The 71161-nt window shown below is 44.8% G+C and overlaps 6 protein-coding genes across 8 annotated transcripts; 3 read left to right on the top strand and 3 right to left on the bottom strand.

Annotated features, from left to right (window-relative positions):
- Window positions 1-6536: 6536 nt before the first annotated feature.
- On the bottom strand, window positions 6537-12951 carry LOC133906149 (protein MLN51 homolog). Of its 3 annotated transcripts, none has more exons than XM_062347965.1 (12): window positions 12172-12951; window positions 10461-10560; window positions 10155-10372; window positions 9199-10046; window positions 8960-9074; window positions 8371-8490; window positions 8151-8194; window positions 8005-8050; window positions 7869-7909; window positions 7678-7755; window positions 6936-7021; window positions 6537-6850 (listed from the first exon to the last, which is right to left on the bottom strand). In XM_062347965.1, the coding sequence occupies exons 1-9, from the start codon at window positions 12756-12758 to the stop codon at window positions 7882-7884; spliced, it is 2106 nt and encodes a 701-aa protein (XP_062203949.1). In that variant the 5' UTR covers window positions 12759-12951; the 3' UTR covers window positions 6537-6850; window positions 6936-7021; window positions 7678-7755; window positions 7869-7881. The 3 variants fall into 3 exon arrangements, with proteins under 3 accessions (XP_062203949.1, XP_062203933.1, XP_062203940.1); XM_062347949.1 differs by having other exon boundaries at window positions 7840-7909; window positions 12172-12950; XM_062347956.1 differs by lacking the exon at window positions 7678-7755 and having other exon boundaries at window positions 7840-7909.
- Window positions 12952-42538: 29587 nt separating this feature from the next.
- LOC133904637 (chitin-binding lectin 1-like) lies at window positions 42539-43264 on the top strand. The gene is made up of 2 exons (XM_062346107.1): window positions 42539-42866; window positions 43002-43264. The coding sequence occupies exons 1-2, from the start codon at window positions 42539-42541 to the stop codon at window positions 43262-43264; spliced, it is 591 nt and encodes a 196-aa protein (XP_062202091.1).
- A 7884-nt stretch (window positions 43265-51148) lies between these two features.
- On the bottom strand, window positions 51149-51916 carry LOC133904627 (secreted RxLR effector protein 161-like). Its single transcript, XM_062346099.1, has one exon. It carries the CDS (start codon window positions 51914-51916, stop codon window positions 51149-51151), a length of 768 nt encoding a protein of 255 aa, XP_062202083.1.
- Window positions 51917-56403: 4487 nt separating this feature from the next.
- Window positions 56404-57992, bottom strand: LOC133904600 (uncharacterized). Its single transcript, XM_062346081.1, has 3 exons — window positions 57934-57992; window positions 56895-57038; window positions 56404-56791 (listed from the first exon to the last, which is right to left on the bottom strand). Exons 1-3 carry the CDS (start codon window positions 57990-57992, stop codon window positions 56404-56406), a joined length of 591 nt encoding a protein of 196 aa, XP_062202065.1.
- Window positions 57993-58143: 151 nt separating this feature from the next.
- On the top strand, window positions 58144-58844 carry LOC133904591 (uncharacterized). Its single transcript, XM_062346074.1, has 2 exons — window positions 58144-58480; window positions 58582-58844. The coding sequence occupies exons 1-2, from the start codon at window positions 58144-58146 to the stop codon at window positions 58842-58844; spliced, it is 600 nt and encodes a 199-aa protein (XP_062202058.1).
- A 5730-nt stretch (window positions 58845-64574) lies between these two features.
- LOC133904580 (uncharacterized) lies at window positions 64575-65717 on the top strand. The gene is made up of 4 exons (XM_062346065.1): window positions 64575-64842; window positions 64966-65054; window positions 65211-65345; window positions 65472-65717. Exons 1-4 carry the CDS (start codon window positions 64575-64577, stop codon window positions 65715-65717), a joined length of 738 nt encoding a protein of 245 aa, XP_062202049.1.
- Window positions 65718-71161: the final 5444 nt, after the last annotated feature.

Raw genomic sequence — 71161 nt, 5'->3', positions numbered from 1 at the left:
CATTCATTACTAGAGAATAGATCTCATTGAAATCAATGTTGTGTCTCTACGTGAACCCTTGTGCTACAAGCCTCATTTTATATCTCACTACCTCGTTGTTTTCATTCTGTTTGTGGACGAAATCCCACTTGTATCTCATAGGAAAAATGTTACGAGGAGTATGTATTATTGATGGGAATACCTCTCTTTTAGAGAGCGAGCGCAATTCTGCCTAGATTGCATACTTCTATTATGCCCAGTCTAAGCGCTTGTGGCACTCTACCATGGTCTTGGGATCTGGATCATTGAGAAGGTCATTTGCAATCTTTACGGAGAAGTGTCAATAATTGTAGTCTTTCTGTCAAATGATTCTCTAGAATCAATGTAATTGATGAAAATTTTATCTACCCTTTCTGACTCATCATGATTTCCCATTATGATAAAGTCTGGGTGTTTCGATGTCCCAGCATCAGTATTTGTGTGCACAGTTGATCTAGGATGTGGATGTTAAACATCCACTGGATATATAGTATTCATAGGCCTTGGGTATCGTTCAACTCGACGTTGATTTGCATTTACTATTTTGGAGGAAGGATTGCTCTATTTCCGCGGTAGCTTGCAAGAAGCTTTATCCTTTGTCACTATACTTCTCCCCCTCTTATTTTGATTTGAGAGTTGAGTGTTTTTTTTTACCTCCACTCTTTCCGGCACAATCCTAGCAGGAGTATAGGATTTAGTAATACCTTTGTTGTCAGTAAATGCATTTGGCAGGTTATTTGCAATATGTTGCAAATTTATGATTCTCTGAACTTGGAGTTCATATTCTTAGTATGTGGATCTAAGGAGGAAATATCTATGGCATTCCAATTGCTTTCCTGGTATTCTGTTTGGTACTTGAAATCTTCCCCTAATGCCAGAAAATGTTCCTCATCAAATATACAGTCAACGTACCGGGCTGTAAATAGGTCCCCTGTGAGGGGCTCGAGGTATTTTATGATCGACGGAGAGTTATACCCTACGTATATCCCAATTTCCTGTGTGGGCCTATTGATGTACGCTGCGGTGGTGAGATCGGTAGGTATACAGTGCAACTGAACTTCCGCATATGGGAAATGCCAGGAGGATTTTCATGTACTAACTGCAGCAGGGAAACTGTGTGATATACAGTTGGTCGCAATTGAATTAAGTCAGTGGCATGTAAGACTGCATGACCGCAATATGAAGTTGGTAAGTTGCAATTATGTAATAATAGTCGTGCAATGAGCTTAACTCTCTTGATGAGAGATTCGGCCAAACCATTTTGAGTATGGACGTATGGTACTGAGTGCTGGACTAGAATTCCAAGGGCCATACAATAATAATTGAAGGCACGTGAGAATTCAGTCGCATTGTCTATTCAAATGGATTGTATCCTATGTTCAGGATAATGTGCTCGTAATTTAATAATTTGAGCAATTATTTTGGCAAACGCATGGTTTCATTGGACAAAAGACACACATGTGACCATCATGTAGATGCGTCAATGCGAACCATGAAGTACCTGAACGGTCCAATTAATGGTTGGATTGGACCACATATATCGTCTTGAATGCATTCAAGGAATTTGAGTGGTTCAGCTCAGATTTTACGATAAGAGGGTCTTAAAATCAATTTCCCTGTAGCACATGCAGTGCACATAAAATCTGAAGATTGTGAGAATTTAGCAATATTCATGCCATGACCAGTTGAATTCTGATAATTTTTCACATCATCTCGACATTAGGATGACTAAGGCGATCATACCATATTTGGAATGTGTCAATATTCTGAAAAATTACCTTATATGCAACATGTTGTACTGGTTTGATGTATATATAGTACAATCCTGAAGATAAAGAGGGAATTGTCTGTAGTATTTGTTTGGCACATCCGTTATTTTTTGTAATGAGGAGATATTCATCTTTGTTCTCATCATGGGTTTCAATATGGAAACTATTTTGACGGATATTTCTATAACTTAGTAGGGTACATGTTGAATCGGGATACAATAGTGCATTATTGATTGTTATTTGAGTACCCATAGGGACAGTGATTATGGCGTGACTACAGCCAACAATCATAGCATCGCATCCAGCGATTGTCAAAATATTTCCTTTACTCTTTTTAAGAGCCGCTACCTTATCCTATTTCCATACTTCTGTCGCTCCATCCCCGTATGGGCCCCAGGAATTTCAATTGCGCTTATATTCATCACTGTAGGACTTGGGTTCAAGCTTTTTTGTTTTCATAATTTTTTTAATAATATAGAATATATACAAAGATATATTCTATACAAAGGTTTTCTTTTGAAAATATTTTGTTTCCCTAAGTATAGAGTTAGTCGTATAGCTATCCACTAAGCAATTTTCTCTTCCATCGGATTATCCTCTGTAGACATCTATATATAGAAATGGAGAATTTTAAGTGAAATTCCTCATATATATATATATATATATATATATATGAGTAGCAATATTCTGATACATTATTGGAGTATACAATATAGTATAAGATGACAACAATCTATTACAACACTATGTAAAACATAGATATAACAATATCTAATAAATTGGAAGCCTAATTGAGGTCTCTAAATAAGTCGTTGGAAGAAAATTCCACGATCATGTTATTCGTGCTCTCAAGGTCCTCTTGATGCTGTATTGTGATGGTATTGTTTGGTTATGGAGGAATGCTTTGGGAACAACTGGCCTTCCTGGTGGTGTCGCGATGAAGATTGAAATGTGGTTCATATTTTTCGCCTTGAGCTGGTTGGATTTGTTTGACGGACTTAAAGGTAGAGATCAATCAAGTGTTTTGGCGTGCGGTATTTCTTAGTTGTGTAGTTGTAGCAATCACATTTATGACAAATGTCAAATTTGTCATGCCCGTCCCCTTATTGTGTCCATGGAATTTTTGCTTCTTATTGCGGTTCTTTTTGCCTTTGAAGTTCTTTGGGCCGCGTTTATTGCCGTTAAACTTCTTGATATTCTGAATATTAGAGTTTACTTTAGGTAAAGAGGCAGTGTCTGTAGGGCGTTGATGATGGTTCTTTAAAAGAAGTTCATCATGCTTTTTGATCTGAAGTAAAGTGTGAATTAATTTAGAATAGTGCTGGTAATTCCTAGCACGATATTGTTGCTGCAATACCCGTTGGGCAGGAAGCATTGTACGCAAAGTTTTTTCAATTTTCTCCACATTTGTTAGAACTTTGTCATAAAATAGCAACTTAGAGAAGATCTTATAAATAGCATAATTGTATTCTCTAATGAACTTGAAGTCCTGGAGGCGAATGTTAGACCACTCGTGTTGTGCTTCAAGCAGTATAACTTCCTTTTGTTGTTCATATCACTTTTTGAGCGAGTTCCATAGATCATATGAATTTTCATCCATCAAGTATTCAGATTTTAAATTTGGATGAAGATGGTGTATTATGTAGTATAAAACATCAAACTTGATTTGATCTTGAAGTGGTGGATCTCCCAGTGAGGAGGATTAATCGTCGTTATGAGTCCACGAGACGATAGACTTATCTTCATGTCCATTGCTCATGTTAGATAGTTTTTGCCATCTAACTCGAGTATGTCCAACTCAACGTTAGACATTTTGTCCTACAAATTGACCAATGATTTAATGAATTTACAATTTGGGAAAATTAAAGAATCATGATAATATTGTAATAATGCAAAATTTATGAAGTCAAGTTGAGACTTGAATTATATAGTGTAGACCTCAAATTATATTGCTAACACATTAAAGATATGCACCTAAATGGTGTAAACCTCTCAATAGTGGAGGCATAATCTGCAACTATGCAGTAGATGCCATGAATCCTAGTGCCTTGTGTTATACAAATCTTGTGCTAACACTTTGAAGGTAATCACCAAAATAGTGTGGATTTTGTTTAATTCATACTCAAATTGGGTACGCACATTAGCAAACACATGAGACATATCAAATTTCTAGATAAAACTGAAAACATAATTGACAGTACTGTAAACAGTAAATTATGGATTTGACTCTAATAATAAAGAAACCCAGGGGCATTGTAAAAGTGCTTGTCCATTGGAGATTTCGGCATGTGGCCAAAACAACTTGGGCTCCAGCCTTTTAGACCTTTCAGCCCAAAGCCCGGTCATGCTCTCTCTCCCCACGCCATATAAAACAGAGAGGGAGGCCAGCGGTTAGGGTCGCTAACCGGCCACCGACCGCCCCTATTGAAGCCGCCACCGCCTCTGTTGACTGGCCAAAGCCAAGCCGATGAGCCATCGGACCGGGCATCGACTGCTAGGATGGAGGTTGTGCCTCCAAGTGTCGTGTCTGGCCGTCACCGGAGAGCCAGCAAGCCAGACCGTTTTTGCGTGGAGGTCGTGTCGACGGAGAGGGGTCAGAGCCGAGCCTTGTGGGCGTCGTCAGATCCAGGAGGGTCGCGTCACTGGCATTGAGAAGCCGGGACTCCAGCGTTGAGAAGACGGGAGACAAGACACAGGCGTCAGATCCGTTGCCTTCTTCATGGTGCCGGTGAGGACGCCAACATTGGGGGCTCACCACCCTGTTCCCCATCACACGCACGCATGAAGGAGCCCAAGAGCCCCTTCCCCAAGCATGCACGCGTGCCCGAGCGCGCCTAGGCGCCATCGGAGGGGAGGCCAGAGGCCGTAGAGGCCCACGACCTTGGGTGGAGGCCCGGACGGCGGTTAGCGACCGCGTAGCGAAGCAGTGGAGGATGCAGTGGGTCGGAGCACAAGGGGCAGCCACTATTTCACTGTGAGCAGACCCGACAATCAAGGTTGGAGAGCCACGTCGTGACGCCATCATATCGTCGGCTAAGGTGGACGGTGCGTCCTCAATAGAGGCCGAGGTAGATGACTCGTCGGAGAGCGTCTCCTCGACATCGTGGCTGGAGTCGATGAAGGCCGGTGCGAAAGAAGATGACACGGCCAGTATGTTGAGGTCGAAGCCACGGATAGAAGAAGAGGGGTCGTAGTTCGCCATGGCTCCAGGGAGGCTTCTGCTGCAATGGATCCTAAAGATCCAGTTGCGGCGGATAATCGTCGCGTCGTCAAGTGGAGCAGTGGGTGCGGCGAGTTCCCTTGGAGGAGTAAGCGAGGTTTACTTTGGGGAGTACATCCCTGTGAACTCCGAATCCTCCTCCTCCTCCTCCGAGGACACCACCGCCATTGGAGCGTTGAAGAGAGGAATAGCAATCCGGCGTGCTGCCATAAAAGGCGGTGGTCCGAAGCCAATCGTCGTCGTGTTGGGAACCACCATCGTGAATGATCTCACACCATAGGCCCGTGGTGGTAAGGACGATGGCCAGACGACAGTCGAAGCTGCTGCAGGTGTTATGGCTGGTGGAGGACCGTTGTGGCAGCCAAACCGACGACGAGCAGCACCACGGCGTGGACAATGGCGTGATCGACGATGGTGTGGATGATGCGGCACAACAACAAAGGAAGTTGCATGTATGCCATGTATGGGGCAAAACAAGTATGCCATCAAGTACTCACCGTGTGGGAGAGGCCTTCGTGCCTCTCTGCTTCCTCTGCTGTTGCTCAGTGGAGAACAATCGTGCTGATAATATGTTTAGAATAGAACTATGGAGAGATAGTAGATCGAGAGTAGAAAGAAAAATTTGTATTATTGATGATGATATTTACACTTATATACTGTGTAAAGGGATGGCAAATGCACCAGTTAGGGAGATAGGTTTTCCTAACAGGTGCACCTTCATTAGTCACACTAATTACATAGATTACATGCAATGACAGTTAATGACTAATTGATCATATGTTGATCCTTGACGTCGGTTCATAACAGCCCACATGGGTTTTGTCCACATGCACTGTATACATAGACTGATCAAAATTATATTTATTGAAAAAAAAAGGTTTGATTGATTATATATATAAACAGACTAAACTGAATTTCTATTTGATTAATCGAATCTAATATTGTATGAGCATATCATAAATTGAGGCTATGATTGATTACTTACATAGAGAATATTTTATGACACTGATAAATAAACTCACTTGCATGAACAGATATAGATTCACCGAGCTAAGCTACAAATATATATTTGCATCCGCCAAACCAAGCTACTCTCATGCGAGGAACCAATCAGACCCTAATCATCTTAATGTGATTCTTCTAAACCACTGCCAGGAACATTTTTGGCGATACTGATTACACAGGATAATAACAGAATAAATGGAGACGTCAATACACCTTTGAGATAATTTTGTAGCCATAGCCAACAGGCATGTGCAGAAAGAATCATGGAACCTCCTTACCAATCAAAGCATTACCATGCCGACCGTTCTCGGCATAGAACCTATATAGGCTCTGTCAGGTTTTGAATCAAACCGGCTGGCTTCAGGCTTTCATCAGATCAGGCAGCAACTAGCTCTTTTCCACGATAAGTCCCTGGAACTTTTTCCTTCTAATGATCCAGAAAATGGTTATCCTACCCAGTTCTGTGATCACAAACAACTGTCATGTAACAGAAACAATGGGAACAGTTTTATGGGGGTACCTGCTTGGGTTTTAAAACAACACTATGTCATCTTGCACGAACTCATTGAATATAGTCACAAACCGCACCCACATTTCAACAGATTCCAAAAGATACAAACTGCAGCCTAAAGGCACTTGGTCTTACCAACCACTATAAGAGGATAGGTACATCAGAGTAGACTGACACCAATTGGAGTCACTAGCAAGATGTACTTAAAAAAACTCAAAACTTCAACCAACGCAAATCATTATTCCAAGCTTTCTTCAAGAACCACCCACATCTTCAGGCGCAGCCAACGAATATGACATTTCCAGATGCATCACAACCGAGCAACACCTAAAATTTCATGATGCCATCAGTCACATTGTTGTCAAACTGAAACTACACTTTAGAAAAGTAGTGCTCTCAGAAAAATGCTTACTACAATTCAAGTGACGAATGCCACCCCTGCTCTGCTGTGAAGTGACCTCATCAGATAACTCCAGACCAAACAGGCATTTATAGGACCTGGCAAATGCACAGTTCTAACAGTTAGGCACAAAGTAAATCTAACTGCCAAAAAATGTTATCACCTCTCAAATGCCAGTCAAAATTATACATCAGAATATTTGTAGAATATAGAACTGCAGTCTAAATTATAGGAAAAGTAGCTTGGTTTGGAAAATGCATGTCATTTTACACGTCTCCCTTCAAATACCCTAATTAATTGAATATTGGTGGTTATATTCAAAAGATGGATATACAATTATTGCGGCAGCATATGTGGAAAAAAAGGACTACCAATCCTTGTTCCATGTGAGATTAAAATGGGATCTGAATAAGGCTGGAAGAAGTGTTATTGATATATATATGGAGCAGGGTAGCATAGAAGATACACAAATCAAAACAATCCCTATGGATTAATCATGTATCTGAAGTCTGACAAGCGCGTTTTTTTCCCTATATCTCTTCTTGTTACTGATCCTTCAACATAGTAGAAATACATCTGAGAAAGAAATGTCTGGGATTGGAAAGAAAAAACAAGCTATCCATAAGATGGGGTGTGTAACGATGTGGTTTTCAAACTAAGAACAGTGAATTACAGACATAATGTACATTCCTCTCTCAAATATATGCATCATGTACATTTGATAGGGCACTTGAAGATGTTTAATAGACAGTACCTAACATAATTTACGATACCAAGCCACCCAAAGTGCTCCAGATCAAAACTGGAGATCACCAAGGGCCTAAAATAGGGCCTGCATAGTACATAAGCCACAGATGAGTTTAAGAACAGGAAAAAAAAGGTAAATAGGCAATATCAGAAACAATAAGTAACTAACCATAAGCAGCTTATTCAGATGCAATTCACCTTACATGGTGCTTCACTGACTGAAGTTCATCTCTGAGTATCTGCAATACAACAGTGCATAACATGCATAAGCTAACAATTGACGTAACAAACACCAACGTAATTTGCAAGTCAAAACAGTGAGAGAATATTTAACCTCCTAGGCTTGTTCTGGCGCTGATCAAGCTCCTCATTCCCAATATCTGCAGTGCAAGTAGACAAATATTAGTGAAGCAGTTTACAAATTGTAGCATGAGCTAATACATTATTTTCAATGCATAATAAATATGAAGTACAACTGACCGTTTCGAGGAGGAGATTTAGACCCTCTGTTAGCACTAGGTTCCCTGAAAAATAATAAAGATTAGTTGGTGCCCTTTCTCTAGAATATTTTTATGGATGACGCAACAAAAACAAGGCCCAATACGTTATACAATCAGACAATAGGGCAGAGGTGAAAAAATTATGAGCACTGCAAGGTATCCCTCTAAATCCTGTGCTCTCCAAGCTTTAGTATTTTCACCTGGATGGAACTGACGATGATGTCTGTCCTGAAGGTCTAGAGTAAAAGCTCGGATCAAGGGCTATATAAGGTGGATATGATCCTCCAAAAGCACCGGCTGCACCAGCCAATAATGGCAACCTGTACCAATTTTAAGTGTTGTAAGGCAAATAACAAAAAACATGCAGAAAATAGGAGGGCTAATCCTCGCCAATATGTTAAGTCGGAGAAGACAAATTCATGTACAGCAACAAATTGAAAGAGTTGTAGAATACATGAGATCCAATAACATGAAAAGATTGTATCCGTATAATTAACAAATAAACAAATATTGCAAAGCAATTGAGTTAATGAATACCCCCTTCGTACTATCTAAGTGCATGAAAGTGAAAGCATTGCTATAAGGTGAATGAAATAAATGTATTTTCAGCAAAATGAAGACAGTAATGAGATTTTAGTGCGAATACAGCTGCTGTTTAATCCAGTTTGTTGTCTTAGAGAACCCACACAATTAACATTACTTCCAGTAACACATCAACACCACAACAAATATTATTCTGTAGACAGAATCGAAACGGTAGCAAATCTAGCAAGATATAATGAAATATACCATGTCATTTCATTATTTCCCATTCCCATCTGCTGTTGGGCTACATAGCCAGGGAGGGCCATACCAACAGTAGGAACTCCAAGACCACCAGGTTGCTGACCCCCAAATTGCATCACTGCATTACAGGTGAGAAAAAATAGATAATGCAATGAGTTCAAGTGATTTCATCAGAAAATAAAAAATAATAATCAAAACACTAAAAGAAAATTAAGGTACACTGAATTATTAAGGAAGCAAACCTGGCAGCAGAGCTGGAGTGCCAGGAAAATTTTGATCGCCCTGGGAAAGTCCAACAGCTCCAGCAGCACCAATAACTTGGGCTCCACCATACATAAATGAGCCCCTTCCAGTTTCCTGGTTGTTGGCTTTTCCCACTGCAGAAGATGTCTTGGAATTATTCGGACTAGGATATGAACCATTCTCACCACTTTCAGTTGATTTAACAGGTAGATGCTGAGCAGCTGGCGAAGGATTGCCAGTCCGATGGCTCAACTGTTGAGTTGGTATTCTCGTTGCAGACTTATTCTGCACTTGGACTGACTTCTGGTGCATGAGTGATGTGTGACTTTGCGGTTGCGTAGAAATCCTCAACGTTTGGTGAAGTGATGAAGTGACCTGATTATTTGAAGAAATCCCGATGCTTGAATTCCCCTCTGAAGCCCTGACAATAGGGGATTGGCCAGGATTAACTGATGATGATGTGAAGCCTGATGAATTCAACGATGTTGCCACCCCCCTTCCAGGAGATGACCTAACAGGACCATCAGCATGAAACCTATCACGTCCCACATAATCCATAGTTGTTCTCCCTCTAACCATCGAACCAGATTGTAGCTTTAAGTTATCATCCATCTTCATGGAAGATGGAAGGACCTTATTAGAACCTGCTTGTATGTCCCTCCTTTGAGCTGCTACAGAAAATTCTTGTTTGGATGCACCAGAGGGGTAAAATGGTGGCGACGCAGAATTTAGGCTTGAACTGATGGCATTCGTTTTAGTAGGGGCAGCTTCTGGCTGCGCATGTGAAACTTGACCACTCTCTCTGGCTGCAGCAGCATTTGGAGCAGGTTCTCGAAATCTTGCTGCTCTGAACAAGCAATGAGAAAACAGCGTAAGAGAACAAAATCACAAGCAAAGGTGCGGTACTGACCAGAAATAATTATGTTTTAAATGTCCCAGGATATTTATCGCTCACTGTTTACGCTGGGATCCAACAAACTCTCTGTTGTTCCTTGCAACAGCTTCATAACGTCGAGGTCCTCTCCCTCTAACAACCTTTGGGGGGCGGTTTTGGGTGTTACCATCTTCATGGTAATTGTGTTGCTTTCCTCCTCTAGGAAAACCACGACCACCACCTCGTGCCTTACCTCCAGCACCACGACCTCTAAAACGACCTCTTGGCATCCGCTTATCCTGCAATACAAAGATTTTACATCCTTGAGATTTGTTTCGTGGCAAAAGATAAGCTTGACTTTGCACACCAATGGTCGTGAGCAATTACTTCATTGCGCTCATCTTGCAAGTTCATCTCCTCAAATCTGTCATGCACCCAAGCTTGATCATCTTTAGCATCCCATAACTTCCTCCCACCAAACATTCGCCTGTTTAGAGAATGAGGAAACGGTCAGTACACATGCAGATTAATATGAAGCATTAACTACAGCCAGTATTACCCATTGGCATGTGGCATTATGACAAAACCTGCTTGCACAAGCAAATTGACTGAACAGAAACCACAGCAGTATACTTGCCCCAAGCTGAAAGCATACAGTGGGTCATGCTCAGTGGCTCCTTGCACTGAAGGCCATTAGCAGACGAGGTTTTTTCTTAATCTCTTAAAGAATGTGTGATGATGTTCACAACTACAAGGTTTCCAGCATTCTATATTTCTATGAACCACCGATCAACCCATTCTAGTGAGAGCAATGATTAACCATCTGATTATACTTTTCCTCAAAAAAAAGCAATCTGATTATACTGAAACCTACATGTTGCAATGCCTAAGGAAACATTGATGAACGCCATCAAAAAGCACAAAATAAAGTTATGAATACTCATAGAGAACATACTTAACATGAAACAATAGCACCATTGTTCCCCAAATGGCCAAAACTATAGTACTAAACTAACATTTCCCTTCCCAATTAGGCAATCCAAGTGTTCACTGCCTAGTATCCACTACCATTCCAGCATCCTAAACAAGCAACTTAAGTCCAAAACCATGAGCAATCCCAAGTGACTACCAAATACGAGAAACAGTAGAAGAGTACCGCAACCAGCCCCAGTGAGAAACAAATGTTTTCATTGCATTCCAGCAAACTACTATAGTATAGTCCCTGGTCCGTAGTTACTAGTAAGCATTATTTCCTATGTGGTTTCCTGCTCTAAAACTTCTATTTTGATTTCATTTGTTTCTAATCCTTAACTCTTTATCAGTGTTCTAAAGCAGAATGGTGGTGCTGGGTGTTGTCTAGGTAGGAACCATTTAAACCAGTACTCTTTATTTGCAAAATATTATCGATTATTTGTACATGTCATTATGACCACATTGAGAATTTGTGTGCTTTCTCTGGATACTTAACCTCTGCTTCCAGCTCGATCACAATGGTGTTTGGCATCGAATGCAACTATCCATAACCTATCATATAGAAGGGGGGGAAAAGTTGAGAACTTGAGATGGTGGCGGACGATATTCGATATCCTGGCTTTCTAGAATTCTGAGTCTCAAATGCACAAAAGCTGAGGTTTTCTAATGGAATGTTTTTATGCTCAGACAATCGCTGTGTTTTATCGGAACTCCAGCTGATACAAACCTAACCCTATCCCCTAGTTTTCATTAATGTCCAAGCCATATTCAATAACTTTTGGTCCCCTTTACTAAAGTCTATGGCCATTTAGTATGATGCCTAAGAGAACCAAAGGTTGTTACCAAAATTTTGGCAAGTTTGACCAAAGTTGGCCACCGTTAGGTTCGATGCCAAATTTTTGTTACAGTTCTGTCTTATTCAGAGCTATAATCCGTTTTAGGAGCCAGAGTTGACCAAATTTGAGCAAACAATTTTGTTGCCCTCATTTTGGCAATGCCGGACACAGAGCAAACAGACCCTAAAGTCTAAACCTCTGGCCCAAATCAAACTACACATGAAGAACTGCGATTATACAGAAACTATGAGCTAGAACTGAATATGTACTTCCAAGGAAGCCACACACACCTGCGCCGGCCGCGGTTCTCCTCCTGGAACCGGTCATCGTGCATATAGAAGGCACCGGAAGTGGGCACCGAGAACGGCTCCTGCTCCTTCTCCTCCCCCTCGCCCTCCACCTCCCCCTCCGCCAGCCCCTCCTCCCCAGCCTTCCCGCCCTCCTCCCCGGGCGTCCCCTGGCCACCGCCGCCGTCCTCCTTGGGCGGCGCCAGCGCCGGCGGTGCGCGCCCCCCGTACTCCCCCCCGAACCCCTCGCCCACATCCTCCTCTTCCTCGTCGTAGTACTCCTCGTCCTCCTCGTCATCCACCTCGTCGTCGTACGCCTCGGGGGCGCCCTGGCCGTCGTCGTCGTGGTCGGGCCCGATCCGCGCCCTAGGCCTCCCGTCCTCGGACCCCTCGTCGTCGCTGGCCTCCCGGCGCCGCATCGTCGGGAGCGGCGCGTCTTCGGGGTCGCTCACGTACTCCTCCTCATCCACCCCCGCCGCAGCGGCGTCCAGCTCCGGCGTGAGCGGCGCCGCGGGGGCCTTCTCAACTTCGACGGGTTCGGGGGCGGCGGCGGGCGGTGGCTGCGCGTCCGGGGGCGGCGGGTCGGCCATGGCGAACGAACCAACCAACCCTAGATTTGGTCGCGGCGCGGTGTGGTGAGATTTTTTTTTTCTCGTGCGGTTGTGGGTTTGGTTTTTGTGAGGCGAAAGAGCTCGAATCGTAGGGGAGAGAGGAAGGGGGAGCAGGGGACAGCGGAGGGACTCGTGAAACGGGACGGGAAGGGAAGGGACGAGTTGGGTTTGGGTTGAGGCGGACGGGGCCGTGGAACGGCGAAATTACTGTTCCGCGCTCGTAGCCAATACGTGCCCGCCGCGGGGCTAAGATCATCCTAATTGTTTCCTTCGTTTCATTCTCTTCTCATAGGATTTTTTATACTTGTTCTCTTTAGGTTTTAGCATTTCAACAACATTCTCTTTCGCAACAGATTTCTAATATTCTATTATTTTCACATAACTGTTATGACACATACAATACAGCTACAAAACGTGGTACGTATATATTGTGCGTGTATTGTGTACGGGAAGAAGAATGTGTCTACGTCTTAAATCCAAATTCCCTCCGCCACCAAACTCTGTAGCACTCTCTTCTCTATTTCGTTATATTCTCAAATTTAAAGGGTAGAGCAGCACGTAGGATACCTATTTCATGGCTAAAAGCACTAATGAACTAGAATACGTACATGTATTTTTATACATAAACGATCGTAATTCCTAACACAATTCACTGCTAGCTTTGTGGGAACAATTCTTCTCCTAAAAGCTAGGAATCACATGTCTGGTACCTTCGTAGTCACATTTCTTCACATGGACACTAGGAACCTCATGGTCATTATCTTGCAAGGGAAGGTAGGCAAGGATTTCTTCCTCGAGAAGACTGTCATCACTTTAAAAAGGGGCGGATGCCAAAGTAGAGAGTTACAATCGCATCCTATTTCACATTTACACAATGAGCTCGTCTACGTTCGGAGCTCCATTCATATTTTCATCGAACTCGAGCGACGATGAGGAGGAATTGATGTTGCTGCTCGTCATCGAGGAGGAAGAACTTGCTGGCCAACGTCGCACGCGTCACCATGGCTCTGTGCTAGGACATGCGGTCATAGACCGCAGGCACCAGGAAGATATTGCTAGGCTATTCCAGGACTACTTTGTCGATGTCCTAGTGTACAGTGATACATTGTTCCGCCGCAGGTAAGGCTTTATTCAGTACTAACACATTTATAGATTTCAATGAGTAGTAACTGCTAGTCACCCTCTAAGGTCACATTGCACACTACATAAGCAAATATGGACTAATGCACTTATTAGAATGGAAAAAATAGCATTCGAGGCTGCAGGCATGACACATGAATTTACAACCTAATAGGATAGTTAAAATGTAATAGTTATTACCGGAGCAAGCAGTCCTTTAGTTCATAACATTATATCATATGATGACTGTTCCGATGAGCAAGTATATGCAAAAACAATTTATTCAGATACTAACTGCACCCAATTGCACTGTACTGCCAGTAGCAAGCAGACAGATCAACAATATTAGGTGCTACACTCAGATAGGTCAGCTAGACCACCTTACAAATTCAGAACAAATCCAGCTTCATAGTTCTTACATTGCAATCACAAATCCTTGCAATCTAAAACTAACCAACTCAGCCCTACATAAACTAAAATAGCATACAACCATCGCAAATCAGGCATTCATAAAGACAACAACTTTAGGCTATGTAGGGTTCAAACTGCAGCTGAACTCCCAAAATATCAAAGGGCATGCTATCGACAATTTGACACCATTTCACATTACTAAAGTAACCAACACCTGACCCGACTACAGCCTTCACGAACGATCAGATTCAATGGGCATGCCATCATCCGTATCAACACACGGAACGTCATCTAAGTTCCAATCAGCGAGAAGGACGTCGTTGTTGTTAATGTCCTTTGATCCAGATGCTTCCTCTTGAACTGCCACGCTGCTATTGTCGACCAAACCAACATGGTTGGGCACGACACCACCGCGCAGGACATCCTCAACTTGGAACACTAGCTGCTCCAAATCCGCTGCAATGGAGTCAACCTCCAAAAGTGCAGTGTTGAGCTCTACAGTTGCAGGGGTGCTGTCCGGACTCAAGTTATCGTTGGCCACCTTCTTCAATGCGACAGCCACCTCCTACACATGGCCCTGCATCTTCGATAGAAGAGTGGAAAGCGCTGCAGCATCCATCTACAATAACGGATCAGGGGAGTCCATGAGCATGCAAGTACCAAGAAGCATTTGTTGAGGCCAACGTCGCAATGTGGCGACGCACATCCAGTCACCAGCGGTGGACCAACTCGACCTGCCCGGGATGGCCGACCAAACCAACACGACCCCAAGGTGCCCCCACCTGTGGTGCCGCCTGACACCACGCCCCAACACCGCCACAATCCGAATCGCCGCTCCTCCCACCTACTCCGCACGACAAGCCGTCGCCCCTCAATAACCCGATTCGTGATTCGGACAAAAAGCTCCATCACCCGAGTCACACACAAATCTCAGATCCGAAAGAGTTTCGAGAGAAATTTGTATCTCTTGTCACCACTTGTCGTCACCGCCACACTGCCTCCAGTCTAATCGCTGCTTCCGTCCACACCAACGCGTGGATCTATCCTTCGGGAGCCCATCACCACCAACCTTCCGCCGCCTTCCTCGCGCACGCCGCCATCGTCGCGCCTCGCTTCCGCCTCTTCCGCCCAAGCGCATGACCTCAACCTCCAGACCCTTCCATTCTCAGTGTCTCCGCGAAGGGATAGAAGAGAGGTTCCCTAGGGCGTAGGAACCTCTCTCCTATCCCCTCTCGCGCCGAACCGCGGCAGGAGGTCACGTTTCATTCCCCTCGTGTTCATTTTCCCATCGGGAGGGGAACAGTGGGTGCGACGGGAACCCCTTGGAGATGCCCTAACGACAGTTCAAGTCACGTGTAATTTTATTTCAAAAGTTTTGAATTAAACTTTTTCTCAAATAATATTTTTTCAAAAGTTTAAGATAAATTATTCCTTAAAAGTGTTTTCTATAAAGTTCGAGCTAAACTTTTTCTCAAAACTTTTGATACAAAAGTTTTTTAGAAAACTTTCCAAAAATAGAAAGATGTGGAGGAAAAAATTCCAAAAAAAGGAAAGGGGAGGGCTGTGGGGAAGGCAACGCGAGTTCGCGTGCACACGCGAATTAGCACAGTCCGATGGGGACGACACATGATGGGGGTGTGAAAGGGATTTCTTCGAGTGGCAGTCTCACGATTAGGTTGGGGTGTGGTTGTCATCGCTAGAGTGGCGGGTCGATTAGTTAGGTGGGAAACTCATATTAGTATTTGGTGCATTTGGAACATGGACATGATCTTTCTAGCTCGATTGAGTGAAGCAAAATCAACGAGAGTTACTTGATAATCTTATCCAAGAAAATTCTAGCCAAGGTATTTTTAAAGTCAAGCATCAAACTGAAACAAGAGTCATATATGAACTTAAATGGGTTGTCGTATAGCATCAATTACCAGCAAGCTCCAACAATCTTAGTCGTCTGAGTCCTTGGTCAGCCGATCATCATATGTGCCCTAGATGAACCTCCGATGTTTACATTGTCACCCCTAGAGAGTTCCTCATCATCTATTGTCTAACATGTCATCATCCTTAGTGAGTTAGTAACATGCCACAACAATGTCATGCCATTGATCCATCTCGCTTGCCATCACCACCTCTCCTTTTGGCATGCTTCGGTGACCAACTACTATTGTGCTTGCTAGTTTTTGCTTCCTCTCTTTCAAATATGATTGTGATTATGTTTGATTGAAACAATTTCGTATCTTCCTCCTTTACTACATCTGATTTGTTGGTTTGACTGTACGACATCCATTAGTCACAAGATTTGTTGCTCCCTAGTATTACTTAATACCAATGGTCTCCTAAGATATTATCGCATATGATATGTTCATTCTAAAGTTACTACTCATTCTTACTACATGTTCTTCTTCCTTACTTTTCATGCAAAAGAGCCAACACAAATAGGTTTGGCCCCGTGGGATACGGCTCAAATGAGCTAGTTTTCACTTGCCTGGTCAGTAAAGTTGAAAGTGCACCTAGACCCTCTATGTGAGTTTTGATGATTGATGGTAAATGATTAAGAGACTAATGTATTCAATAAGTATTTATATAGATAAAGACTCATTGTTCAAGTGATACAACTTTGGCGACCCCCCCCCCCCCCCCAAATTGAAGAAAGAAAACGATGAACGGTTTACTCCTTTTGTTTTGAAATTGAGTATAGGACCGACGTACTATTAAAAGGGGTGCAACGTTGTGGTTTGGTTTTAATCTTAAAGCTCACAAAAGATCTACACTAAGTCTAGAAAGCGACACAAGCTCACGACTTGAACATCGAGTCGAACCATTCTGTGTGGCATCAGATGTTTCGAAGTTGATATTGGATGTCCCGAAAATTCAGAACATAGGGTTCTCGGTTTGGACTTTCTTTTAATATCATATGTTCGGATGTTTCAATCAGATGTTTCGATATGAGTCGGAATGTCCAACTTTCTCAAGTTTAGTGGTCTTGGTTTGGAACTAAATTCAGCATCAGATGTTCCGATAAGTTGGATCAGATGTTCTGATCGGGTCGGAACATCTAGTTTTAGCCAACATAGACCTTTTGGTCTCTATTTAATATTCCACATCGAATGTTCCGATGTGTAGTTTCTGCCAGATCTGAGTTAGTTTTGAAGTTCAAATATGTTATTTTGAATTGATCGGATGTTTCGATATGGAGTTCGAAACATCTGATATGGACTGAAAAGGTGTCCAATGGCTAGTTTTCTAAGGGGTATTGTGAGGAACCGTCCAAATAGTATTATAATTAATCATTAAGTAGATTATTTGTATAATCATGACTACAATGATTAACCAGAATACTATTTCGGTAGTCCTGGTATGTGTTTTGTGTCTAAGATTGAAACACACGTCTTTCTAACATATACCATCATAACAAAGCTTAATAAAGAGTAAGTAATTAGCATTATATTACAGTTCTTAAGCATTAACCTTTTGCAACAATTTGCAGCAAAAGAGAGCTAGGAGACACTAAAATAGATCAACTTCTAGACAACAAAAAAACTACGCAGCGAAAAACAAAAGCTATGAACAACAAAAGATAGGTTGAGTCATATGCCTTTAAGCTTAACCCCAAAATAATGTTACCTGAGTAGTTGCCTACTCATGCCCGCCACCAACGTCGGCGAGTATGAAGTAGCCAAACACTAGCTTCTCCTCACCAGTAGCAACTGAAAGAGCAGTGTGAGTATGAAGGTACTCGTAAGACTTAATCCATAATGGATGCATATAAATAACCCGACTTCAAGGAGAATGCATTTGGTTAATTAGCAAGGAGTCAGCCACAAGGTTAAGTAAATCCGCAAATGCCATTTGACACAATGTATGAGCATCTAACTTAACTACATGTATCTTTCTATCCTATATTAATCAACATAAACTTGTATGTGACTAGAACATAATAATTAGTCAAATGTCATCACCTACCAAATGCTAACATACCATTCATTCCACACTCGTGACTCTATGACCAATACGGATGGACAGAAGCATGCTCATGACCGAAAGCGTGACAATTCAAATTGATATTACACCCTGCAGGGAGTACAACTTTACCTATATGAGTCGGGTCCGTTCTCTTGGCCCCCGAGATAACCTTTGTCATACTCGAAGCTACCTACTTGCACATGCCCCTATGGCACCAGGGTTACCCGCGAGCATGTCCCGGATACCTCCGGCTCCCCGCCACCTTGCTTCTCCTCCTTCTTTTCTTCTTATGTGTCATCGGGACGCACGACAAGCATCAACACGATGTATGGTACTCAGCTCATGTGGTTGTATGGAAAGTGTTAAATCCAACGGCACTGATGGATGGTACTTAATCAATGCAAGCGGTATATGGCATCTGGGTTCCTCTCCTGACTTACCCCTAGCACCGCCCACATCTCGCCTCATCTTCACATCACATACATCCCAACATTATTGTTATCCTTGTGAACAATTAGATAAGCCCTATAGGTCGCGAATGATGGTCGAACCATCGATCGACTTCTATCGAGGACTTATGCATTGCTAAGCATTTCGGTTAACCTTTCAAGTTAGACATCGAAAATATTATACCCGAGTTACAAGGATACGGATAATTAACAAAATCAAGGTAGAAGTAACGTATCAACATAGGTTTTACCCATAAGACTCCCGACATTCGACTCACGAATCATGAAAACATATATATAGCATAATTAATCAAAATAATCAACACATGATCCAAAGTAGTAGGTAGAGTATGCTTAGATACTTGCCTTGCTGCTGAGGTGACTGCTTGATACTGCCCGCGTAACACTCATAGAATTCCAGACCACCCTCAGTCACGCGCGCGTCACACTCTGGTCCTTTGTTCACTAAAAAAGAACGTGTGCAATGATGAGCATGAAAAGGATGGAATGAAGTATGCCACATGATGCATAACATTAAGCTAAAAGTGCAAGATATGCAAAATAATAACAAAGTTTGCGATCTAAACAATTTTGGAAACTCAGATAGAATCTGGAAGTTTTGGGTTCAACTCGGAATCTTCGAGTTCAAAACTTTCAAGTTGACCTCTAGATAGGGGTCCTCAATTAGCAATTTTTGAACTAACTCCGAAGTTCCGAGTCAAGTCAAAACTTTCGGGTTGGGCCAAAATCTCCAGGTTAGCTTCTGAGTGAGGGCTCTCTGTTTGGCTTTGCTTCATTTATCCTGAAACTTCTAGGCTATACCCGGAACTTCCAGGTGGTTGGATTTTCAAAATGAGGCTTCGAGCGAGGGGGCTTTGTTAAACCTAACTTGAGGTATCCGGAACTTCTAAGTATGGGTCCAGGTAGGGGCTCTCGGTTAGCAATTTTTAATTTAACTCGGAAGTTTTGGGTTTTGTTCTGGGTGGGGGTGCTCGGCTAATCTTGACTCGAATCAACTCGGAACTTCCAAGCTATACGCAGAACTTCTGAGTTGATCAGATTTTCTAGGTGCGGCTCCAAGCGAGGGTGCTCGGTTAGAGCTAAACCGAATACCCACAACCTCCAGGTCTTAACCCGAAACCTTCAGGTTCTAGCTAATTTGAGTCTCATGACGTTCTGACGGTCGATTCGACTCGTATGTTAAATCTATCCCACATACACATTTATATGCACTATACAAAGGGTTGTAGACTCAATTTGCACCCTAAATCCTCACGATTCCCGAGGATAATTCAATGGGGATTTCTTAGGGCTACCTGGAACTTTTGGGTTGAACCCGGAACATCCGGGTTGCTGCAGAGAGCATTTTTCGCAGGGAAACTTTGGTCGATTTTATTGCACGTCTCACCAATTCAAAGGTACAATGGCTTTGCACTAACTCATTAGTTCTAGACTTCATCTACCAACACAACCACACGATTCCCTGTCTCAAACTCATCCAAAATCCTCTAATCAGCTCCAAAGCTCAAGAACTCGAGACGCGTTGCAACTTCACAACCGAAGCTAGAAACTCAAAATCTATCCAACCAAAATGCGCATTGTCACCATGGATGCCTAGGGGACTTACCCATGGTTCTTTCCGAGGTTGGTGATTGTCGGTTGAAAGAGGAAACGGCTGAAAAGCTCGGGGAAGAGGAAGAAGGTCGATGCTCCTCGTTCTTCAACCAAGAACACCAAAACTAGTCAAGAACGGCTTGAATCCTTCGGGAACGTGTAAAGGAGTTGGATGGATGGGAAGCTTAGGAGCTAGTGATCGCATGGGTACCACATACATACCTCGGTTTCACTTCTTGAGGGAGGAATCCAAGGAGGAGAGAGAGAGAGCTAGAGAGGGAGGGAGAGCTCCTTGCTCTTGGCTGGTTGGGAGGAGAGGGAGCACGGGAGAGAGTGAGGGAGTGGGTGGGGTTGTTGCCCCCTTGAGAGATGGGGTGGTTGGCCCATTATGTGGACCCCATTTGCTAGAGAGACAAGATATTTCTAATGCAAGTTTCGATTCTTTCTCTCCCGAATTTTTTCTCTCATCCTATTGACTCAAACGAAGTGTTCTAGTGCTCCAGAACAAAATGGCTCAAAATTAAGCATGACGCCTATGAAGCATAATTATGCTTAAATATGTGATTACGGGTTTTGAGACGTGATAGGTCTCTATATATACCCCTTCCCCCTTTCACTCCTCTTTCTCAACCCATTTCGAATCTGAAAGCTCTTCAAAGCAAAAATGCCCTCTCCTCTTCCAAAAAAGTGTTTCACCGTTGAGAGGGATTTGAAAAAGAGAGTTTGAGTGCTAGAATTCAAAAGTGCATCTTTGAGCATTAAGTGTCATTTCCAAGATTTGGTGTTTGCATTCTTTTTTATTGGAGTTTGAGGACTCCAAGACGGTTAGGAGTTGCTCACGAACCACCAACATGTTTATGGTGCACCGTGAGAAAGTTTGTGAAGGCTGGATTTTGCCTCGACAAAGGAAGAAATACCATAAGGAAGCTGAGGAATGCTTTGTGCAACATCAAGAGGAAATGGGTTGAAAGAGACCCAACTCAAGTGTAGACAAGCCCCTCAATCAGAGACGTAGGATCCCCTCAAGGATCTGAACTTCGGGAACAACATCATCGTCTCTCCGTTCTTCGATTAGTTTGCATAATTTATTTTCTTTATTGCAAGTTCCTAATTTGCTTTGTGTTAATCCTAGTGTTTATATCTCATATAGGATTACATCTTGTTACTTGCTTTAGAGTATATTGAAATTTTGTACTTAATTTATTAATACAAAATTTTAGCTTGTTTAAGGTATTTTTTTAGAAAAAGGCCTATTCACCACCCTCTAGACCGCCATCTCGATCTTTCAATTGGTATCAGAGTCTAATTGTGGGGGAACCGTCCAAACAGTATTCTAATTAATCACCAGAAGGATCATTATTCACAATCACAACCTTGATGATTAACCAGAATGCCATCCGGTAGTCTCGGCATGTGTTTACTTACAGGATCGGAACACATGCCTTTACAACATATAGCATCACAACACAGCTTAAGAAAAACTAAGTAATTAAATTAAATTACAAATTCTTAAGGATTTACCATGTTATTACAATTTACAGCAAAAGAGTGCTAGGAGGAGACTAAAACCTGCTCAACTCCTAAACTGCAAAAGAAACTACGCAGCGGAAGACTAAAACTATACAACAAAAGCAGGATGGAGCCACATGCCCTTAGGATCCATCACAAAAGCATGCCAACAGAGTAGGATGCACTACTCATGCCCGCCACCACCCTCGACAGGCGTGAAGTAGCCAAAGACTAACTCCTCCTCACCTGCAAAACCTATAGAGCAGCTGAGTACGAAGTTTCTCGCAAGACTTAATCCATAATGAGCAACTTATAATTAGCCCGACTTCAAGGATCATGCATTTTAGATGTTAGAAAGAAAACGGACACATGGTTAAGTAAAATTTATATACAAAGCAACTTGACACATACATGTGTGAGCACCTAAACTTAACTAACAACAATACAACTATGCCATGCTAAGACCAACTGTACATAATTGTAACTGGAACCATAACAAACATATATGTAACATGAACCATCTCCACCATAACCCACATAACCAACCACAATCTACAATGGAACTCTACGATGGTGCGCATGGACAGAAGGCATGCTCATGACCGAGAGCGTGGCATTTCGAAATGTTTTTACACCCTGCAGGGGATCCTTTACCCACACGACGCGAGGACCATTCAGCTTGTACCACCTGCTAAAGTGCACACAAGGGGGCACTCATGACAACCTTTCCCAATAAGCCCCAAGCATTTGATACATGCATCGCTCGGTGCAGAGGTATCTAAAACTACTCCTGGAGCAAACTAGATACCTCTTCCAAGCCCGTCCACTCACACCGTCGATGTTTAGGCCCAAATGATCATAGTTACAAAGGTATTCAGCTCACCTTACCATTAGATCGGCATGTGGTGAGTATGGTAAGTGCTTAAGCCAACGACGGCCAACAATCGGTGCTTAACCGATGCAAAGCGCTCTACGGTATCCGGGCACCTTCCCCGAACTATACTGGGAACCTCCTCCAGGGCAAATGATACCCCTAACACCGCTCACATCTCGTCTCATGCTCACCACCCATCAACTCATCATCAATATCATTGTGCAAGTAATTATTAAGCCTATGCTCATGAATAATGAAATATTTCACAGCTCGACTTCTACCGTAAACCTATGCAATACTAAACAACTCGTATCACATTTTAAGTTAGACATTAACATGATTATGCCCAAGCTACAAGGATATGGATCAACAACAATTGAAGGAAAGGATCATGCATCTACATAGGTTCTACCCACCGTATTCTAATATCGACTCAAACTCATGCATACATACATAAGGCATATTTATCAAATTATGCCATACGAGATCCAAAGTATTGGGATAAGTATGCTTACATGCTTGCCTTGTTGCTCTGAAGTTTGCCTTATGCTACCTACGCAACACTCTCAAAATTCGGGGAGATCGACATCGTCTTCAACCACCACTGGGTCACACGCCGATTCTCCGCTCGCTAGAGAAGAATGTATGCAATGATGAGTATGATTGGAGTGCAACAATGCATGCCATAATATGCATTAAAAACATGTTAGATGTGCAAGACACACGAATTAATGTCACACTAAGCGATCTAAACGAAGTCGGAAAAATATCAGAAGGCCGGAGTATCCGGGTTGACTCGGAGTATCCGGGTTCCGGAGCCACCAGGCCAACCTCTGGGGTAGGGTCCTCTGCTAGCCATTTTCGATTTAACCCGGAACCTCTGGGTTGGTCCGGACTATCTGGGTTGTGCCGGACACTCCGAGTGAGGCTCCAGGCGAGGGTGCTCGGTTAAATCCGCTGGTTTAACCCGGCACCTCCAGGCTTACCCGGATTATCTGGGTGGGGCAGACTTAGACACTCTCAAAATTTTCCCTCAGGCGATTCGACTTGCATGACAGATCTATGCTACATAAACATGTATATGCCCTAGACAAAGGATTCTAGACCCAACTTGTATCCTAAACCCTAACGATTTTCAAAAACAATTCAATGGGCTTTCTTCTGTTGAACCTGGAGTATCTGGGCTGTCCAAAACAACCATTTTCGAGGGAATTTTGGGGTTGATTTGATTTGCGAGCCACACCAAGTCTAAGGGAAACATTCTAGGGATAGTTTAAGGAGTCTGGAACTCACTCATCAACCTCGCAACACGACTTCATAGCCTAAATTTGTCCAAAACTACACTTTGCTCCAAAAAACTCAAGAACATCTAAAGAACTCAAGAACAACTCGATTCCTCCATGAAAATAAAAACGAATTAGATAGATGAGTAGCTCATGAGCTTGTGATCATGTGGATACCACATGCATACCTCAAATCCTTCTCTTGAGGTCGGATTTTGAGGAGAGGGAGAGAATGCTTGAGAGGGAGTGAGAGGGGGAGCTCCTCCCTTGCTTGGCTAGCTGGAGAGGGAGAGGGAGGCGTGGGGGAGTGAGGGAGAGAGAGAGGGAGCAGGTGGCTGCTGCCCCTTCTAGGTGGTTAGGGTGGTAGGCCCATATATGGGGCCCACATGTTAAAGAAAGGGTTCGTTTTAACTGCGAATTTTATTATTTTCTCTCCCGAATTCATTTATCTCATCCAATTGACTTTAGACGAATTGCATTAGTGTTCCGAAATAAAATTACACAAAAATAAACATAATAATTAAGAAGCGTGATTATGCTTAATTACGTAATTAAGGATTTAGAATTTGACAGTTATCTCTTTAAATTAGGCTTAATTGTCTAGAGAAATCTAGGATGGCAGGTAAGGAAGTAAGTCCTAGCAATGAAAGAGCAACAATTCCATATTATTACTCAACGGCCTTCCGCACCTTCATACGTGCATAGTTCCTCTGGTAGAGCACTATATTTTGATGGTACTCATTATGCATCATGGAAGCATAAGATGAAAATGCATTTGAAATCTATTAATCCTTCTATTTGGTGTATAGTAGAAAATGGCTATGTTTTACAGAACTAAGACAATCCCACTGTAGAAGATAACATCAATGAAAACAAGAATGCTCAAGCTGCAAATGCTATCTTTAGTGCTTTGAGTGGGGATGAGTTCAACCGTGTTGCCGGATTTGAGAGTGCAAAGCAAATTTGAGATACACTCCAGGACATACATAAAGGCACTTCAACCGTCCATGAGTCCAAGCTTGAGTTCCTCAAGAGCAAATTGGATCGATTCATCATGAGTGATGATGAAACCCCAAGTGCGATGTACAACCGCCTGTCGAGGGTAAATCCCTGGCAATGATTCCGGGGTGTATCGAGCGATGGGTGCGTGATCTTTGTTCAAGAAGGGTATGTTGGATCCGGCTGTGTGTGTGAGAGACTCAAGAACACTGAGGTTTATCCAGGTTCAGGCCACCCTCATGGTAATAGCTTCACATCCTGTGTATTCTTCTTCTTGTTGTCTAAGTGAGGTACAGATGATGTTCTCGATCAACCTTCTTCTCGACCTATTTCACCTCTAGGCCTCTTTCGCTTCTAGGCCTCCCTCCCCCCCCCCCCTTTATAAGCCTGGTACTCCTCCCTTTATATATCAAAGGGAGAGAGGATTTATATTTGAGTCAAGACATAGATTCAGGCCTAGCTAGAGCTTCCCACCTAGGCCCATCATTAATAAGAGTAGACGTATCCATTTGCTCTACTGCGCTACAAAGCCTGTCCCATCGCTCCACCACCTGCGTCATTCTGGTCGCCTGGACTGCCTTGTCCCGTCCCACACGCCGCCTGCGCACCTGCAAAAAAACCTCCTGCCACGCCCGTCAGGTCGTCCCGTAGCTTTTAATGCTACGGGACAGGACACGATAGCTCTGCGTCGACCATGCTTTGGACGACCTGAAAGAGGACCTGGGGAAGGGAAATGCTCGAGTGAAAATGTATTTATTGTGATTTAGACTATTTGGACACATACCTTCCCCGTGACCAGAGGGGACTAGTTGCGGGGTTTGCTCCTGTGACCTGGGGACTGGTCGCTGAGCCTTGTCGGAGAGCCTGGTTGCATGGTTATAGGTTGGTCGCACGGGGCGGCCATGTCTTAGGAAAGAAAGTGACACGAAACACCTGGGGTATCTTATCGAAGTGGATCTGGCCGCGAGGGGACCCTACTATTCTTTACACCGACAGTAGCCCCTAAGCTCCTTTGTGGATGCGGTAGACTGAGTAGTTTGTCAGATGGTCATGACTGGACCCAGTCGAACCACTTGGGCCCTTATGTGAACACGAGCTCACTCGGGGAGTGGTCAGCGATGCGGTCCACTTTCGTGGTCTAGTCCGGGAAACTGCATCCCGAGGGGAGGTTAATCGTCCATAGAAAAAGGATAGTCGGAGATAGAATTTAGGGAAGCGTGTGCAAGGGAGAGAATCGTGGGAGAGAGAAAACTTTAATGGATGCCGGATTTCGAGAGAATTTGGTTCCCCAGATGGATCCTCGGGAACCGGGGTGGCAGAGCCGAGTCGGTCCTATAAATGGGAAGACGGTAGGCCCCAGAAATCTCTCTGCCACCCGAGCTCTTGTGCTAGAGACCTCTGCCTCCAGCCCCCACCAGAGTCTTTCAAACAACCACCATTGCATCCCTATGGCTCCACGCACCAGAAAGGAGGCCGACTTCCCCAAGTCCAAGTGCGCCAGCGCGAAGCTGAAGCAGATGTATGAGAATCGACTGCTTCCGCATCGTCTGTCCTCCAGATACCGCCCCGGGGGAGATGTCCCTGCTCCTTGCCAGGGGAGATCGTAATCTTCGCTTCATTTCTCTTGGCGGGTCTCGTTCCCTATTTCTCCTTGAACGGGAGTGAACCAGCTGTGAACGAGCTCTTTCTTCCATCGCAGACAGGCAGTCTTCCGTTCAAGGATTGCTTGTGTAATTTAACGAGCTTGTTAACTATCCATCTGTTTCATTCCCGTGATTTTGATTTCAGAGTAATCGACACGTGTCCTTGTCGGCGGCGTGGAAGAGGCCCCCCACTCTCGACTACGGCATGGCCACTTCGTGCCGCACCGCTGCGATTGCCACGGCCCACCCCCCCCCCCCCTGACGGTGCCCCGGTCTAATACACTAGCGCCTCTGCCAGAGTGGGCTTTGCCCCTCGGCGTATTGACAGTGACTCCAGGCCCCACGGGCCCGGTCTAGGGGTTTGCTTCGACTTCTGACTTGCTCTCGTGGGTCGGTCATTTCCCGGCCGCCGTCCGCAAGCTGGTTGAAGAGAAGGAGACGACGACCAACAGATGCGCCGAGCTGGAGAAGCAGCTGGTTGATTGTAGAGGAGGTGCAGTGAGTTCTCCCAAGAGAAAAAGCCGCGCTGGCCGCCAAGCGCTCCCAGCTCAAGGAGGATGAGCGCACTACCCTCAACATTCTCCGAGAAGCCTTCGGAGCGCTGGCGGATCCCCTAGGTAGCCACGAGCTATGAGTGATTGAGCCGAAGGATGACCACACCGCCCGAGCCTAGGCCTACGCCCTCTGGGTCTTCACGGAGCACTTCTCTGAGCTCCCTGCCACCCGAGCTTTGAGGGGCACAGAGAACGTTTTGTAGACGGTGAAGGCGACCGTAGAGTATGTCTTCCGGTGCTACCGCGTTGTGACCCCAACTTCAACCTAGATTAGGTCCGGGAAGGGGCAGCGGTTGCTGGACCAGAAGCCGAGGAGAGGCTTCCGCGGGAGTGCTAGGGTGCGGCGGACTACGTGGCGTCCATCTTCCTTGTGGAGGCCGTCGAGAAGTAAAAACTCGATTGTAACCTTTGCTATGTAACATTTTTTGAATGGAGCCCCCACACCTTTGTTTTCTGACAAGATTGTGTCATTGTGCTCGGAGAGTTCTTGGAGTGTCCGAGCCTCCAGCCCGAACCGATCCGCCGCCCACGCCGATTGGCCCCCAGCCCTCACCGAATCCCCGACCATATCCGTCGACCACCCTTCCGACTGACAATCCTTAGAGGTGGTGGCCAGATGTGTGCGGGGGTCTGTGGCCGAATAGGTGAGTACTTCGAGCGACCTTCAAGGTGTGTTGCACTGACCACTCGCACCACGTGATGGTCCTAGGTTACACCTGTAGGGTTTGTTCGAGTGACACCAGTGTGGCTTGCGCTCTATTTTTTTACTAGCCTGCCAGGAGGAGTTGCTCAGGGCGAAGAGGGATCTAGAACGGGCCACCAGGGAAAGTGCCCCACAGAGGGAGTTCTATGACCGCCTTCGCCGCTGCCGGGAAGATTTCTATGCGGTGCGAAAGGAACTTGAGCGGCTAACCAAGGAGAGATACGAGTGGCGAGTGGCATTCTATAACCAACTTAGCCAAGCCTTCTCCCCCCTTCGACTCGCTGCTTCGGTTCGCCGGCATCCAGGTCTGTTCGACCCCTGGGAACACCGTGTCTGGTCATGTCGAGTGGTTCCTAGCGGCATCCAAGGAGGCATGTGGCCTTAAGCAGAGAATTCGCGAGACTGTCGAAGACCATCTTTTCGAGGTCGGAGTCTTTGGCGCCTGCCTGGCCCTCGTCTGTGCAAGCGACCACTTCCCCGACCTGGATCTCTTGCCAGCAGTCGGCACCGGTTTTGAAGGTACTTGGATGACCACGGAGGAACTCGGCGCCCGGGCTGATTTATTTTTGTATGCCGTTCGTTCCTGTATGTGGACTGTCCGGTTCAACCCCTCAGGGGTATTTTTGGGTCCTAGGAGGAATATCGTAGGCTTATCTGGAACCAGCCCCTGTGCTTTGTAATGACGGGCATTTGGCCCCTATGTGGTTTTTCTCCGTGTTTGGATGACGAATAGTCTTCGGAGTGCCTATATCGCTTAGGGAGGATCGCATTAAGCCGCTCGTGAGCAACATTCCTGACACTGATGGAGACCCTTAGCACGATGAGCCTTTCGGTGGCGACCAGCGCTCGACCCAATTTAGGACTTGCGGCAATGTTTTAACCCTCGGGCGCCTTTACCCTGTCATCGTGCGAGCGGGTTACTTTCGGCTCTCATCCTATCAACTCGAGCGAGCAGGCTAACAAATCTCAGAATGTGGAGGGAAATCACGTTTGTCCATGGAGTCCTGCAATATAAAGGGTTTGATTACTTTAATTTGGGAAAACTTACAAGTCATGTCCATACTTGTCCGGAATGTCCTGCAAAATAGTCAAACAGGCTTGTCTCCGAGCAGCCTCATACGTAGAGCTGGCGTTCCGCGAGCTGTATGATCGGCAGCCGACCACCCTGGTCAACCTGACTGCACGAGGCTGGGAAACTGGAGGTCGTTAGTGACCTGCAACCAGTTCCGCGTGCAGTGGTCATGGCCGTGCCGGAGGTTAGGAATTTATGGCTGCTTGGGGCTTTAGAGAACGGTCCCATGACATCCAGCCCCCAAACAGCGACAAACCGAGAGAGTGGTGTGGTTTGCAGTGCCCAAGCTGGTAGGTAGGTATCCCGGTCGTGGTGCTAGCGCGACTCGCACCTTTCTCACCTGCTCGTAAGCACCTTGGAGGGCAGTGAGTGGTCCAACCTCCTCGTATGCCTCCGAGGGTGTTAGGGAGCACTGTGCTCCCCCCATCCTGAGCGATGTACTTCAGTGAAGGGTCTGTGCTCCCTTGGTGGTAGAGACGTCCCTCTACCAAGGAGGATTCTTGCGGTTAGCCTGCATGACCTTTTCTTCTGACACATCGTCGTCGAGTGTTGCTTGATTTTGAAGGTAGTCCGAGATCTGATCCATCCAGGTTGTACCCGAATGAAGCAGGACGTCCACATAATGTCCACCCGAGGTCGACGGTACTGAGGGAGGCATTGCCTCCAAGGGTGTTGCCTCTGGTGTTCCATTTCTAAGCGGAGCATCCCTTCCGCTCCATCCCGAGACCGTAGCAGGTGGCCGTGTGAGTCTTTTTCTCAAAGACTCCGACCAGGACAGGTTCGCAAGAAGAGGCTAGACGGGCCAGCCCATTGGTCAGGGAATATATCCTTGCAAGGGACGTGTGTAACTTCCCAGCCGATGGAGCGTTGCTCTAGCTTTCTCACTTCGGAGAGGTATGTCGCCATCGTCCGGTCTGAGCACTGAAGACCCCTTGGTAACAGGGTTTCACCTGGTAGCGAGTCCCTCATCTCTAGTAGGTGTTTCTCCCCGCGTGGGTGATGCTCGTGTTCCGGTTAAGAGGCCCTCATACTCTGCTTTGCATTTAACAACTAGAAACAATGGAATTGAATCATGTACCTGACGATGCATGGTCATGTGCTTGCTCCTTCCTGATTGGGAGGAAGCATGCCCCGCTTAGCGACCAGTACCGCGTCTGTGACCTTTTGAAATCCTGCAAGGTAGAACAAGGATTCCCCCTTCCTATGGGGTGTGGTCGTTACTCGTGCCCGAAGTTCGAGGTGTAGACGCTTCTGTTCGTCCTGGGGTTGAACCTGCTCGGAGAAATGACACGTGATTAGTACCTCGATATTCTTTTGTCAGATCGAATCATACCTGCACGATGGTTTTGGTTCACATCACAGGGTTGGGGGTGGCATTCCTTGCGCGGTGAGTGATCCTCTGGGTGGGGCTACCACCGAAGGAACCTGTTCCCCAGAGCTTGCGGTCCGTGAGCTCTCCTTGGCGCCAGGAGCATGGATGCCTCAGCAACTGCCCGGAGCCCTCGGATCCTGATACGATGTCCTGAGTTTGGGACATATCGGCTCCGTCCAGGTCGTACCCAACGAAGAACACCTTACAGCAACTTGAATCCCGAACTCGGAAACGCGCCCCCCTACCTAGCGTGCCAAATGTCGAGGGTAAATCCCTGGCAATGATTCCGGGGTGTATCAGGCGATGGGTGCGTGATCTTTGTTCGGGAAGGGTATGTTGGATCCGGCTGTGTGTGTGTGTGTGACTCAAGAACACCGGAGTTTATCCAGGTTCAGGCCCCCCGCAGGGTAATAGCCCTACATCGTGTGTATTCTTCTTCTTGTTGTCTAAGTGAGGTACAGATGATGTTCTTGATCAGCCTTCTTCTCGACCTCTTTCACCTCTAGGCCTCTTTCGCTTCTAGGCCTCCCTTTTTTCCCCCTTTACAAGCCTGGCACTCCTCCCTTTACATATCAGAGGTAGAGAGGATTTACATTTGAGTCAAAACATAGATTCAAGCCTAGCTAGAGATTTACACCTAGGCCCATCATTACTAAGAGCAGACGTATCCATTTGCTCTACGGTGCTACAGAGCCTGTCTCATCGCTCCACCGCCTGCGTCATCTTGGTCGCCTGGACTGGCTTGTCCCGTCCCACGTGCCGCCTGCGCATCTGCAAAAAGACCTCCTGCCACGCCCGTCAGGCCGTCCCGTAGCTTTTAATGCTACGGGACGGGACATGCAGCTCTGTGTCGGCCATGCTTTGGACGACCCGAAAGAGGACCTGGGGAAGAGAAATGCTCGAGTGAAAAAGCATTTATTGTGATTTAGACTGTTCGGACACATACCTGCCCCGCGATCAGAGGGGACTGATCGCGGGGTTTGCTCCTGTGACCTAGGGACTGGTCACTGAGCCTGGTCAGAGAGCTTGGTTGCATGGTTTTAGGTTGGTCGCGTGGGGCGGCCATGGCTCAGGAAAAAAAGTGACACGCAACACATGTCGATATCTTACCAAAGTGGATCTAGCCGCGAGGGGACCCTACTATTCTTTACACCGACACCGCCTAAATCTCCTAGTCAATGAGATCAATTGACTTGGAAGTAAGGATATGATCGACAATTTCATTGTTAAATAATGCTTTGGGCAATCACCCCAAGAAATGTCACATTGGTGACTCTCATTCGTGAGTGAGATGACTTTGAAAAGCTAATACCTCATGACATCCTTGGAAGGACTCTAGCTCATGACTTGATGCAACAAGATTCTGGGGAAGTCTATGATATCAATAATCCAAGTTCAAGCTCCAAGAAATAAAATCTTTCATTGAAGGCAAGAAGAGAAGTTGAAGAAAGCACTAGCGAAGAAGAAAGTAAAGACCATTAAGAAAGACAAGAGATGGCGCTATTTGCGAAGAAATTTAACAAGTTTCTCAAGAGAAGTGGCTTCAACAAAAATAGTGAAAGAAAGAAGTCCTTCGGCAAGTCAAGGGCAAGACACTCAACAAGAACATACTATGAGTGCAGCGAACTGGGTCATTTCATCGTCGATTGACCCAACAAGAAGAATAAGGACGAAGGTGAGAAGAAAAGGTACAACAAGGTCAAGTACTTAAAGAAAGATAAGAGCAAACACTACAAGAAGAGCTACAAGGGTCAAGCTCATCTTGGTCAAGAGCGGGACTCCAACGCCTCCAACGCCGACTCCGATGAAGAAGGAGTCACTACAATTGTTCTTGCCACTTTACCACTAATCAAGTCGCTATTCGAATATTCAAGTGACAATCAATCACCCATTTGCCTCATGGCAAAAGGGTGTAAGGTATTATGACCAACCGAGCTTTCAAATATTGATCTAACTAGTAAGCATGATAGTGATAACGATGATGACTTGCTAGATCATCTAGATAAATTATACTTGCCTAGCATGTGTGATTTACTTAAGACAATAGAGGGGCAAGAGGACACTCTTGAAAAATAAGAATAATTGCTCATCTTTGAAAAAGAGAGAAATCTTGAATTCAAGAGTGCCCTAGCTAAAGAGAAGGTGAAATATGATAATTTGTATAAATTTTTTGAGTTAGCTAATGTTTCAAATACTAAACTTGAGAGCTCAAACAAGTCACTTCAAGAAAGCTTTGACCGCTTGAATAAAGCAAATAAGTCTCTTGAAGTGGAAGTTAAAACTCCCAAGAGTTGTATCACCCTCTCAAATGATGCAAATTGCTCCCCTAATGTCTCAAATAAAATTGGTTGCTCTAGATGTAAAGATATTGATATTGATGTTTGTGCTACTAACTCAAAATCTATGCAAGCATTCAAGTCAAAATGAGAGGCACAAGGGATTTCTTTAAAATGACTTTCTAAAATGTCATAAGGGTAGTAAGGCCCTAAAGAAAGTCGTTGGCTCTCAAAAGGAAAACTTCAATCATGTAGGAATTGGATACACCCTACCAAAAATGGAAAAGGGTAAGATTTGGGTGCAAAGGGATCAACATCACATCAATTTCGTGAAGACAAAAAGTATCCAAAAGTTTAATTATACTTCTTATGATATTTTTGGTGCATCATATGTGCTTATGAAAGATTACTTTGGTAGAGTCTTTGCTAAATATGTTGACATTAGGAATAGAAACATTCATGTTGAGAAATTCATTTGGGTGCCCAAAGTGCTTGTGACTAACATGAAAGGACTTAAGCAAATGTGGGTAACTAAGAATAGGGCATAATTTGTTTTATAGGAATATACCTCTGGTCGAAGAAGTTGGATGATCGATAGCTGTTGCACAAATCACATGACTAGAGAAAAGTTCATGTTTTCATTTTTTGACCCAAGTGGATCGCCACATGAGTCCATCGTGTTTGGAGACAATGGCAAAGGAAAGGTAATGAGATTAGGTAAAGTGGCTATCTCAAATGATCTTTCCATATCAAATGTTTTACTTAAATTCTTGAATTATAATTTGTTCTTCGTCTCTCAATTTTGTGAAATGAAACATAATTGTTTATCAATATTGAGATGACAATCTTTAGAAGGGATGATTCCTCCTTAATCTTCAAAGGTTAAATGAAACGCAAATTTTATCTTATGGATTTTTCATCGGATAAAGCTAACCCTGAGACTTGCTTGATGGCTAAGTCCGACTTGGGTTGGTTATGACACCGTAGACTAACCCATGTTGGTATGAGGAATGTTAGTAAACTTCTAAAGGGCGAGCACATTTTGGGACTAACGGGTGTTAATTTTTACAAGGATAGAGTTTGTAGTGCTTGTCAAGTAAGAATACAAGTTGGAGTGCCCCATCCCATCAAGAACATCATGATAACAACAAGGTCTTTGGAATTACTTCACATGGATTTATTTGATCTCATTGCTTACATAAGCATTGGTGGTAAAAAAATATAGCTTTTTAATTGTGATGATTATTCCCATTTCAGTTAGGTATTATTTTTGCATGATAAAAGAGAAACTCAAAGAGCAGTAAAGAAATTTACAAGAAGAACCCAAAATGAGTTCAAGTTGATGATTAAGAATATTATGAGTGACAATAGAAGTGAGTTCAAGAACACGTAAATTGAAGAATTTCTTAATAAAGAGGAGATCAAGCATGAATTTTGCACACTTTACTCTCCTCAACAAAATGGTGTGGCCGGAAGGAAGAACTGAATACTTCGATGGCAAGAACAATACTAGATGAGTACAAAGACCTCCGATCATTTTTGGGCGGAAGCCGTCAACACCGCTTGTCATGCGGTGAACTGTTTATATCTTCATTGACTCTTGAAGAAAACTCTATATGAACTCCTCACCGGTAACAAGCCAAACGTCTCATACTTTTGGGTATTCGGGAGCAAGTGTTTCATTCTAAACAAAAAGCCTAAAACCTCTAAATTCGCTCAAGGATTTTTGCTTGGATATGGATTAAATGCATATGCATATAGTGTTTTCAACAATACCACCGGTGATGAGGCAGTTGGAGAAATTATGCCACAAGAACTCGAAGTAGCTCCCACTTCTAAAACCTCTAAATTTTCTTGAAATTAAGCATGATATAACATTTGACGAAACTAATGGCTCTCAAGCAGAGCAAATTAATCTTAATGTACTAGGTGATAAGGAAATTCCAAGTGAATTAATTAAAAGAATGGCAATTGGAGAAATTATACTACAAGAATCCGAAGTAGCTCCCACTCCCTCCTATTCATCAATACAAATGGAGTCACCTACTTCAACTCAAGATCAAGACTTCTCCAACACATTTCTAGATCAAGATGAAGAAGAGGAAGTTGAACCTCAACCTCAAGTGCCACACCCAAGAGTTCATCAAATTGTACAAAGATATCACCCCGTCAACAATATACGTGGAGACGTAAATAGGGGAGTCTCTACAAGATCTCGATTTGCTAATTTTTATGAACATTACTCTTTTATATCTTCTTTGGAACCTTTAAAGGTAGAAGAAGCACTTAAAGATCCTGATTAGGTGATGACAATGCAAGAAGAGTTAAACAACTTCACCTGTCATGAGGTATGGTATTTGGTGAAAAGACCCAACAAAAATGTAATTGGTACAAAGTTGGTCTTTCAGAACAAGCAAGATGAAAATGGAATAGTCATGATGAACAAGGCAAGATTGATTACGCAAGGATTTTCTCAAATCGAATGTTTGGATTTTGGTCAGACTTATTCCCCTGTTGCTAGATTAGAGTGAATTTGTATATTACTTGCCTTTGTTACTCACCATGATTTCAAACTATATTAAATGGACGTGAAGAGCGCATTCCTAAATAGACCCATCTCGGAATTGATATATGTTGAACAACCCCCGGGTTTCAAAGATCCCAAATTCTCATCTCATGTCTATAAACTCCATAAGTCACTCTATGAGCTTAAACAAGCTCCTAGAGTATGGTATGAGTGCCTTAAGGATTTTCTAGTCAAGGATGGTTTTGAAATTGGAAAGGTTGATACTACTCTCTTTACTAAGAAGCTTGATAATGATTTATTTGTGTGTCAAATATATATCGATGACATTATATTTGACTCTACTAACAAAAATTTTAATGAAGAGTTTAGTAGGATGATGACTAAAATATTCGAGATGTACATGATGAGGGAGTTGCAATTCTTCTTGAATTTCAAATAAAGCAACTTAAGGAATGGATATTCATATGTCAAACAAAATACATTAAAGACATGCTAAAGAGGTTTGATATGGCAAGTGCTAAACCCATCTGCACCTCCAAGCAATCAAATGGCCACCTCAACCTCAACGATGATGGTAAATCTATTGACCAAAAGTTATACTGTTCCATGATTACCTCATTGCTTTATCTTTATACATCTAGGCCGGATATCACGTTAAATGTGTTTACGTGGGGCTGTGCGACGAGCCCAGGTGGGGAAAGATCCTTTGGATCTTTGCACATTAGGGTGGCCACCGGTTTCCCAAGCGACGATGAGTTGGAGGGGCAACCGCTGGTTCCAGACCGGTGGTGAGGTGCGGCTACGAGCCCCACCATGACTGTACGCGATGTTATAGATCTGTTTTGCAACTGTTTATTGATATGGGCTACTGTTCATGCATATTGTTCATGCGATACGTACGATATGATTCTCAGATCTATTTTAGTCGTGAAAATAGTAGCATCGAGAAAACGTACCGGACGGTCTCGTACCTTTCGATCCTTGCGAATAGATTTGTGCCGCGTAAGGCATATAGGCTAGGTTATGACTTGTCCGCTCGATGCAGTATAGATCCGTTCCGCTAGCTTGATCTCTGGCAGAGCTTCGTGCTAATAACGTTTTAAGAAATCGCTGCTACCAGGTGTAGTCCAATAATACTTCAAGAAAATAATTACAAAAGGAGGCACAATATAAGAAAAAAATTGTTTATTTTTTACTAATCTGTGTTAATAATAAGAGGTATTGCCCCGTATATATAGTATTAAAAACTCCTAAGAGATAGAATCAATCTTTAAAAGATATAGATCTATTAAAAAGACTGAATCTTCAGACTCAAATTCTGTTATAAAACCTCAGGTTTGCTTAAAAAAAAAAAATCCCGCGTCACCTCATTTTGTGCCGGCGTTGCCTACGAGTTCAGGAACAATCGGCATCAAGAACCAGAGTGGTTGCAGCAGGTTTGCAGGCTGATCCCCAGAAAGAAACACGATGGCCAGACGGAAGCGACGATCACTCCGGAACCATGAGCTGCCGCCCCGTCTCATCACACGCCACGGTGGTGCCTCGCATCACATCACATCCGCGTTTTCTCCCCCTCCGTGGAGACTGCCCCTGCCGACCCCGCGCACACGCTGCCCTACTATATGAATCCAACGCCCGACTGCGACGCTCGAACGAAATTTAATCTGTCTGTCCGCGACGTGAGGGCCGGTCTCAGGCAGTGCTAGAGGCGCGCGACTGCAAGCAATGGAGCTCGGCGGAGCCAGAGCCGCGCTCTTCACCGCCGCCGTCGCGGTCGCGACGTTGTCCTCGGTCGCGGCCGGATCGGCGGTGGCGGAAGGCGGCCGGCCCTGCTTCAACGCGTGCTTCGACCAGTGCGTGCCGCGCAACGAGTTCTGGTTCTGCCAGTTCTCCTGCTACGGCAGGTGCACCGGCCCGACGGCCACCGTCGCTACCGGCACCGGCCTCGGTTGCGAGCACTCGTGCGTGCTCTCCGTGTGTGCCCAGCTCCGCCCCGGCACCAAGATGATGGCCGCGTGCCGGGACACCTGCCGCAAGAGCTACGCTGCGGCGGCGTGCAGCAGGGGTAGCACGTACCTGGTTGTCTCTGATACATACAGTGATCATACATCCAGCTAGCAGATTAAATTATACCGACGGTAAAGATTATACAATCAGCAGATCATGAAGATGAATGATATTATGTAATCCTCACTTGCTCATAAATCTATTACTATTGCACTACTTTTCATCGGTTTCTATAATGATCCTGCAACGCAAGTTTTGCTTGAAATTCCAGTCATGCATCTGACTATGATAATTCAAGTTGAAATGTGTCTTAATTTATATGTGATGAGTGATTGATAATATTGTTAGTTTAGTTTGAGAATTTTAGAATTACATAAACTTGTCTATGTACTGTAATTATGATTATGAAAATCAAAGTTATAGAGAAAAATAGAGTTGGCGTTGTTATCTCTGAGTCTAGAAAAAATATACATGTCGGATGATCCAACGCTGATATATTTGAATGCGCTGGATGGTTCGGTGCTTAGGAAGTTCTAATGTAGGAGCATTTCAAGAGGCAAAAATTGAAGCGAACACCGGAAGGTACGACGATGAAGTGATGTGAACGTCGGAGCTTTTCTTGCAGAGATGTTGCAAACTGACTCTGGTAGACTTGTACTCAACGGATGGTCCAGCGCTTGAAGGGATGAACGTCGGATGCTTTGTCGGACCATTTGTTGCAAAAAGGTTGCAAAATGGCTTCTGGCAAGGTTGTACTCGTCGGATAGTCCGGTGATGAGTAATGTGAATGCTGGAGGATACACTAGACTAATATTTTCAGAGAGGATGCAAAATAGCCGATCTAAGGAGTTGAACACGCCCGATGCTGGGATTATTCGGCGTTCACAATTTATCTGGGATGAGTTCTTCAACACAAAATTTTGATTTTGAATAATCTATAATGGTGTTGGAGATGCATGTTTACTTGTCTTGTGTTGTATAGATGATCGAAGCAACTTGACGGTCGATAGCGGGATGATCGAGGCTAAGCAAAGTGCTTAGTGCCGAACGATTAAGGAGACTGGGCGGAGTCAATGATAATACTAGCTGTGCATATAGAGTTCAAGCAAAGTATGAGAAGATAGATGAAGACGGCGTATTGACAAAGTTAAGCGAATGGGATGTTGTGCAAGTAATAAGGCGATCTGAGTGACCGAGAGCGAGAGAGACTTGCCGGTGTTCAAGATCGCAAGATGGAGTACACATATCGATACTGGGATGCTTACATGAAGTGACAACAAGTGGCAATGAATCACGTTTTTAGAAGCATACAAGATGGTTTCGCGGTTTGGTCTCAAAACCGTGGAAGGATGGAGAGCATGTGGAATCATCACGAAGCTTACATCGAGGCAAAGCTAAATCGTGAAGGTACCACAGTTGTCCAATTGATGGCGGAGAAAATGGACCAAAATACTTTTTGTGGTAGGTGGGAGTGCACTAAAGGTAGGGATATTTTAGGAATAAGAAAACTTGGTATCTAAGAAATCTTTTAAGGTCTATAAATAGAGGGGTAGGGCTATTAGGAAAGAGAACCAGCCATTTGAGTTTGTATGTTAGGGTTTTAGAGAAAATAAGAGAGTAGAGCTTAGTCTTTATAATAGGTGAGAGCTTTTTTGATGAAATTATCTTGTAATGTACCGAGAAGAGGGCTGGAAATTTCAAGAAATGAAGTGTTTGTTTCCTTCGATGCTTGTGTTAATCTCCTTCTAGTTTTCTTTTTTGGCACTTTTGCTTTGTTACGGGTTTTTTCCTGTTTAGTTGTGATTTTTGTTTTGGTTGTTGAGCTGAAATTTTCTCATCTTGAAAAATTAGTCTTCTTGTTGCTCGAGACATAAAATTCATATTCATAATTGATTTTAAATTCCCTTCCCTTTATATAATCAACTTGCAGAGTTTCTTCACCCTATACGTATTTTTTTGGATCTAAATATTTTTTCCCTTAAGTTGCTATCTTTTTATGATCATGACCCATGGAATGAGTCTCAATCTAACCTAGAGTTCACTAAGATCTATGAGAGCTATGCTTTCTTTGTATTTTCTATCACAACTTATTTATCTCCTATTTTTACTTTCACTCTTAGTTTTTGAGGTACGTTAGGTGATCAAAACAGAAGACACTACTACAAAAAATAATTTAGTGGGGTGCCCCCTGTACAAACACCTATTTGGAGCCGTCTGTGCAAAGGGTATCATAGACAGTTCCAAACTAAAATCATCTGAAAAATAACGAGGAGTAGTTTCCACGAAGTGTGATGCTTTAATACAAACGGTTCTTAAAAGAATCATCTATAATAGTAATACAGATGACTCCTAAATGTGATCGTCTATAGAAATGACATAGTTCAGATAGTTCTAATATAACCAGAACATCTCGCTTTGCATCTCCCCACGCATAGATAGTTCTAATACAATTGAGCGCCTTGCTTTTCACGTGTTCACTATATCCCCAGAACCTCCTCCCATGAAATGCTTATCGTCGTCTCCCACTCCTTCCTAGAGAGCCCCTCGGATTTAGCCCTCTCCCTCCCCTCAGATCCAGGCCCCTTCGCTCTACATCGGGCTCTTGGCTGCCCCTGCCGTCACCAGCATGGAGGATGACATGGAGGTCGTTGTCATGGTGCTTGCTTCTCTGCCTCGCAATGGCCTTCGTTGCGGTGTTCATCATCGACCCTTCAGTGTTGATGGAGGAGCATGTGAGTATAGTTGAAATAAATCTCTTTCTCCCTCCCCTTGTTCCCCTCTTTTGTGCCGACAAGATCCGGTCTGATGCTAGAGCTCCGCCTGCCTCCACCATGAATCGGCTTCCTCCTGCATCTTCACACCTCAAATACGTCCACCTCTTCTGCAGATCCGCTTGCCTTGCTCATCCCTTCTGCAGATCCGCCAACCCCACTATGAATCCACCTGCCTCCACCACGTTTCAACTGCCGTGCCTTGGTGTCAGGTCACCGGAGGCTTCCATGACGTATGGTCTATTTTTTGTATGTGTATGTGTTAGGTATGTGTTGGTGCCCGCTGGCGGGCCGATCGTCCGGCATCATGGGCTCTTCCACCGTGGTAGCGGTCCTCGTCGGTGGCTGCCCCTTTGTGGCCAATGGTGGAATTATACAGCGTGATTCATCTATGAATAACTAACCAGAGGACATGCTTTGCTGTTTTTCTTTGTCCCGCAGGATGAGGCATAACGTAACAAGACGGATTTGTGTGCCTCGCCAGGCAACATTGCGCCTTGAGGCTCAGCTTTCATGATTGGAGAATGGAGATCAATGATCATGGATTAGCTGGATGACCTGTAAAGGCTTGAGGCTCAACAAAGGCTTGGCTGCTGACCTGTATGGATCCTAGGAATTATTGAAAGCAAGGCTAATCACCAACTTGCAGATATCGAACATGTTCAGTATTTATAAAAGACTTATTATGCATATCTTGGAGAATCAAATTAACAAAAAGGTTTTTGTTTGGTGACTAAGCTCTCCATTGATGTTTCAGGGCCCTGATAGGTGATTCTATCACAACCATGAGCCACGGGGACCTTAAGCAGTTGGAGGCTAGGTTGGATAAAGGTCTGAGAAAGATTAGAGTAAGAAAGGTACCATGCATGTGTTATAATCACACATTGAGTTTTGTGCTTCAAGGAACTGTTCTATTTGCCTAACGCATAAGCATTTCATTACCAGTAGAACAAATTGTTGTCTTCTGAAATCGAGTATATGCAGAGAAGGGTTCAGAGAAGGGACCTTTTGATAAATCAAAATTTGTTGCAGCTCGTAGTGCCTTTTAAAGATACTTATCCATTTCTCATAAACATACGATAGGTTTGTCAAATTTATATCGTCTGCATATTATGGATTTGATGTAATCAGAGCAGATCAATGCAATTGATGTATGAGTCACACTTGTAATCAGAGAGCAGATCAATACAATCAATGTAATCAGATATCAAATTTATATCGTCTGCATTTTTTGTTTTAGTACAAAAGATTCTAAATTGAAACCATCTGTACTAATCATTTGTACAGACAGTTCTAAAATATTAGAATAGTCTATACAACATTAGAACAGTCTATACAAATGATTAGTACAAACGGTTTCAGTTTAGAACCATCTATACTTGTATAGATAATTTCAGTTTAGAATTATTTGTAGTAATCTGATTTGTACATACGAGATTTTTGAATCGTCTGTACAAATCATTTTTCTAGTAGCGAGAAAACTATCTATTTGAAAATAAATTAGTAAGTCATTTATTCACCTTTACCCTAGTAACCGTTTTTAGTTCACGTATATCTGAGCATGCCTTAACTCAGCACTCCCAGCCCCTTCATGTGACGATCGCTTAAATCCATTGGGGAAAATCGGGTGAGAATCAATTTTGACGATACGATCAGGAGACGATCACGTAGCAGTAGTTGTGACCTGTGCTCACAAACCTATGTCTCAAAGGAGAGGGTCTGGTCTTCACCCGGCTCAAGGGCCTCGGCCTGTCTGCAGTTGCGCGGGCCAGAGCCACATTGGCCCTTCTTCTAATCTCCATGGGCTAATTAGAGTGACCTAACAAGGCTACGAAATGGTTATCTCACCAGCCGCCTTCTCATTTCTTCAAACACCCCACCGGGCATCGGCAGTGGTGGGTGACGCTGCTGCCGCTCTTGTCACAGGGTTGGAAGTGCATGCATTTGGAAGGGTGAAAGTTCTCTCTAAATTCATGTAAAAGTTAGAAACTGTTTTATGGTTGTCGAATGTCCCAGAGCTTTGAAGTTGGACATAGTTTGCACATCTAAAAGTTCGAAAACTTTGCCACTTAAAAGCCTTATATTTTCCTAGTCGTTGACTCGTTGTATGCATTTCCCGTTTGAAAGCTCGATCCCTGCCTTTGATCGAAAGTTCGAATCTGGCGTGTTCGGAAGTTGAATCTCCCGAATCCTGATTGAAATTAAACATCGAATTTTCTGGACTGAAAAGCTTCTGAGAACGACGGAGGAAGTTCACACCTCACTTACGAGTTTAGGCCGGTAAGAAACCACAAACGCGCAACGCATGCGATCGAAGCTACCAGTGTCATGAACAAGAAGAGCGTGAATCCGAGCGCATCTATTTCAGTATCTAGATCAGCTCACTCGCTCGATCGAACCGATTCAGTTCCAAGTTTTCGTGCACGTATCCGCCCGCAAGCCGGGCGCCGCGGCCTCACGCTTTTGACATGCACGCAGCACGCATGGCGCGTCGCGCTTCGTGCAGGCGCAGCTAGCGCCCAGTATATATAGAACCCTGCGAGGGCGCCATGCACTCCATCCATCGAGCTGCAGCTCAGCTCACCTTGGATGACCCATCGAGACCAGCTAGCAGCAGCAATGGCGGGCTACAAAGAGATCGCCGTCCTCCTGGCCGTCGCCGCGCTCCTCGGCGCCGCCGCGGCCGGGGCGGCGGAAGACGACCACATGTACCACTGGAAGTGCTTCAAGTCGTGCACCGGAAAGTGCCGACACGACGAAGACGCCGCGTCCAAGGTCGACGGCGCCGGCGCCGGTGACGCCCTCAACTCCTCCATCTCCGTCGCAGTCCCCGGCGGCGGCGTCAACCACAAGTGCAAAAAGGGGTGCATGGACGAGTGCTTCGAGGACCTGCCGGGCCTGTGCTACCAGCAGTGCGTCGTCAGCACCTGCGTCTGCCTTCCGCCCTGTACGTGCGCATGCAGATCAACCTAACCGACCAAACAATTAAGCAGCAATTCGATTATATATGCGTGTCTTAATCTTAGTTAATTGATTCTGTAATTAACTCTGTTCACGTGGTGATGTTTGTGTCCATCTACAGTTAGCAAAGAGAAATTGATGTGCATGAAGAGCTGCTGCGAGAAGTGCTTCCACCACGGCCCGATGCCTGGCCCGCCTGGCCCCGGCCCGAAGCCGCCCAAGCCGTCGCCGTCGCCGCCCAAGCAGCCGCCGTCGCCGCCCAAGCAGCCGCCATCGCCACCCAAGCCGTCGCCGCCCAAAGCGCCCAAGCCATCGCCGCCGGCGCCGAAGCCAAAGCCGAAGCCGCCGTGTCCCCCCGGGTCCGAGCCCGACAACGGCAAGTGATGGATACATAAATAGACCAGAATAACTCGTGCCAGTTGATGACATACGTGCGTACGATCACGTCGAGGTCGCAAGATATACAAACGCTATATACGCATACTAATTAAGTGTGAGAAAAAGTTATCTCGGTTGATGTAAACTGGGCATAAACCGTATGAAATGCTGCCTAATTCTATGGATTTCATGATATATTGAAATTTATCATCTATGTGGTGCAAATTTATATATATATATGTGATATTCTACATTCCAGATGTAACATATTATTTTATACTTATTGGACAAAATTTCAATATTACCAAACAAAATTTAAATAGTAAACCATGATTTAATAGTTATTATTAAAATTTTATTCAATAAATAAAAAATAATACACTACCCATAAGTATACCGTATATATATCGCGTTTACATTTGTCCCTGTCAGATACTGATGCATGCTAGATGTAACATATTATTCTAATATATACTAACTTAAGGGCTTACAAACAGATGAATTTATTAGATACAAAAAATATGCAAATGAAAGTATTTGTACAAAATGCAATATTGTACCTGTATGGTAAGTAGGTGCAGCAGTAGATGACCAAGCGTGTGTGCTGTAGTAGGGGGCGAACGGTGGAGGTGCGACCGGTCGAGGTGCAGCTAAAGACGGCTCGGCTTCATCACCGTAGTAACCTGCGGAATATATTAGATATACGATTGAATATATTGAATACGACAATGTAGTGTCGCTCATTACCTGAGAGGCCTGCAAGCGGTGAGGGTGTCGGCACTGGGCTTGGTCTAGGTGGCAGCGTCGAGACGTGTGTAGGTGCACCTAATATTTGTTTGAAATTAATGCATCAGTGACAAAAGAATATTTCTAAACGTCGTGCGTATGGAATATCTATACCTATTGTGTATGGGCATGTAGGGCATGGTCCAGGTGGCCGTGTGGGTGCCGGTCCCGGTGGACGGTATTGCACATCAGACCTCCTAGACGACTCTATGTGTACCCCACTCGACCTGGCAGGAGCACCGGCGACGTTTGCGGTGGATCGGCAAGAGGTAAGCTTTAGGGCCCGCGTGATCTTGTCTAAAACCCGCTTGACAAACCCCGCTACATCCGCCGCACTTAGCTGCACCCCTTGCCTAAGGCAGTCTATGGTTCCAGCCGCATCCCTATGGATATCATAAATGATAGCGGCCTGTTGAAACAAACAAGAAATGGGAATTTCAGTTTATAGTCATTCTTATAGGATTATATGATAAATTAATGAGATGTTAATTACACATACCGCTAATGCAGTGTCCTCATCCCAATGGCCCGGGTAGGCCTCCATAGTTGACGCGACGTGTTGCCGGATAGTCTCTGGGGTGTAGGTGACTTGTGTACATGTACGCAGGACATACCACCGCAGGTACTCCTCGAAGCTCGGCTCGTCGAAAGGATGAGCCTCCTCCATAACATCCTCAAGGGCATGGGACCATGCTCAGATGTACGGCGCCAAACAATCTGCCCAGAGGTTGCCATCCGGCTGTTCCTTTCGTGTATACCTACAAGTCAACCACATTAAATAGACTGTTAATGAGAAGAATGCTATGGATTATTTACTTGATTTTAGTTACCTGTGGATGTGTCTTGGAACCGTGCGAACGTTGACAAGGGCGGAAAGCCTGGTAGCGTCCGAACTGCCTCATGACGCGGTGGGGTGAGTACTCCTTAATGTAGATGTTGAAGACGAGCAGCTTCTTCATAAACCAGTACTCCTTGTCGCGGCTACACAACGGAGACAGACCGAAGGGCGCACGGGCTTGGATGAACAAGTAGCTGTAGGGGGTCCAGACCACGCCGTCTGGATGAAGAAGGTCGAACTGTGACCTAAAAAGCTCATACGCGCTATGGGCTTGCTCATGTGCCTAGTGCGGTTGTGGAGAAACATAGTAAAAATTCAGAATTAAAACATGTGACAAGTAAAGTATTAATATATTACGTACGTACCCAGCGTCGACACCACAGTGAGGCCATGGTGGGCCTGTCCTCCTCGAGCTCACCGTACCATTCCTCAGAGTACGTGGACTGGTCCACAATAGGCTGCCCTATCACGAACCGCATGTAAGACCACAACTGCAGTTGTAGTGAGCACCCAGCAAATGTGGCTAGTGACTCCTTCTTCGCGCATGCATCGCACAAGACCTGATACGTCGCAGCAAGGATAGCAGAGGCCCAGCTCAACTGTGGGACATCATCGGGCTCCGCATCTGCGATCCACCTCGCGTACGGAACAAGGGTCCTCGACACCAGGTGGCCTTGGCCGCTGGTGAACATAATACATCCAAACAACCAAAGCAGGTAAACCTCCAAGTGCCTCGAGACCGAGTACAAGCCAGCCTCCGGTGCATGTATGCAGGCTACAAGTAATGCAAATGATGATGACTAAAATATCTTAAAAATCGTAAAGTAATTGGGAAGGCAAATTGGAAGGTACCTGTAATTGTAGGATCCACTTCTTCGTGGGCCCTCGCGGATCCGATAGGAACTCGGGCACGTAGGCAGGTGCATCGTCAGTCCGCTGAACAGGGGCGAACCGCTGATGCATGACGTTCATCCAGTCTGCATCTATGTCGATGACTCCAACGGCAGCTCCGGCGCAAGGTAAGCCTAACAGGTAGGCTACGTCTTGCAATGTCGGAGCCATCTCGCCGCAGGAGAGGTGGAAAGTATGGGTCTTCAGCCTCCATCGGTCAACCAGTGCAGCGATTAGTGAGCAGTCGAAATAGAATCGTCTCGCCGCTGCCTCAGGGTTCTCTATCACTCGGGCCTCCACCAAACGACACAGCGGTAGGAGTCAAGATGCTGCCAACCTGCACCATTGGGAATATAAAGTGAATGTAGGGCATGCAATAACTAAATAAATTGGCACATACGTAGCTAATTAGCGACATACCGGTGCCTCCAACGATCGTCGATCGTAAGTAGCTCCTCAGGGCCACGTGATCGGAAAACCCCTAACTCCATCTGGTGAATGGCAGATAACAAGCTGTGGTGCTTCTTGTTCACTGCAGGGTCAAGAAGCTCGGGGGTCGGTGGGTGCACCATTTCTGCATTGAAACCAAATATACATGAATATATTACAACATGTAGACAAGAATAATATATATTGAAACCAAATATACATTGCAACTAAATATACATGAATAATATAAAAAGTCTATTACATGAAAATATACACATAGTTACATGAACATCATATAACATATACGTACACAAAGTTACATGAATATATTACAACATGTAGGTACACAATCAGGTATAAATGTAAGGTCCAAATGCAACGTAGCTAACTAAGGCTAATACCTTACAAATATAACATCGAGATATGCTAAATACATTCACACTTAACCGCCGTCATGCCCCCACCTACACAATAGGTACATTTTTCGGACAGTACTGGTATATGTGACCTGTTTCATTGCACTTGCTACATCGCTTCACCCTTAGACCCACCTCGGATCCATCCATATCGTTTCGAATCTGCCGAGTTTGTCGATCTCCCGGTGTGTTCTTTATCCTTTCGAAGTCTGGTACATAGATTCGTGAGGGACCTAGATTACTTGTAAATGTATCAACAATGTCGTAGCCATACAACTCATGATTTCATATGTTTAGTATCTGATCCTTCATAAAGTACTTAGAAACATATTGCCTGGGAAGCATATTGTGCTCCCCACATGAAGCTATGACGTGTGTACATGGCCTGTGTAGCAATTGTGGCTTTTGGCATGTACAGATGCATGTTCCAATCCTAAGCACGCACTCTTGCACATGCCGCTCATGTCTGCTACCCCTACGACCCTTATCACGGCACAAGACACTGAACCTGTGCTTCGCAGTTCCCTCCTGATTAGCGCGGTGCATATGTGCCTTCTTTGTGGCCTTCTCTATGTACTTACATAACATCAATCCATACAGCATACGGTTATCTTCCATTGCCTTTAAAGCAGCTACGTAGCGATCAATAAAATATATGCAAGTTCCATGCATAATACCTTCTACAATTCTAACAAGTGGGAGGGACCTCATACCCTGCATGACCTAGTTGTAGACCTCAGCAAGATTAGTTTTCATTATCCCATACCTTGCCCCACCACTGTTGTACATAAAAGTCCATTTTTCTTTTGGCTCATTTTGTATCCACTGCGAAAAATTTCTGATAGCTGACCCTGACCTGCTTACTATCTGATGAGTATCTGTTGGGAGAGGTCCAAGAGCAATCGGTTCATCACCTGTGGCTTCTAGCTCAGCTACCTGCTTCATGGTTAGTTCGTCTAGTCTTGCCCATAGGGCATTGAACTTTCTTAGCTGGTTCTGGCTGCACAATTTCTTGAAAAGCTTCATCAAGTCCTTGTTTTTGAATATTTTGTAAAATTTGCACTCATATGCCTCATGCACCACCTGCTCTTCAAGTCAGGCCACTTTGCTGTAACACACCGTCGAACACTCTCATATTGCACATCCAGCAAAGCTTGCAACAACCCCGCATATCTATCATGAATCAAACAAACATCCGGCTGGTCCAGAACAATAGCATACTTCACCTGCTCAAGGAACCAATACCAGCTATCCCCGTTCTCACTCTCCACGAAGATAAACCCCAGTGGCAGGACTTGGTTGTTCCCGTCGATCCCAATTATAGACAATATCTGTCATTTATACTTCCCAGTGAGGAACATCCTGTCCAAGCAAATGATGGGTCGACAGTGCCTAAATGCTTTGATGGTTGCCGCAAATGCAAAAAAAGCACGCTGCAATACTTGCTTCCCGCTATACTTCACATTAGTCAAGGGGTAATGCTTGATGTCATAGTAACTTCCACGATTTCTTGCACATATTGTGGCTAATTGATGCGGTAGATTGTGATATGAATCTTCATATCTCCCAAACCTCATCTCAATAGCCTTCTGTTTCGCCCTCCATGCCTTTGCGTAGTTTATTGTATATTGGAACATTTTCTCAATAGTACGAATTATTGATCATGGCTCATACTTCAGGTTGTCCACAATCTCACCATACATAACATTGGCAACAAAAGTATATGATAGGTTCCAGTGGAAGAACTCTATTTCCTCAATGTGACAATTATGCTCCCTAACTATTGAGCACTCCCAGTAGTCAACCCACTCCCCCCTGAATGCGTGCACCCGCCAAGGACAATCAGGCACTAAACACTTAACATCGTACTCCCTTTTACTCGACTTCACAACCTTGAACTGTCTCTGAATAGACAGCGACCAGAATTTAACTGCATAAATAACAGCCTCCTTACTAGGGTACATAGCACCTTGGGACACATTGTTCTCATGATATTCCCATGGTGTCCGATGAGCCTCACTAACCACTAACTTCGAAAATTCCTGATTCCTCCACTCTGCAGGAACAGGAGCATTTCCCTCCTCGTCGGATGAATCCTCATCGGCAATGGCTTCCTCCAGCTCTTGATCCTCCATCTCCATCTCTTCAATTATGGTAGAGATGTGCTCCCCCTCATCGGCTACACCCCTCATTTGCCAGGTCTGATTCATCTACCACTGTCTGACTTATTCCCGCTACTACTTCCGTAGAGTTTAACTATGTTGGATCCTTCTGATACGCATCAGCTAACAAAATCAGAGGGAGACCACGGTTACATGATATATCTACATACTGCTTCCAAATAGATGTTGCATTGATCGGGACAAGCTCCCTAAAATACCCTTGATTAGCATGGTTTAGCACAACTCTCAGCTTAAGATCATGTTGCTGGGGATCCAGTTCAAAATGGCGCATCAGTCACTTACACACGCCCACTATGGTCCTCTCATTGGCTCTACTAAGTCCCTTAACGACATGCTAAAATTCAGAGAGATCTACATCGTTAGAACCATAACTAATTTGACCTTCACCATAATATATCTGATTTTATCTGACATCCCTGAATATATCCAATGTTAATACCGGAAAACTATATTTCTGGTTATCGAAACTCTAACAAAATCACCGACATCGATGATCGCCTAACAATAGGTTTATTTAATATTACCCCTAAGCAAACTAACCAAATTAAACTAATTAACCCTCTATCTATTTAATAAAGTTTCTAATTAGCTATAATTATTACTTACATCATTATTCTGTAAAATCTAGATATTCGAAACTATCATACTCTAAATACTACTATGCATCTGATAGCTATTCTACCATGTTGTAATTAATATTTACAATATACTACAAAATACAGCATATTCTACATTTCTAAACCCTAGGTTGTATCTAATATAGCTATTGTTATACCGCTAAACCCTAGATCTAGTGGTACTTCAATTACTAATAAAAACATAAGTATAAAAAATTTACTGAAAAACATGATCCAAAATTCGCAGATCAAAAACAGTAGGGCTTCGTCGTGCTGCCTCTCTTTCCTCTCCTCTCATCTTCCTTTTTTTCAGATTAAAATAAGCATTTTCCATCAATTTTACAAATCTTTAAGAGGATGGTAGGCGCATATTTCTGCAAATCTTGCCATCAAAAGTCTATTTATTTAAATATTTAATAAAAAAATAAAAAAATAAAAAAACTCTCAATCAGGATTGGTCCTCCCATATAGATCCAGCCCAATCTCGATAAGTCAGTTTAGATATCTGGTTCTCTCTCCTCTCTCTTAAACAAGGATCTCTGATTCTCTCTCTAAAAAAAGATATCTGGTTCTCAGCAGTAACTTCGTCACAACTGACAGACGAGGAATGACAACCACTCAAAACTATGATGATTTAATTTCAGAGGTGTGAATTAAGATAGAGTGCCATATTTGGTGAATGCCTAGTTCTGTTGAAGTTGGTCCTTGTTTAAACAAGATCAAGAGGCGACTAGACAATGGTATCCTATTTCATAAAAAAAAAACAATGGTATCCTATTACAATCAGTCCCGCTGGGATGCAAGTTTCAAGTTCAGCTTCACATGTTTCAATGAGTATGAAACCCCAAGGTCCAAGATTCGCGTGCATTTCACGTTTTCGAATGCAAGTTTCATCCAAATCTTAGGTTCAAAGTTCACGTGGTTTTTCTCTTCGGAAATGCCAGCTTGAAGCTTCAACTGTGGCATATAGCCTCAATGGATTTTAGGAAAACAAAAATGAGACGTGAAACATAGTTGTTTATACACTATAGCAACAACTGGAAACAAATTATAAATCAAACAAAGTTTAGACAGACGAAAAGATCAGATTAGCTAGCAGTAGCTACCCAGGTTGAGCTCATGCTTGGAATTACTTTGGTGCCAACGGAAGGCCAAGAGCTGTTGCACACCATTTCTGCGCCAGCCTTCAGGGTTTATCACCGGTTTTCAGCCGATTTTTTTCCCTGCCAGCCTCTTGGGTTATTTCGGGCTGTGACACCCAATTCAATGATAATTCTGGAATGTCACACTGGAATGTAGGTCCAGAGTGACAGCAAAACGCTCTCACTCTCGCACGGGTTGAAGACTCTCAGAATCTCGCACAGGCTGAAAAAGTTCAGAGATGAACAGTAACCTGACGAAAAACTGAAAAACTAAAGAACAGAGAGCAAGAACAGAATATTTGCACTGGGTGCCAACCCCTTTGCGGTCTTCTGGTCTATTTATTCCCTCCACAATCTGGGGTTTGTTACATGCAAAACGTGACCTCGTAAACACTAGATCCGCACATTGTGCCATCCCACAACGGGCATCAAGATGGGCCACTAACAGCTGAAAAAACGCTAACTACGTGCTGCCGCTAGAGCCCCGGCTGAACCGGTCTTATCTGAACATGCAGCTCCTATATGCATTGCCGTAATACAAATGAAAAATGCGCACAAGATTACTAAGGATAGCTATCAAAACACCCCCTAATCTTGATGCGCCTGAGCCTGAACCAAGCCCAGCTTCTTTCTCAGCTCCTGAAACCGGACTCTGCCCAGTGGCTTTGTCAAGATATCAGCAAGCTGCTCCTCTGAACAAATGTACTCCACTTTCATTTTTCTTCCTTCAACACACTCCCTGATGAAATGAAAACGTGTATCGATGTGTTTGCTTCTGTCGTGGAGCACAGGATTTTTGCAGAGGTTGATTGCAGATTTGTTATCAACCTTCAGAACAGCACAACAAGGATCTTCAAGCATCAGTTCTCCCAGCAACCTACTGAGCCATATTCCCTGACAAGCAGCAGTAGTGGCTGCAATATATTCAGCCTCACATGATGATAAGGCCACCACCTTCTGTTTTTGAGACTGCCAACTGATCAAATTTTTTCCTAACATGAACAAAACACCTGTTGTGCTCTTCCTATCACTGATATCTCCAGCCATATCACTGTCACTGAAACCAGTTAGCTGAAGACCTCCTCTATTCTTGTCATACTTGCAGCCAAGCTTCAATGTTCCATTCACATACCTTAGTATATGTTTGACTGCAGCCCAATGATCAGTTGTGGGAGCCTCCATGAACCTGCTCACATATCCCACTGAGAAAGCCAAATCTGGCCTTGTGTTCACAAGGTATCTGAGACTCCCTACCACACTTCTGTAAAGTGTAGCATCAACCGGCTGTCCTGATCCTTCTTTGCTCAGCTTCAGCCTGGACTCCATGGGGACTTGAGCAGTGTTGCATCCTTCCATGCCAGCCTTGCTGACAATCTTTTCTACATATGCTGCTTGACAAATACTCACATGTTCCTTAGTCTAACAGACCTCCATCCCCAAATAATAGCTTAACAGCCCAAGGTCACTCATGCTGAACATTTCCTGCATTTGCTTCTTGAATCTGTCAACTTCAAGCACATTTGCTCCCGTGATTATCAAATCATCAACATAAACTCCCACAATTAGCCTTGATTCTCCCTTTCCTCTTGTATATACGGCATGTTCTGTTGCCGACCTGACAAAATTCAGAGAATTCAAGCTTTCATCTAACTTAGCATTCCAAGCACGTGGAGCTTGCTTGAGGCCATACAATGCTTTCTTGAGCTTTAGCACCTTTGCTGGGTTGTCATCATCAACAAAGTCGGGGGGCTAAACAACATAAACATCCTCTTCAAGTTCTCCATTCAGGAAGGCCGACTTAACATCCATGTGGTGAATTTCCCATCCACCTTGGGCTGCTAGTGCAATCAACAGCCTCACAGTTTCCATCCTTGCCACAGGTGCGAATACTTCATCATAGTCGACTCCATGTTGTTGAACATAGCCCTTTGCAACGAGCCTGGCTTTGTACTTTAAGACAGCTCCATTTGCATCACGCTTTATCTTAAACACCCATTTCAGACCAATCGGCCCAACTCCTGGCGGCAAATCAGTGAGTGTCCAAGTCTTGTTACCTTCAATTGAGTTCATCTCCTCGACCATTGCCCTCCTCCAGCAGCTCTCCTTCTCAGCCTCTGCGAAGCTTGCTGGTTCCTCCATTGCCAACAGGCATTCACTGTCGTAGTCGAAGTAGAGGATCGGCGTTGTCGTGGCGAGCGTGTTCGCCACCATTCGGTAACGGCGTGGCGCCTTGTCGATTCCAGTGCTTGCGTCGGTTGGAGGAGTGCAAAACTCAACTCCGGCCGAGGCACATGATGTAGTCGTGGGCGGGATCATTGACGACGCCGAGGACACCGTCATGGGCGCGGCCGCCGCGCCCGCCGGCAAGTCGCCTTGCGCCTCATTGCCCGCTTCTCGTGTCATGTCAGAGGTGACACCCCTGGCCTGTGGAGCAACATAATACTCCACAGTGAAGTCTTCTTCGCCGCCTCCGTCATCCTCATGGCTGCTACAATCCCAGAACGCCGACTCGTCGAAAACGACGTTGCGCGACACGCAGACACGCCGTAGCACAGGATCATACATACGATAGGCCTTGGAGCCCTGCTCATAGCCGATGAAGACCATCCTTGTGCCGCGATCATCCAGTTTTCTCAAGTTTGGTTTCGCCGTCTTCACGTAGCCAACACACCCGAACACACGAAGGTGTTCGACCGAGGGACGTCTCCCGTTCCATGCTTCATAGGGCGTCACCCCATCAAGACTCTTTGTCGGTGATCTATTCAGCACATACACCGCCGTCACCACTGCTTCACCCCAGAAATACACTGGCATTCCGGCTGCCTTCAACATGGACCGCGCCGTGGCGACCACGGTTTGGTTTCGCCGCTCAACGACGCCATTCTGCTGCGGCGTGTAAGGTGCGGTGAGTTGACGTCTCACCCCACGGTCGGCACAGTATTCCATGAACTCCACGGAAGTGAACTCACCCCCCCCCCCCGATCAGTGCGGAGAGCCATCAGCTTGCGGCCGGTTTCAACCTCGGCACCGCTCTGAAATTGCTTTATCGCCGCCGCCGCTTCGTGCTTGCCGGAGAGAAGCCGAATCCACATATGTCGGCTCATATCGTCAACGAGCAACAGGAAATACTTCCTGCCGCCCGGTGTGGCCAGTGCAATTGGACCGCACAGGTCTCCGTGCACCAGCTCGAGCGCCGTCTGCACTCGGTACTTGGCTTCCTCCGGGAACGGAACACGCCGCTGCTTGCCCACGAGGCACCCATGGCACAACTGATCGACGTGATCAAGTGTCGGGAGCCCGCGGACCATCTCGCCTTGCGCCAGCCTCCGGAGCGCCTGAAAATTCAGATGGCCGAAACGAGCGTGCCACCGCCATGCCGCCTCGGTGCCGCTCGCCGCCAGACACACAGGTTTTGCCATATTCAGGCGTAAGACATACAGGCGGCTCGGAGAGCGTTGTACCTTGGTGAGCAGGAGATCGTCGGGGTCGCGTAGTGTGAGGACACCTCGGCGTATGTGGATGTCGTAGTTACTCTCGTCGAGGTGGCCGACGCTCACGATATTGTTACGGAGCTTCGGTATATAGTACACTCCCTCCAGCGCCCGGTGTTCCCCGTTCTTGCACTCGAATAGCACGGTGCCGCGCCCCTGGATTTCTACCACGGAGCCGTCACCGAACTTCACTGAGCCGATGATGCCGGAGTCGAGCTCAGCGAACGCGGAGCGTGCGCCAGTCATGTGGTTTGTGGCTCCTGTGTCCAGGAACCACACATCGGTGGTGACCTCGTCACTCCCATCGCCTAGCTCCACAGCTTTGGCCTTCGTCTCACTGAGGTACACCTCCTGGATGCAGGGTGTTCGATCGAGGGTCGTCTCGCTGACGAGAGACACCCCCATGACATGAGCCATGAGCAGGGTCGGCTCTTCTTCTGCCTGCACCATGTTCACCTCTCCTTTGCGCTGGCGACGTGGATTGCGGCATTGATTCCAGTAATGACCGTATTCTTGGCAATTGAAGCACTTTATCTTTGAGATGTCGCGGCCGCCGTTGCTGCCAGTGGCAGCCTCCTTGCCTCTCGGTGATCCGGCATTCTTGCCTCGGTGCCCTTTCCCACCAGCGCCACCTCGGTTCTTGCTGCTGCCGCTAGAGCCATCCTGCTCCCGCTGCTTCATACGAGCCAGCCACTGTTCCTCGGTGAGGAACAGTTTCCCGCTAGATGCCTCTGCCTCGTCGTTATAGTGATCATCAACAGAGGAGAGTCGTCCCACGAGTTCCTCCATGGGCATGGTTTTGATGTCGAGGAGCTGCTCGATCGAGATCGCCACTTGTTTGTACTTCTTGGGGACTACACGAAGCAGCCTTTTGTTCACGTATTGGTCCTCGACGGTGCCTCCCATGTCACGTATGTCGGCGACGACGGCGGTGAGCCGCATCGCGAATTCCTCTAGCGTTTCTCCTTCCTTGAATCGCATCGACTCAAATTGTTGCCGGAAAGCTTGTTCCTTCGCCTCCCGCACACGATCGACGCCGACCCGCATGGTCTTGATGGCGTCCCACGCCGTCTTGGCGGTGTCATGCTGCGCCAGTGCGCGCAACATCTCGCGCGGCACAACTTGGAGAATTGCCGAGAGCGCCGAGCGATCCTCGCGATACTCGGCGTAGCCGGGGTCAATCGCCGTCCACAGCCCTTGCGCCTGCAAATTGACGCGCATTAGCAGCGCCTAGTCGGGGTAGTTGGTCCTCGTCAGAGTTGGAAGCCTCGCACCAGCGCTGGCCTCCCGTGACAGCGGAACGAGCGGGAATTGGGCGCCTTCTGCGCCGCCGCCGCGTCTCGACGGCGGGGTATACCGACCACCTCCCTCCGTCGACATCGTCGTTGGATCACAGCCGTGGCTCTGATACCAATTGACAGCAAAACGCTCTCACTCTCGCACGGGTTGAAGACTCTCAGAATCTCGCACAGGCTGAAAAAGTTCAGAGATGAACAGTAACCTGACGAAAAACTGAAAAACTAAAGAACAGAGAGCAAGAACAGAATATTTGCACTGGGTGCCAACCCCTTTGCGGTCTTCTGGTCTATTTATTCCCTCCACAATCTGGGGTTTGTTACATGCAAAACGTGACCTCGTAAACACTAGATCCGCACATTGTGCCATCCCACAACGGGCATCAAGATGGGCCACTAACAGCTGAAAAAACGCTAACTACGTGCTGCCGCTAGAGCCCCGGCTGAACCGGTCTTATCTGAACATGCAGCTCCTATATGCATTGCCGTAATACAAATGAAAAATGCGCACAAGATTACTAAGGATAGCTATCACAGAGGCCACATGCCAGTGAAACAATGAGCGTCAAATCCCAATTGCCACACCAATGGAGCAATGGCCATCACAACCTCATCATTTGCGTATTGCTGCCACACTAATTGAGTCGGATATTCTCCGCCACTGCGTCCGACCACAGCACCCAATGCAATCAAACTAAGTATATATCAACTCGCAAACGTTGCGACATCATGTTTTTGCGTTTTTTTTCCTTTCACCATAGATGACATGCTTTCGTGGTTGCGTATATTGGAATGCTTTTAGTTGGCCTGGTTTCTGTTTCGCTACCGGCCGCTTCACACACTTCCTGCAGGTCGCCGCTGCATCCGGCCTCATGCTTCCTGCATGGACGCATGGCGCTGCGTACAGAGCAGCGCAAGCTAGCGCTGCAGGCCGGCTACAGCTACCTTTGGCGCAGTATATATGCACCCTCTCGCGAAGTCACGCGCACCTCGTCCATCGAGCTGCATGGCTGCACCTGACCTTGGACGATATCGGCCAGGGCCAGCAATGGCGCGCTCATCCAAGGCGGTCGGGCTCGCCGTCCTCCTGGGCGCCGCCGTGCTCTTCACTGCGGCGGCGGGGCAGGGCTACGACCAGCACATGTACCGCAAGTGCTACAGGTCCTGCATGAGGAAATGTGATGACGACTATGACGACGATGACAACGACGACGACGCCATCTCCACTGGCGTCGTTCGTGCCCTCGCCGCATCCATATCCGACGACCATGACCACAACGATCACGATCACGACTATATCCACGATGATGACGACGATGACGACGACGACGACGATGACGACGACGACGAGTGCAGGCAGGTGTGCACGGAAGACTGCATCGACTACGTGCCCGGCATCTGCTACCACCACTGCGTCTCCCACTCCTGCCTCTACATGCCACCGTGTACGTTCAGTGCTTGCCTTTATGTACTCTAGTCCTGCTCCTCAATCTTGATTGATCCCGTGGCTCTGTCAATGTATGCGTTGTATTTTTTGTCCATCTACAGATAGCTATCGGAGAGCGGCTTGCTTCAAGGGATGCGGCCACAGATGTTATCACCACCACCATCACCATCACCACCACCATCATCATGATGACGACGACGATGATGACGATGACGATGACCACCACGACAATCCGAAGCCACGCCCTCCCAAACCCGGACCACCAAAACCCGGGCCAAAGCCAAAACCGCCCAAGCCAGGGCCAGCGCCAGTGCCACCGAAGCCCGGGCCCAAGCCACCGGTGCAGACGCCACAGACGCCAGGTTCCCCCATCGTGTCGTCCAAGCCACCTATGCCACCAAAGTCCGGGCCAAAGCCGAAACCGCCCAAGGCAGGGCCAACGCCAGTGCCACAGAAGCCCAGGCCCAAGCCGCTGGTGCAGACGCCGGATTCCCCCATCGTGTCATCCAAGCCACCTGTGCCACCGAAGCCCGGGCCGAAGCCAGCACTGTCCAAGCTAGAACTAAAGCCAGGGCCGGCACCGGCGCCCATACCGCCGAAGCTGGTACTGCCCAAGCCAGAGCGGAAGCCCGAGCCAAAGCCACAGATGCCGGGTCGCCCCACCGTGTCACCCAACAACAATTGATGGATGACTCATTTGTGACAACATGCATATATACATGCATATAAAAAAATACGATTAAGTAGACTTGCAAAGCGAGTACTAATTATTATTGCTTTGTTCGATAACAAGAAGAGAGTATTATCTATCTCGGTGGCTGTAAATTTGGCATAAACCATATGTATGCCTACTTCTATACATGGCTGCGTGATGTACTGAAATTTATCGTATGCATAGTACACACTACACACTACATATACATTATATTGAGCTTAATTTTAAAACAAAAGTATCCAGTGCTATCAAAACTAAGTATCAAGTTGAAAACCTTGCGACTACGTACATACCGTCTTAGTTTTTGTTACCATAAATCACATGCTTTCATGTATTTGTGTATTCAAATGCTTTTTTTGGATGTCATGCATTCAAATTCGAGAAATTTAATTAGTTGCCATGTGTCTTGCTCTATACCGCCTCACACACCTTGCAGTTGCAGGTTGCCGCTGCAGCCGGCCTCATGCTTGCGGCATGCTCGCATGGCGCCGTTGCGTGCACGGCAGTGCAAGCTAGCACTGCATGCTACAGCTAGCTAGCTCTGGCGCAGTATAAATGCAACCCTGCAGCCGCGCCAAGCAGCGCACCCCGTCCTCGAGCTAGCTCCACCTCGCCTTGGACGATCCGGGCCAGCAATGGCGCGCTCCAAGATCGTGCTGCTCGCCGTCCTCCTGGCCGTGGCGGCGCTCTCCTCCGCCGCGGCATGGGAGGATTACGATCACCACATGTACCACAAGTGCTACAAGTCCTGCATGAGAAAGTGCGACGACGACTACGACGATGCCGCCGTCGTCACTACGAACCGCGTCCGCACGCTTGCCGTCTCCGTACCCGTCGACCACCACGACCACCACGGCGAAGACGACGACTACGACGAGTGCAGGGAGGAGTGCACGGAAGACTGCATCGACTACGTGCCCGGCGTCTGCTACCACCACTGCGTATCCCACTCCTGCCTCTACATGGCACCATGTACGTTCAGCACTTGCCTTTATGATCTGAGTCCTACTTCAGAATCTTGATTAAGCCCGTGGCTCTGTTAACGTAACGCGTTTTTTTAATCCCATCTACAGATAGTTATGGGAGAGCGGCTTGCTTCAAGGGATGCAGCCACAGATGCTACCACCACCGCCGTCATCATGACCACCAACAGCACCATGATGATGAGGACGAGGACGAAGACGAAGACGACGATAGCGGAAAGCCGAAGCCTGGACCGAAGCCACCGAAGCCCGGGCCGAAGCCGGGGCCGGCTCCGGCGCCTGTGCCGCCAGAGCCGCCGGTGCAGGTGCCACTGATGCCGGGTTCCCCTACCATGTCGCCCAACAACAATTGATGGATATATAACTCATCCGTGACAACGTACATATAGATATATATGTGAACAAGAATAGAGAAATATCTCGATGGATGTAAATTTGGCATAAACCATATGTATGCCTACTTCTATGCATGGCTGCGTGATGAACTGAAATATATCTTGTGCACATATAGTACACACAACATATATATACATTGTGAACTTAAGTTTAGAAAACAAGTTTCTACTGCTCTTGCTGGATGTACCCGGATCAGATCGATCTCCAGATTTCAATTTCTTCTCGTTTACAAAACGAATGTAATTCTCACATGAGCCGTGATAAGCGTGCATGAGTCTCAAAAGAAAATATATCTTGGATTGCGATGAAAGAAGCCAAGGGTTGTTTTCATTCCGTCGATCCGCTCGGCATCGGTTGTTTCGGCGGGTGCGACGAAGGAAGCCGCGGCACCCGTCGAGGAGATCATGAGAGGAACAGTCGACGCATTAGGTACAGACGCGAGGAACGGAGTCAGCGACGATCTATAGCTCACTGGAAGGGTGAACGAAGGCTTCAATCACCAGAGCAATCCCCTTCTTCCAAACGTGTGCACCAAATAACCTGCCTCGCGAAGCAAACCATCATCAAGAAAACAGTGCGATAAATCGACAATCTACTGAATTTGACTAGTTCGTTCGGATCGGACGCTTGAACCCAAGCCATGATTATGATGCTTTTTGTTTTCTTAGAGAAGCACACTATATCAATAAAGTAACTATCTTTTTTTTAAAAAAAAAACCAGTCATCGTTTGCTTCCAAATAACTAGCAAGGTGACACGTGCTAATAGCATAGCTAGTCTCACTGTATATCACACCTGGTTTTAATAGACAAAATCAAATACAACTTATATGTGTCTAAGATATTTAACACACATAAGAACGTCACAGGTAAAGTAATAAAAGTAATACTTTTATAGAATAAACATTAAATCTTATAGCAGTTGACATATATTATCTTCTATGTAGATATCTGCAGCGGAATAGAAGCATTGATACCCAACAATACCGTAAGCAACTGATCGGGAGACACGCGCCTAGAACGTCACAATCTCGTCTTGATAATCTTCAATATCTTCACTCACTGAGCAACGCCACACATGTCGTATGGCATAGAAAAAATAGCAAGTGTGAGCACATGACATGCTCGACAAGTATACAGAAAATAATGATATGCAGTCTTATATCAAGGACAAGCTAACACATAGTATATTTGCGTAAATGCGGTAAAGTAAACAGCAATGTAATTGAAAATCATTAAGTAGTTGTTAAGTGAGTGTAACCCAAACGACCCAATAACTATCACTCAAGGCTAACCACCTTGCAAACCATAACTATCTCATATCACCGGACCGTAATGTTTTGCCTTTCCCCGATGGTTCCGCATTCCAATGTGGGTAGGATTCGGTTGCTTGTTGCTAGCGGGAAGGAAGGAAATGTCAGATTACCAAAAAAGCCTACGTGCCTATGACTTCGTTTCCCAGGAAATCTGTGCAGCGGAAGATCCTGAATTTGAGACTGTTGACAGCCTCCTCAACCCAAGCTTCCATCTCCTGCTTCAGACATCGGCGCTTGCCCGCGTTCCATAACCATAACCATAACTTAAAACAACTAATCATGTGAGGATCTAAGTCTCTCATGACCGTGAGCATAGCTGATATATCATATTTTACTCTGCAGATGTTGTCCAGCTTCCCGATGAGCTAGTCCATGTTACCGTGTTTATAAGACACTTACACACGCCAGTGATGTGGTACTAAAAAATCACTGCATGACATTTACGACTAACCAGAGCCCACTCCAGTATGCATCTGCTCACTAGGTTTCACCGCTAGGGATTACGGAAAGGCCACATCGTTTCCAACCCAGAAGCCCTATTTTGTAGCTGATCCGACACACACTAGATAGAACTCTAACTAGTATGTCAAGCCTTACCCATATCGGTATCGTGGTTAGTACGGTACTTCTTAGATTATCGCTCAATGAACCGATCCTTACTTAGGTTACTTGAGCAAATACTAAACCAATAACATAACCATGATCACTATCATAACACCACTATGCTTAAGGCCTAAGGTTCCATATTTTTACGTCATGTGCATTATTAAAGTTGTATATGTTCTTTAATCAAGTATAAGACACTTTCCAACATCCTGACAGCAAGGCTAAGCAATTCTACCCAAAAAACTTATATACATATTACTTAGGTTTCAAGGAATATAAAGAAAAAACTAGGTAAACCCTAACATAGGTGACTACCCATCAAATTAACACTGTATGCAATTGTAAAATAAAATATTTAAAAATATAGGTTCAAGATGATCAAGAAGTACACTTGTCTTTTACCCAATGCTGCTCAGTGTTGATGAAACCTTAGTCTTGAAGTCCCTCGAACTATTTCAGAACGCTATCGACTAATCGCGGGAACTACCGACAAACAACACAAAGTAAGCACTAAGAACAACATACCAAATATCATCAAAATACTTTAAAAATACTATGGTTGGATAGGTATGATTTTAGAAACATTTAGATATAAAAATCGTCTAAATCAGAGTTAAGGTGAAAGAGATCAGGCTTTCGGAAGATGGATTAGGCTGAAAAGTAAAGACCGGTTTACTAGAGTTATCTTCCTATTAGAAAAGACTTTATTGTGCAATCATTGTTCTAGGCTAGACAACTTCATTGTGCAAGGTTCAAGAAGTATATGGCTGATTAGACTAAGGAGGAGGATGTGGTGATGACTTGCCATGCTATGCAAGCATCGACTTGTATTAAATAAGTGGTACGCTGAGGTCCAGTCTCGACCACACATGATCAAATGGCTGGGTTATGCTTCTAAGTTAAGGATACTACCGATAAGTCTGCATAGCGGTGACGACTCAAGTTTCATCGAAGACAGCGATCGGGCACGTGGCCACTGACATCAATATTGGGTTTCTGTGGTATTTCAGCAAAACGAGTGACACATGGTGTAAAACGTGGAAAGGCTAACTCAAAGGAATGTTTGGTTTTGGAAGGGATCGTCCAAGGTAGCGGCAAAACAGAGACTCCTACTGCTAGATTTGGTGATGACTGCGGACAAATGCAGTAACAAAGATACTCACATTTCTGTAGATTGGCTATGAATTTTGAGGAACCATCTGAATAGAGACGTTCATATTTTCTGAGAACACAATGCTATAGTACGGGTTTAGGTAGATCATCCCCTGAGAGGAAAAACGATCAGCAGAGATGAGACGGGTGACAGCTGTGACATGCTGCGGTGGGCAACCACGTTTTGGTCGTGTCGCTCCTTAAATGGTGAAGGACTCCTATGGTCATGTAGAAGACTCTATGGGACACGCTGTGACGCTGATGGCACATCCATATGACTTCTGGATTAATGGGGAATGCGAATGAAATCTGGTGCACATGCAGAACGTGTCCAGACTGGGGCAGCGGGCATGGTGATCATGTTCCCGGGGGCGTAGGTGCTCTAATAGCCGATCTGGTTAGTGAGAGTGTGGGAAACATCCTGGGGCACAATCTGGACAAAGGGTATGGTGATTCGATCTATGGTTGGCTGGGAACGTCATTGCCAATCGGCTATGGCGTGGCTGTCTGCGACAGTGATGATCGTGGTTGCGTAGAACGGACTTTGGGTGAGGCTTGGGCTTGACTAGGAACTTAGTATGATGGTAAAACAGTGGTAAGGGAGAAGAAGGAGGGGTCCTTACCTTGCTTCGATGGTCGAAGAAGGAGGATTCGTGGAGACGACAACGTAGCGCATCATGGGCGGCGACGGCGGCTTCGGTGAACAGTGGCGCACGGGCAGGGCAGCAGTGATGTCTAGGGCTTAGGGGCTTGGAATAGGGATAAGAGAGGGCGTGCAACTCTTATTTGTAGGGCTAGGGACGACTGGTTGAGGTGGAGTCCAAGCCGGACATGACTCGGGTTCGAGTTCGAGTCGGTTACGGTTTCCTTTTTCGCAACCCTATGTTTCGATGACGATATCTACATCGTTCAGACTCCACATTAGATGTTTCTAGACTCTATCTTATAGCACTCGAAAATATCTACAACTTTGGTATTCATTCGAACTTCTGAAAACATCATTTTGATTTTCAAAAATATATCACAAGATAAACTATTTGAACTCAGACTTATCTACGCAACACTAATTTTGGGGGCCATAACTCCTAGCTTCATTATCCAAAAAGAGACTTCCATAGGTTCAAATCTAAGCTCTTACGAGATCTTCAATTTTGGTATTTTCAAGATTTGCATTTGAGGCTATTTTAAACTCCGAAACTGCATGAGAAGATGAGGCTATCTTGGACTCCACGAATATACACAGATATCGTGGATCCTTTTTATTGGACCTTCTAGAAGACTTGGCTAAGAGTTTAGACTTGAGCAAGATTGACCTCAAGGACACTTTAGATATATCTAGGATTTAGAAAAGAAACTTTTGTAAAAAAATTTGAATTAAACTAAAGAAGGATTTGATATGATTAATCACTGAATAGATAATGAATTCAAGAATTTTGAATTCTACCATTAAGATCATTAACTTATTCACTATTGAGTTTTGCAAAAATCTTTTCGAAAACTTTTTCACTCAAAACACCAAAGAGAAAGAAACAAAGAACTCCAATGCATTGACCTGACTCCTAACAAAACTCAGCATACAATACATACAAAATAATAACTTATATCGATTGATTAAGAAAATAGATTTTAAAACTATTCTATTGGTGAAGCTATTCAATAATCTTGAATTTTTTTAAAAAAATGTAAATTCTTAAAATCGGGGTGTTACACTGTAATATCTTATCACGATAACCTTTGATTAATTGTATTTTACATAGACACTTTGTTTAGGTATTTGATTTTTTTCTAAGACTACATTTGATATAGATCCTTCTTTTTTCTATTCTAACCTCAATTTCAATTATTATTTTTTTATTTGGAGTATTTATCTAGATATTTTGCTTCTCAAACAGTATGAAAATCGAATTGCTAATTTTCTATAACTTTTTATCCCGAATTTTGCTATTTATTAATCGTATTGATATGAGATTTTTTGTTTAATCTATATCGTTAGATGTTCATAACAACGAGGGATCTATATTCTTTTTCTTTTTTCTGATTAATATAATAATTTTGTGTCCTTACAAACGAACATAGTAGCTTCTTGTAACACTAAAATAATAGTATAATAGATTTTGTCCGAATGATTACTAGACTCTTCACACACGTTCATGGAAGCAACAGTAATTCAAAATGAAATTCATTGGGGAATTACTTCGTCCGAGTCACCCTCTCCAGACTCCAAAATCTTTCAAACCGGCAACTATCCGGTTCCTAGCCGCGCTCCTCACCAGCAGAGATGACGTTGCACTCGATCGGACGGCACCGGCGCTCACACTTCCCACCCCTGCAACCGCTGCCGGCAGCGCGCCGTCCCGGACCCCGAACAAGGCAACGGCAACGGGCAGCAACCGCACGCTAGCCGTTGCACAAGGCAGCACGCCTGCCTCCGCGCACACAGAATTCGCCCGCTCGCTCTTGCGCGCACCTCCTTCGCCCCGTCGCTCTCACGCGCCCGGCGTGACTGACAGGCTCGCCGAATCGCTGGGTGGCTATAAGACCACGCGCGTTTTGATTCCGCGGAAAGAAGCAGTTCCAAATTGGTTCGAGTTGAGTGATCGAGACATACATCCGCCATGGCAGCCGGACGAGTGGTTGCCGCGGCGGCGGTGGCCGCGGTGGCGCTGGCGCTGCTCGCGGGCGGCGCGGACGCCGACTGCTTCGACTACTGCTTCAAGAACTGCGTCGCCAACGACAAGTCCATGGCCGAATACTGCACCTACGCCTGCGACAAGACCTGCGCGCCCGACGCGCTCCTGCAGCGTCCCCTGGCTACCGTCGGCGGCCTCCCTATACAGTGCCAGCTTGCCTGCGTCAGGGCGTCCTGCCACCGTCTCCGTGCGGGTAATCTGGCAGCATGTCAACATGTTCACGGACTTGGGAAATTGAGTTTAGGTTTGCACGCGCGTGCCGTTCGATAGGCAACGTTGGCTGCGGTAACGGTGTCATTGCATGGTTTGTTTGCAGGTGGCAAGGACATGGAGGCCTGCTACGGGCAGTGCTACGACAGCTGCAAGACCAAGGCCCTGCCGAGGCCTCTCCGCGCCGGCGCCGGCGTGCCTGCAAACTCCGGTCTGGTCTCGGAGTTCCAAAAGGGTGGCACCGCCGTCCAACTGACATCGGAGCCGGATAAAGATAATGCCGTTCGTCCGGCTTCGGTGCCCGACCACCCCTTCAACGTGAAACAGGGCTCCGTCCGGCCTGCATCGGAGCCGGACAAAGACAGCACCGTCCAGCCGGCGTCGGTGCCCGACCACCCCTTCAACATGGAGCAGGGCGCCGTCCAGCCGGCGTCGGTGCCTGACCACCCCTTCAACATGGAGCAGGACGCCGTCCAGCCGGCGTCGGTGCCGGACCAACCCTTCAACGTGAAGCATAGAACCGTCCAGCCGGCGTCAGTGCCCGACCACCCCTTCAACGTGAAGCGCAGCACCGTCCAGCAGGCGTCAGTGTCCGACCACCCCTTCCGCGAGACCGCGTCGGTGCCTGACCACCCGTTCCGCAAGAAGCAGGGCTCCGTCCGGCCGGCGTCAGAGCCCGACAAAGATGACGCAGTCCAGCCGGCGTCGGAGCCGGACCCGGACAGAGCCACCCGACCTGTAGGTCCTGTACGGCCTGACCCGCCGCCCTTCCTTGAGAAGCAGGACGCCGTCCAGCCCGCATCAGAGCCGGACAGGGACGACGCCGTCCGTAGGGCACGGGGCCGCGTCCTCCCCTGATCGTCGTCGGAGAGCGAGGCCCCTCCTCCTCCTCCCGCGAACGTATGTGCATGCCATATAAGCTCTCCGTACGCTACACAGTAGAGAAAATGTAATGTGCAATGCAGATGTATATACCTGCTGAATAAACTGGTGATTGAAGGACAAATCTCAAAGCCATTACAGCGAGAATCCAACAAGTAATCACTTGTTATGTAGTATTGTCATGTTGTGGTGAAGGAACAAACTGATCTGGAGATGCACACAGTTATCACTATCAGTGAATGTAAGTATGCATGCGTTTATAACTACGATCATTTCCAAATATCTTCTGATCAGCCTGCAGAATCTTATAAGAACTAGAAACATGTTATAAGAACATCGATTTCACGATATGTGTGAACCCAAAGTACCAACTGATGGCAGTTGCATATGAAGAAATACAGTGGAGTGAAACTTAGATCCTGTCTAGCAGAGCTTTAGCTCCTTTAATTTTTGAGCAAAATATTCATAGCTTCAGAAATTCTTAGAGTTAGAGCTAAGTGTATAGAGGTGTTAATATAAGTTATTTTATTTCTAGACTAAACATATATATTTATACTGCTTTATATTCACCTACAAATACTGAGATGAATCCGGGAGCTGTAACTCCGCCAAACATGATCTTAATACTAAAACATTGCTGCGCATTTGGCATGATGCTCAAGAGCTATGCACGAGTTTTATTTCCATTTCTTTCTGTTATGTAAACCGGGCAGATAATGAGGCAGCACATTGCTGCGCCAAACACGGCGATCCGGTGACAAGTTATGTAATTGGTCGAATTGTGTTATAGACTTTCCTAATGGACGTAATTGTTAAAAAACCGTTGCTCCCATATATAGTCCAGCGATAAAAAAAAATAATTATAAAAGGAGACATAAGAGTAGAGAAAATATTTGGTTATGAAACACCAGGTTTTCTAACACTCCCCTATGTGTACTTCTCACGAAGATACGTATGTCTCGTTAAAACTCCTCAAAAACTCAGTAGAAAAAATTAGAAGAAAGAGTACATAGCTCGTGACATGGTCACATAAATTGCCTCTTTAAAAATCTTAATATAAGAAACTTCAGAAAAACTCATCTAAGGAAAAAATAGTACAATCCACCCAAAATATTTTATATAATCTTTATGATTAAATTTGGGCACTTAATCTTCTAATATTTAATTCATCATATCAGTATTATGTGAAAATTCTTTCCCTAAAATATGCAACTCTCTAAGCCTCATTATCCCAATACCACAAACGCATCTTTCAAAACTAGATGCAATGAGAGACTTAGTGAATAAATATGTAAGATTTTCATATGGTTTGATATGCATTACCTTTATTTCATTTATCTTATGCAATTCATAAGCATAAAGAACTTGAGGTTGATATGCTTCATTAAGTTGCCTTTCACATATCCCTATTGTACTTGTGTAACACATGTAACATTATCTTCATAGATAATGGTAGGGGTGTTAGCAGTGTTCAAACCATATGACTATTGGATATAATAATCACTCTTCTAATCTATACGCATTCACGTGCGGCTTCATATAAAGCTATAATTTTTTAGTGGTTCGTCGAAATAAATACAATTCTTTGCTTTGATGATTTCTAGGATATTACAGTTCTACCACATACGGAAACATAGCTAGTCTATGATCTAACTGTATACAGGTCTGACAGATACCGAGCATCTACGTATCCAACTAGACTTAGATCATGATTCTTTTTATAAAACAGACTCAAATCTTTGCTACCTTGCAAGTAGCGCAGAATATCCTTCAAACCCTTCTAATACCTTTTAGTGGGCTCTGCACTATATCGTGCAAGTAGGTTATTGCAAACGCTATGTCTGGCCTAGTGCAATTAGACAGATACATCAACGCACATATTGCACTTAAGTATAGGAATTTTGGTCCTAATACTTCTTCCCTCTCTTCTCTAGGTCTATAGGGATCTTGATCTGGTTACAATGACCTTCCGACCATAGGGATTTTAGCAGGAAATAATTTTTCAAAAACCAAAACCACTCTAACACCTTCTGACTGTAGTTTAATTGACGTACTAAAATTCCATCTATCACATGCTCTAGATGCAGGCCTAAGTAAAACTTGGTTTTACCCAAATCTTTCATTTCTAATTCATACTTCAAGTACAAGCTTGCTTCTTCTATTTCATCTTTTGTACCGATGATATTTAGATCATCTTCATATGCAAAAATCAATTCTGGGACGTGACTATTTCAACCCATACAACGACTTCTTCCATTGTACGCTATAAAAGTGTCTATTTTTTCTATCCTGATTTATCAATTGTATTCCTTCATGTACTTTTATATAAATATCCAAATCAAGGCTCCCATAAAGATATACGGTCACAACATTCATTAATTTTATTTTCAACTTCAGGTTGACTGCCATTGAGATTAAATATCTAAAGGTAATGCCACCCATCACTAGGGAATATGTTTCTTAATAATCAACGTCTGGTCGTTGAGTGAAATCTTATGCCACTAGTCGTGCTTTGTACCTCACAATTTCATTCCTTTCATGTCTCTTACGAAAAAAAAAATCCACTTGTATCCTACTAGTTTGATGTGGGGAGGTGTGTGTTATACTAGTTCAAAAACCTCTCTTTCGTTCAGGGATAATAGTTTAGCTGTTATTGCCTTCTCCTAATCTTCCTGATTTGACCTCATTCTATATTTAGTGAGCGATGCAGGCTTAGGATCATAATCTATAATTGCGACAATATTATTTGCAAAGTATACACCAACTATTGTGGTTGCTCTATTCCAGGATTCCCCTAAATTCACATAGTTCATTGCTATTTCATCATGCGTTGCATTTTCAAGTGCTTCTACATCTTTATCTTCAAAATTTCTTCCAGGTGCATTTTCAGGTGCTTCTTCATTATTTCTTACTGTTGGGGCAAGTCTCTTTAGTTTAACAGCGTTAATTTCTATTTCAGCGCATGTATTTTTGCCGGTTTCTTCCTACCTGGGAAGATTCAAATCCGGTATGCCTACTTTCTGAGGTTCCATAACATTACCAGGTCTCAATTGTCTCCCCTTCTTTTTCCTTTGGGGTATTTTTTGTGATCGGCTATGGTAAGTTCTCATTTCCCATTTTCGCTAGACGTCTCCGGCTATTTGGGACTTGAGGAACCAAATTTCTTATCATTTATTTATTTTTTGGAGCTCATAGGACAAGATGAGGGGTACCTTCTTTTGGTACTTCCATCCTCTCCGGTGCATTACATGTTGGCACATGCGACTTAGTCACGCTCTTCAAATCATAAAAATGATTAGGTAGATCGTTTGCTAATTTTTGTAAAGTGATAATTTTTTGTACTTCATCATCTGCTTCACTAGTGTGAGGATCATATGCCGTAATTCCATCAGTCTTCCAAATAATTTCCGACATTCTTCATCCAAGAGTATATTTCCTCCCTCTAATGATGGAAAATTATTTTCATAAAAAATGCAGTTAGCGAAGCGGGCCGTATGTAGATTTCCAGTTGTTGGTTCTAAATATCGGATTATGGATACTGTCTCATAACCAGCATATATTCCATCTTTCTGCAAAGGTCCTATAGCGGTTCGTTGTGACTACGGTATTGGCACATAAACTATACATCCAAGTTTGCATAAATAGAATTTTTTTAGAACTTCCCCATGCACTAGTTGCATAGTTGAATGGATGCTATAGTGAGATGGTCTATAATTAATTAGGGCTACAACATGTAAGATTGCATGCCTCCAACATGTAGCAGACAAATTATAGTGCTGCAATAAAGGTCTAGCAATGAATTTTATTTTCTTTATCAGCGCTTCGGCTAGTCAATTCTAAGTGTGGACATGTGGTTCAGAATGTTCAACTTTAATTCCAATACCAGTGCAATAATCATCGAACACTTTACAATTAAATTCTTTAGCGTTGTCCATTCTAATGGATTTCACTCAATGGTTAGAAAAATATATTCCTGATTTGTATGATCTGCGAGATCAACTTTGCAAAGGCGTGGTTACGGGTAAATAATAGACATACTTGCGACCACTTCGAGGATGCGTCTATTAATACCATAAAGTCCAAAATAGGCCAGAAAATAGCTGATTAGGACCACAAATATCCCTCTGAATTCGATCTAAGAATGCAAGGATTTCTTTTTGTACCTTCAAGGTAGACAATCTTCTTATTGATTTCCCGATAGCACATGCAGGGTATACGAAATCTTCTTGATTCAAGAAATTCTTCGTACTTATACTATGACTTTGTTTCTCATCATTATAAGAACAGGCAACCTTATTTATCATGTCATAGAGAGGATAATTCTGCACAACAGGTGAACACTTCAGGTTCTTTAATACGAGTGTAGTACAAACCGCTGCTCATGGAGGAAAGTTTTTCTAGTATTCTTACCTCGCTATCACACTTAGTGATGAGTAGGTGCTCCCTCATATTCTTCACCAATTTCTACATGGAAACTGTTAGCGTGAAAAACTTAAGAGGTTTCTTGTAGATTCAGGGTACAATAATGCTTCTTCGATGTGTAGAGTAGTTTCCATATGTAGTATGACTGTGGCTCTTATAGAACCTACTATGCATTTATTACTACCAGTGACAGTCATCTTTTTTCCACAGCTATTTTCGATAGACTAAAAATACACATTTTCTCTTAAGATGGTGTTTGTGGTTCCACTATCCACAACACACTTCCTTCATGTGGGCACCACACATATTCTATTCAATACCGAAAAATATTGTTTGTTGCTAAGCTTACTCTTCTAGAGTTTCCATTCATTCATCCAATCCTTCTAAGTTCAACAACTAAATAAATAGCTAATTACTCTAATTCTAGATAGAGTCTACGAAAAATTTGGCCACTTCTTCTATAATGGTTTTCCTTTCCACTTCATCCTTCATGGCATCTTCTATGGCAGTGGAGGAGGACAAAGTAGAGGTCTCTGCATCCTTCATTAGGAGGTCTTTTACTCTCAGTGTGGGAGCATCATCAACTTCCATGTGAGATGCTTCCCTTTTAATTATGGCTACTTGGTCCACTTCCATCCTCACTGCAATGATGAGGTGTGCTTCTGGCTGTTTTTTCTTCTTCTGTTATGCTTCCACAATATGCTTTAATGCTTTGTAGATTCTAGTTCTGCTCACAATATGACTTGAATTCTTTCTCTGTGTTGCCATTATCATCACCAAGCTTGACCTTGTGTGTCACAACTTTCCTTCCTCTCTTTTCCCGCTTCTTATTACGATTCTTGTGTACTTTGAGAGAGTTGTGATTGACTTCTAGGCCACTGCTCTTTTCTTGTAGCTGGGATAATAAGCTCTTGTTTATGACTTCATCATGAATTTCTTGAAGTTGCAACACATCAATCAGTTCAGAATACTTCTTGTATTTTGATTGACGGTAATTG

Source organism: Phragmites australis, chromosome 2 (assembly GCF_958298935.1).
Source record: "Phragmites australis chromosome 2, lpPhrAust1.1, whole genome shotgun sequence".
NCBI classification, from domain to species: Eukaryota; Viridiplantae; Streptophyta; class Magnoliopsida; order Poales; family Poaceae; genus Phragmites; species Phragmites australis.
This window is presented reverse-complemented; position numbering and strand designations above follow the sequence as displayed.

Bases quoted from the DNA above. Each gene is read 5' to 3' on its own strand.
- LOC133906149 (XM_062347956.1), bottom strand. From the start codon at position 12,758: ATGGCCGACCCGCCGCCCCCGGACGCGCAGCCACCGCCCGCCGCCGCC. The intron at 10,561-12,171 runs GTGTGTGTGGCT...TTCTCTAAACAG, and splicing joins GAGAACCGCGGCCGGCGCAG to GCGAATGTTTGGTGGGAGGA. The intron at 10,373-10,460 runs GTAATTGCTCAC...TTTGTATTGCAG, and splicing joins TGCAAGATGAGCGCAATGAA to GATAAGCGGATGCCAAGAGG.
- LOC133904600 (XM_062346081.1), bottom strand. From the start codon at position 57,992: ATGCGAGCATGCCGCAAGCATGAGGCCGGCTGCAGCGGCAACCTGCAA. The intron at 57,039-57,933 runs GTGAGGCGGTAT...CGGGTTTGGGAG, and splicing joins AACCTGCAACTGCAAGGTGT to GGCGTGGCTTCGGATTGTCG. The intron at 56,792-56,894 runs CTGTAGATGGAC...CACTGAACGTAC, and splicing joins AGCCGCTCTCCGATAGCTAT to ACGGTGGCATGTAGAGGCAG.
- LOC133904580 (XM_062346065.1), top strand. From the start codon at position 64,575: ATGGCAGCCGGACGAGTGGTTGCCGCGGCGGCGGTGGCCGCGGTGGCG. The intron at 64,843-64,965 runs GTAATCTGGCAG...GTTTGTTTGCAG, and splicing joins CTGCCACCGTCTCCGTGCGG to GTGGCAAGGACATGGAGGCC. The intron at 65,055-65,210 runs GTGCCTGCAAAC...CCTGCATCGGAG, and splicing joins CTCTCCGCGCCGGCGCCGGC to CCGGACAAAGACAGCACCGT.
- LOC133904637 (XM_062346107.1), top strand. From the start codon at position 42,539: ATGGCGGGCTACAAAGAGATCGCCGTCCTCCTGGCCGTCGCCGCGCTC. The intron at 42,867-43,001 runs GTACGTGCGCAT...GTCCATCTACAG, and splicing joins CTGCGTCTGCCTTCCGCCCT to TTAGCAAAGAGAAATTGATG.
- LOC133904591 (XM_062346074.1), top strand. From the start codon at position 58,144: ATGGCGCGCTCCAAGATCGTGCTGCTCGCCGTCCTCCTGGCCGTGGCG. The intron at 58,481-58,581 runs GTACGTTCAGCA...TCCCATCTACAG, and splicing joins CTGCCTCTACATGGCACCAT to ATAGTTATGGGAGAGCGGCT.
- LOC133904627 (XM_062346099.1), bottom strand. From the start codon at position 51,916: ATGGAAGGATGCAACACTGCTCAAGTCCCCATGGAGTCCAGGCTGAAG.